Raw genomic sequence first — 71,624 nt, forward strand, 5'->3', positions numbered from 1 at the left:
GGGAGACAAGAGGTGAGAGGAGACAGAGGCTGAGGCTTTCATTCTTGTGGTTTCCTTCCTGCTGGGCTGCAGGCTGGCAGGATCTGCATTCCTCTGCCCAAGGCCACAGCTCCCACTTCTCCTAAGGATAAGCACATCTCTCCAGATTCTAGCAACTGCTTTCTCCTCTTGCTTCTTCAAGCCTAGGAGAGGTCCCCAAATCACTCTCAGGTTTGATGATTTCCTGGATAAACTCAGAGAATGCACTGAAAGTGTTGATGCTTAAGGTTATAGCTTATTAAAGGAAAGGATACAGATTTAAATCAGCCATGAGAGAAAGTACAGAGTCCAGGAAAGTTACCACATTTGGACCTTCCAATGTGCTCTCCCTACAATGCACTACTTTTTTGCCATAGACGTGATGATACACTTGGAATAATGCCAACCAGGGAAGTTCACCTGAGACCATGGGGTCCAGAATTCTAATGGGGTTCCATTACACACTGCCTGTGAGGCACACCTTTAGTATTCAGACTTTTCTGTAGATAGATCTGATACTATATGGCCCAGGGCCCCCATCATAAATCTGTCCAGTGGCCAAGAGCTGCCCAGTGGGCAAAACCCCAACAAAGAAGAATTGAATTATCAAACCTGAATCTTTTGTTTTGTTTTCTGGCTGCACCTTGATGTGAACAAACGACTCATTGGAAAAGACCCTGATGCTGGGAAAGATTGAGGGCAGGAGGAGAAGGAGATGACAGAGGATGAGATGGTTGGATGGCATCACCGCCTAAATGGACATGAACTTTGGCAAATTCTGAGAGATGGTGAGGGACAGGGAAGCCTGGTGTGCTGCAGTCCATGAGGTTGCAAAGAGTTGGACACAACTTGGTGATTGAACAACAACAACCATGCGGAATAGGGAAATCTTATTTTTCCAACCAGGGATGGAATCTGAACCTCTTCCTTTGGAAGCGCAGTAACCACTGGACCACCAGGGAAGTCCCCTTGCCCCAGCAAAGAAAGGCACTGCTCTCACACATTCCATTCCAGGGGCCTAGAGATCCCCTTCTAGTAGCTGAGGGCAAAGGCCAGACCTCTCCTCGTGTGTGTGTGTGTGTGTGTGTATGCTAAGTTGCTTCTGTTGTGTCCAACTCTTTGCCACCCTATGGACTGTAGCCCGCCAGGCTCCACTGTCCATGAGATTCTCCAGGCAAGAATACTGGAGTGGGTTGCTATGCCCTCCTTCAGGGGATCTTCCTGACTGAGGGATCGAACCTGTGTCTCTTACATCTAACCAGAATTGGCAGGCAGGTTTTTTTTTTTTTTACCATTAGCGCCACCTGGGAAGCCCAGACATCTCCTTAGGTAAATTTAATTCTTCACTGCACATGAGTCCTTGTGCAGGACCCTGACTGCTCTCCAGGCCCATGGAAAGCCTTGTTCAGACTGTGAGCTTTATGGTCTAGCTGGCCTGCATCAGTTTCTCAGATGGTAGATAAAGGATCTAGAGGTATTTAATCCAATTTTTAAAAGCATATTTGTTGTCTTGCTTTATTATAAAATTAACAAATGCACATAATAAATTTTTCTAACAATACAGAAATGTATAATATAGAAAGTTCCCCATCATATAACATAATCCAGAAGTGTATATAAAACAGAAAGTTCCTCATAATTCAAGAAATAACTGTTCTTAAAAATTTGGTTTATATTTTCCATTTTTTCTATGCATATTTTAACATATAAATATGTAATTACTTTGAACCAAAATGATATACTATACCTAGCGTCTGTAACTTGCTTTTTCTTCTTAACAGTATATCATAGATACGACATGGAAATGTCACCACATATAAATGAACCTCGTTTTTTTTCAATGACTGAATAGTATTCCAGTGTGAATGTGTCACGATTTATTTAACCAATCGCTTATTGATAGGCATGTAGGTTATTACCAGTTTTTTCTAATGCAAACAATGCTGCAGCGAACATCCTTGTACATATATAATTGGGCTCTGTGCTAAAATTTCTGTAGGGCAAATTCTTAAAAGAGGAATTGCTGGATTAAAGGATAGGTACATTTTGCAATTTCATAGATTTTGCCAAATTGTAGTCTGAAAAGCTGATCCAATTTATACTTATATTAAGGATGCCTGGAAAATCCCATGGATGGAGGAGCCTGGTAGGCTGCAGTCCATGGGGTCGCTAGGAGTCGGACACGACTGAGCGACTTCACTTTCACTTTTCACTTTCATGCACTGGAGAAGGACATGGCAACCCACTCCAGTGTTCTTGCCTGGAGGATCCCAGGGACGGGGGAGCCTGGTGGGCTGCCTTCTGTGGGTCGCACAGAGTCGGACATGACTGAAGCGACTTAGCATAGCATAGCATAGCAAGGATGGATGGGAGTGCTGGATTCCTGTCCCCCTTGCCAACTGGTTGTTATTAATCCTTTACGTAAATCCAAATGTTTAATGTGAAGCCAGCATTATGCTCTGCTTTTCCTGAACTGGATGGCTGCCCATTTCCCTTCAATGTCCCCACGGGGTAGATGGCTCCCTTGGCCCCAGACCAGACCTGTGAAGACTGGGTGGTAGGGAATGTAGTGACCCTGGAAAGGTGAACTCTGGAGTAAAGCAGTTAAATGGGGCCTTTCTAAACATTTTGTTCATGTAGACACTTGATTTGAAATCAAACATTTGAAACGTATTCCCCTGGGTGTGCCTAGTGCCCCACTGGATAAAGTAACCTAATCACTCGAGTGACTATCTCATCCTATTTCCGAGTCTGACCCACCATCAAGCAGAGGGGGTTATTCAGGCACGAACAGCAGCGCATGGGGATCTTGGAGGGTGTTCTGGGTTTCTGCCTATCCCCTTTGCCAACTCAGGGATGGGTTCTGTGTGCACCAGCCTTCGGGGGAGGGGCCTGGGAGAGCTGCAATCCCGGGTGCGCTGTCCTTGGGCAGAGCAATTACAGTCCTCTTCTATTTTTGTCTTTTATATGGTTAAACAGTGGCAAGTTCCAGATGGGTCATACTTCCCCCTTTCTGCCTTGTCCCTTCACATAAAGGGATGGACCCAGGTGACCAGGATTATTCTACCCAACTGGGGTGAGTGTCACACCTAAGAAAGAGCAATCAATTTTTCCCTCCTGAAAATTGGGAACTAGGATATGCATTAGGTTAGTGGTCAGATCTAGAGGAATTCAATCAGAAGAGAAAAACTAAAAACTGGAGGTGACATGTGAAAATGTGGGCTGACCAGTGAGGTGTGGTTTGCTCAGGACCGAGGAGTCCTCTAGGACAACAGGGCTGTCAGTGCTAGAATCGGGTCTCAGGCAAGCCAGGATGAGCCGGTCATCCTAGAGAAAAGAGATCTATGGCCCCAGAGAGGGACAGAGGGTCACCCTGGACAGTGATGCACATCATTTGTTGTTCAGTTGCTAAGCTGTATCTGACTTTTTGCTACCCCATGGACTGCAGCACACCAGGCTCCTCTGTCCTTCACCATCTCCAGGAGTTTGCTCAAATTCATGTCCATTGAGTCAGTGATGCTATATAACCATCTTATCCTCTGTTGAGCCCTTCTCCTCCTGCCTTCAGTCTTTCCCAGCATCAGGGTCTTTTCCAATGAGTCAGCTCCTTGCATCAGGTAGTCAAAGTATTGGCACTTCAGCTTCAGCACCAGTCTTTCCAGTGAATATTCAGGGTTGATTTCCTTTAGGATTGACAGGTTTGATCTCCTTGCACTCCAAGGGACTCTCAAGAGTCTTCTCCAGCACCACAGTTCAAAAGCATTAGTTGACTGCTCCCAGTCCTGGGAGAAGCCTGGCTGGGTTTCTTGCCCTAAATCCCAGGGACCACCCCATAGTCTCCCAATCTCTCTCTGTTTAACTGGCCTGAAAGGTGAACTCCTGTTAAGGCCATGTTTTCCATCTTCCCTTGTCATTAGAGTGGGCCAAGTGACTGCATTCTTGCCGATGAGAAGGTGAGCAGATGGGATGTGTCATTTCCATTCTCGGGCAGCGAACAGTGTGTGTGTGTGAGCTCCATGCACTCTTTCCCACCCTGTGGCTACAAGTGGACAACACTGGGATCTTAGTGCTAGAGAGAGAACAGCCCAGTCCTGATTATGTTTGAGGCGAGTTGCCAAGGTGGGTTCCTGGACCTGCAGGGGACTTTGTGTGTGAGACAGAAATCAAGACTGTTGTGTTAAGTCACTGGGATTTTAGAGCTTATTTGTCTCTGCAGAAGAGTCTTCGAACACCATGGGTTTCTTTTATTCTTCAAAAAAGCTTTTACTAAGACAGCTCGGGTCACCGGGGTACTTACTGACAGTATGTTTAGTTACAGACTGCCTGGGAAGATTCTTAATTACTCACTTACAGAACAACAGGAGATGCTCAAGAGTTCATATCCAGGGGCAGGATTTGGGAGTCCAGGTGCAGGGAAAGAGCTGAGGGAATGCAGCTGATTTGGCCAAGGTTCCTACTTCCCGGTGAACTGGCTCTCCTCCATCAACAGATAATAGGCATGAGGACTCTGGCAGGAAACTCCTGTGTCCCAAACAAGGCAGTCAGCAAGGTTCCTGCATTGCTCTGGGGCCAAATGAAGGAACAAGGTTTCTGGATGTGAGGACAGGGCCAGGCTAAAGTGAACACCAGGCAACCAGCCCAGCTTGGCAGCAGGAATCCTAGGCCTGTTACCATCTGCTTAGGGAAGGTGGACTTTGGTTTCCAGGTCAAAACGCTCCCAGCAGACTAATTCCTAGAAACACACAAGTTGCTAAAACTGACTCAAAGAGAAATAGAAAATCTGAATAGACCTCTAACAAGGAAAGAGATGAAATCAATCATTTAAAAAAAACTTCTAATAGGGACATCCCTGGTGGTCCAGCGGTTAAGACTTCACCTTCCAATGCAGGAGGTTTGAGTTCAATCCCTGCTCAGAAAGCTAAGATCCTACAAGCCTTGAGGCCAAAAAGAAACAAAGAACATAAAGCAGAAGCAATACTGTAATGAATTCAATAAAGACCTTAAAAATAAATAAATAAAAACCCTTCCTGTAGAGAAAAGTCCAGAACTAGAGGCTTCACTGGTAAATTCTGTTGTTGTTCAGTCACTAAGTCATGTCCGACTCTTTGTGACCCCTCAGACTGCAGAACACCAGGCCTCCCTGTCCCTCACTATCTCCCAGAGTTTGCCCAAGTTCATGTCAATTGAGTCAGTGATGCTATTCAACCATCTCATCCTCTGGCCCCTTCTTCTCCTCTTGCCTTCAGTCTTTCCCAGCATCTTTGGTAAATACTACCAAACATTTAAAGAAGAATGAACACTGATCCTTCTCAAACTCTACCAAAAAATCAAAGAGGAAGAACCACTGAGGCCAGTGGTTCCCTGATACCAAGGCCCATAGCTACAGACTGTCGGGGCACCAGAGGACCAACATAGCTGACCTGTCCCACATGGAGACTCTGCGCTGAAGGCCCCTGGGACCATTACCTTCAGCTCCTCCTCAGTGCCCTGTCTTTACTGCAGAATGCCCCCTACGACTCTCTCCTGCCTCTCTTGGTCATTCAACCCACTCCTGCACCCTCTCAGCCGACAGGCATCCTTCCCAGGCTGGGCTAATGTTCCTTGTTGCTTTCATCATCTTCTCCCCACCTCCCCCTCCTGCTTCTCTCCTTCTCCCAGTCCAGCCCTTTCCATGCCGAGCGCACGAATCGCCTGGGGGTTTGTTCAAGTGCAGACTGACATAGTCACTCTGGAGCAGCCGCTAAGACCCTGCAATGCTAACAACCCCTGTGTGATGTGAAATCTCCCGGTCCCGGAGCAAGATTTTGAGTAGGGAGAGTCTAGAACACACATCCTGGCAACATCTCGTGAACTCAATTTACATGGCTGCCTCAAAGGGAATTCTGAAAAGTCACCCCTCTCCAGGGAACCTGGAAATCAGGACTGTTCCACCTGTGCCAGGTGGAATCGGGAGCCCCTGTTTTACCTTGTCTTCTGCCTCACTGACAGGTGGATGGGGGCAGAAGGAAGGAGACCCTGCTGGGCCTGAGGGGAGTCAGAGCCGGAAGAAGGCAGGCTAGAGGCAGAGGCGCTGCAATGGGGTCTCTGGCCTCTGGGAGGCGCTAGCAACCGCTAAGGGCTGCCCGGTTAACACTGATGCCCAGGGCCTTCTCCAGTCTGGGAATCATCTCCATGTTTCATCCTCTCATGACACATTATGACTCTGATTTTTACAGACGAAAGCGTAGCAACTGACTTGTTCCAGGTGGCGGGAGTCACGGATCCAACACGGCCACCCAGAAATCACATTGTTGTCAGCCAGGTCAGCTTAGAAGCTGGATGGGGGCCCCTGAGGACTCCTGCATGTCAATGCCTCCCCTTGGAACAAGGGAAAGGACCGGAAGATAAAGGCGTTGTTGGGGGAGGGTCTGCTGATGATGTGGTCCCGGGGTGGTGAGAGCGGAAGCCCTCCACTCCTCCTGGAGAAGGTGATTTGAGTGACAACGTGATGAGAGGTTACAGCAGAGCTGCGGCTTCGGTTCCTCCTGCGCCCTTCTAGCATGAATTGACGTGTGAATGGGAGGGGCTGCAAAACGCCAAGGCCCCTGATCATGCCCTTGAAGCATGTACGACGCTAAAGGCAGTCAGAAGGGACCATCGTCCCCACTGAATGTGCCTAAGACACGAGGGATGCCGGAAGTTCACCTCTGAGCCCAGTAGGCACACGCACACATGTACAAATGCACACACATACACACACCACAGCCTCCCCCACAACATTCCTGTAATCCTACATCCCCATTCTTCCCCCTCACACTTCAACTAATGGACAAATGAATAGGGACCTGGTGGCCCCCGAGACCATGGGGGGTCCATGTAAGACAATGTCTTGCTCAAACACAAAGAAAACTTCAGTTGTCAAATCTCCTTCCAGCCAAAGGAGCTCATGCAAGCTCTAGGCTTGGATCCAAAGTCCCTGCGCTCACCAGCCGTGTGCCGTTGAACAAAGCTTTTTGACTGCCAACCGAGACTCAGTTTTCTCATCTGGAATATGGGCAACATAGTTGCTGCAGAGTTGCTATGAGTCTTGGCTGAGGTAAGAAATGAGAGGGGACTCAGGAAACTGTAAAGCAAGGCATTACCACGAAAGCCAACAGCAACAATTACAAGAAAGCAGACATTATTCTGGGCTTCTCAGGTGGTGCTAGTAGTTAAGAACCTGCCTGCCAATGCAGGAGATATAAGAGACGCAGGTTTGATTCTTGGGTTGGGAAGATCCCCTGGAAGAGAGCATGGCAAGCCACTCCAGTATTTTTGCAGGGAGAATCTCATGGACAGAGTCTGATGGGCTATAATATCCATAGGGTCGCAAAGAGTCAGACACAACTGAGGCGACTTAGCACACACACACACACACACACACACACACATTATTCATTGAAACAAACACCCAGAATCCAGAGGGAGGTGCAACGGATGCCTGGCTGCACCCAGTAGTGGCTGCCCCTTAAAAGAAGATCACTTCCTGTTATCCCAGCCCAGCCGCTTGATGCAGGGAAGCATGTAATCCCTGCTCCATGAAGCCCTCCACAGTGAAGCTTCTCTCCCTGAAGGCGAGCTCGGGCAGGTGTTGTCACACTGCTCTCAGGGACTGTGCTAATTGTATGTTATCTCCTTGGCCAGGATGCCGGCTTCTTCAGCTCAGCTTCCCAGACCGTCTGCCCCTCTTGAGAACCCAGCCTCTTGTTAAGTTGTTACCAAAGCCCCAGGGCTGCAGCTCTGAGACAGGGACAAAGACAGCTAATGTAAATCCCACTGTAGAGTCCATGGGCTGCCTGGGACCCACTAGGCAAAGATGCATTGAGCGTCTGCTACTCGTCAAGCCCTGTACTGGGCTCCGGATGCAGAGATGGGAAGGTACAGTCCTGGCTCTCCAGGAGCTCCCAGGCTGGAGAGGCAGGTAGGTGCGATGCACGTGCTGAGTGCTACAGTAGAGAAGTCTCAGAGCGGGCGGCACTTCACAGAGGAGGCGATGCGGGAGCACATAGACTTGAAGGGTGAAGAGGACTTTGTCAGATGCAAAAGGATTCTAGGTGCAAGGAAGGAACTTCCAGGCAGGGAAACAGTGTGTGCAAAGGCAAGGAGGTGTGAGGGAACCCAACTCCTTGAGAGAATGGCAGAGCTTGGTATGGTGGACCACCAGGTCCATGGGACGCCCTGATGTGCTAATGCTCATATGCTCAGCTGTACATGTGTCTGTCCTGTTCCCCAACCTGACCGGAAACTCCCTGAAGGCAGAGACTATATTTTGATTCGATTCTATATGACTCAATAAACATTTATTGAGAATACGTTATATGCAGAGCACTGAGTTGTTTTCTAAGGAGAGACCAAAGACTAGGTCAAGCGTAGGTTCCTGCCCTTAAAGGGGCCATGTCTAGGGGAGGGTGGAGACTGACACATCCATCTGGACCACAAAGCAAGGCAGATCTACAGGCGTCTGGGTGGAAGCACTGGAGTTTAGAGTCTGAAGGTGGGGCAGGGAAAGAGATGAATGCCAACCAGGAAAGGTTTATGGCGGAGGTGGTGTTGAGCTGGCTCCTAAATGTCAACAGGAAAGATGGTGGGAAGTTTATCTTTATAAGTGGAAGAGCTGGCATATGTGAAGCCCCAAATTTTGAAAAATGTAGGTCAGCTCTGGAATAATGATGAGACTCTCGTGACAGCAATGGTAGGCGTATGGGTTGTGAGCGTGGGGGAGAGATTTAGGAAGAAACTAACAACAGATACCTCTATATAACATTTGTGGTGGTCCAGTCTCTTGCGTATTACATATATTTGCCTATTTTACATGCATTTACTTACATAGACTTCATAGTAGCCCTGTGAAGTAGATGCTATCATATTCCCTAAGAAATTTGAGGCACAGAGAGGCAGATCAACTTGCCTGAGGTCACACAACTAGCAGGCAGCAGAGGTGGGGTTTGAATTCAGCCATTCTTGCTCCAGAGTCCATGCTGTGTACACTACACTGCTTAGGTGGTGATGAGAAAATGTGGCAGATATTTTAAATGCTTGCCCACTGCTATTCTTTTTTTTTCTTTGCTGGCAGAGTTCTGAGTTAGTTTGGGTGTCTACCCCTCCCTACAAGGACTGTAGGGTAAATTTCAACTATTGTAAATCAGTGATGGTAATCCCATTGCCCTGGCCAGTCATTGGTTCAGAAAGGGGATATGCGACCTAACCCTGACCAATGAGAGAAGAGAGTTTTGCCATACGCAGAACAAAAAACACATCCAAGAGGAAATGACTTATCTTCTAGGATGCGATGTTAACCTATCTAGAAATGACCCCTTGAACTGTGGCAGTCATTTTACAACCAGGAGGGGGAGCTATTCCGACATGCTGAAGAGGGTGGGTTGGAAAGAGGCAGAGAATCTCGAAGAAGCACAGTCGAACCACAGGACGTATCAGCTTTGGCAGTCGCTCTACTCCGGAGCATCTGGTGGAATGATATCATTAATCTTCCTGGCTGAGGGTACTTGAGGTGAGGGTTTCTGTTACTTTCAACCCAAAGCATCCCGTGATACTCTTGGAACTAGGCTATGAAGGGGTTTCTTCTTCTTCTTCTTTTTTTTTTTTTAACTTTACAATATTGTATTGGTTTTGCCATATATCAACATGAATCTGCCACAGGTATACACGTGTTCCCCATCCTGAACCCTCCTCCTTCTTCCCTCCCCGTACCATCCCTCTGGGTCCTCCCAGTGCACCAGCCCCAAGCATCCAGTATCATGCATCAAACCTGGACTGACAACTCGTTTCATATATGATATTATACATGTTTCAATGCCATTCTCCCAAATCATCCCAACCTCTCCCTCTCCCACAGAGTCCAAAAGAAGGGGTTTCTAATACAGCATCTTATACCCAGCATCTTGTACCAGGCAGTGGTAACTGGAGAGAGAAACTTTTGGTATCCTTACAAGACACAGCTCATAGGAAGACACTCCAGTCCAGCCCTAGTTAGGGCTCTCCACCCTACGACAAGCGCAGACTGAAAGGGTGGCAGAGGGGAGCCTGGAGCCAGCAGTTCTGGGTTCTCTGTGTGGCTCCACACTCAGCTTGCTGTGTGACGGTGGGGAAGCGATCTCCCTCTCTGAGTCTTAGCTTCATTATCTGTGAAATGAAAGGATTGGACTAGATGTTCTTTTAGGGTCCTTTCAGCTCTCTGATTCTCTGATGAGTTGTCATCTGTCTAAACCCAATAAGCTGCTTTACTAAAAAAAAAAATTAAAACGGGGGACGGTGAGAGCTAAAGTTGGGGGTGGCGGATGGGCAATTTATTCCAGTGACTGCCTTTGAGTCACCAAGACTGGCTGAGAAAAATTTTTTCTCTATAGAAATGGAGCAGGAGGATTTGGAATTGTCCATTCTCCCAGAGATCAGGAGAGGATGAAGTTTGGGGGAACTGCTTGCTGTGTTTGTGCAGTGACTCGGCTCTGCACACCAGAGAGAACACTGTTACCCTCATTTCAGGGCAGGGGTAGGGGTGGGGAGGGCAGACGCTCAAGAGTCAGCTGCTGTGGCTCTTTGAACCCTCTGGCTTTGGAGATAGAACAGCAGCACCCACTCTGTGCAGCTAGAAATAATGGATCGCTTTAGGCTATAACATCTGCCTTACATTCAAATCCAAAGCAGCCACTAGACTAAACTTTCAGTTGTAAAATATTTATTCAGTTCCTTCTTATCTTTCTTTTGTTCCCCTGCCCTTATCTAGCTCTTGGACTCAAGTTTCCTGGTTTAATGACGCTTGGACCACCCCTTACCCATTCCCACCTCTACTACTCTACTCTGGATATTCCCCCCAGCCTATCCTTTCTGAATATGCTCTGAAATTGCCTTTTCCTGCTTTAAATCGCAATCCACCCATACTTCTGTTTTCCAAGTGGATTGGTCTCAGTGTTACAAAGGCAATCTGATTGAACAAATTTATGCTAAATTGTGAACAACTGCTGACTTTCCACACACAAAAAATATTTTTCTCCCCCCTCCCCCCCTTTTTTTTTCATGAAAGTAAGTCTATTACATTGAATTAATTTCTTATGTTTTGGTCACACCCTGAGGCTTATAAGATCTTAGTTCCCTAAATAAGTGTTGAACTCAGGCCTTGTGCCAAGTTCTAACCACTGAACCACCAGGAATTCCCTGAATTAATTTCTAAGTGTAAAAGTTTGAGTACCATAACAAAAGTGAAGGGATTATTTTCTGGAAGGAAAAAGAAATTTTGCAGAAGGTGGGCACAGGAACATATAGCTAATTTTTAGTTTTATGTGCCTTTTTTTTTGTTGTTGTTAACTTCAAAAACATCCTACACAGTCAGCAGAGAAATTTGGCTTCTAAAAGCTGTTAGTCCAGTGCACTTAACCTGAGAATGTTAAAAATATCTTCAAGTTGATGTATATATGGGTCTGGAGATGAAGGAAAATGGGATTGGGTGACTGTGTTGTATATCACAAAGGAAAAGGGGATCAAAACATGGGAGACCCAGCTTGTCGAGGCTCTACTGAGATTTGGACAGATCCAGAGAATATGATAATAGTAGATATATATTAAGTGAGCATGATTGCTAGTCATTGTTGAAATTAAGTGCATTAACTCAGTAATCCTTTCAAACAAGTGAATAAGAGTAGGAACTAGCATCCGTTTTACAGATGAGAAAACTGAACCACAGAGAGTTAAGAGTTCTCTTAAGTTCTCAAGGTCACACCGTATGAGAGCCAGGCTTTGAATCCAAGCCTTGCAGCCCCAGAGCCACACTCAGGACTGAGCTGTCTCTTCAGACCTGTGATATGGATGGAAAGTGCCCCTCACATCTTTACCCTCCTGCTGGCTCAGGGTGGTCTCGGGGCCCACTTTCACCTAAACCTTTTCTTGCCTTCCCATCAGAATGGCCTGCCCCCTTAGGGCTTCCCTGGTAGCTCAGCTGGTAAAGAATCTGCCTGCGATGCAGGAGACCCTGATTCGATTCCTGGGTCGGGAAGATCCACTGGAGAAGGGACAGGCTGCCCACTGTAGTATTCTTGGGCTTCGCTGGTGGCTCAGCTAGTAAAATATCCACCTGCAATGTGGGAGACCTGGGTTTGATCCCTGGGTTGGGAAGATCCCCGGGAGAAGGGAACAGCTGGCTATCCACTCCAGTATTCTGGAGTGTTCCTGGAGATCCCATGGATGGGATCGCAGAAGAGTCGACACGGCTGAGTGACTTTCACTTTTCCTTTTCATGCTCTCTCCATCTTCTCAGGAATGAAAATGTAATTAACCAATGTCGATATGTAAAAGGTGAATGTTGTCCTTTAGTTACTGAACAAACATTTTCTGCATGCTCACACCACGTCTAGTACAGCACTAAATACTGTGCAGAATAAAAAGTTCAACTCTGTATGGTCCCTCCCTCAAGGAGCTCACAGTCAAGTTCAAAAGATCAATATAAATAACTCTAATGCTGAATAGAAAGGATTGTGAGCCACAGTATAGGTTTAAAAGAAAAGAAAACAAGGAAGGAGAAGAGATGATAGCCTGGGGGTCTGCTCTGGAGGGGGATGATGTAGCTTTGAGCTTGACTTTGAAGCCTGCACTGAAGGAAAGAGCAGCCCCGCTGGCAGAAACAGCAAGAGACAGAAAGGCGTGAGCAGATTGGAGGAGCGCGAAATGACCCTGTTAGGCTGGTGACCTGGCACCGACTGGCTGGGAGTACCCGTGGAGTTTTGTCTTAAACAAAGTTTGGGTATGGACTGGCGACTGAGGGAGTTGGTTTTCACCTCCTAGGAGCCGTTATGTGCAATTGTGCAGTGATGTTCTGGCTACAACACTTTAACCCCCTGATTCTCCAGCTGGGTTCCCCGACTACCCAGGGACACCCAGCAATTGTGCTGGAAGGACCAAAGCCACAGGGGGACCATTGTGCATCTTCTTGGACCAACATTTTCATTTGGTGGATAGTATTTCGAAACGTTGCTTTCGCATGAAAATAATTACTGGTAAAAATTATGGCATAGAATGCAATATTTGCTATCTTTTTTTTTCAGCTAAAAAGGAGCTTTCAGATAGACCACTTGGGAGTGTGTTTAGAAGTGACAGTCAAACTGACCCAGAGGGATGGGATGGAGAGGGAGGTGGGAGGGGTGTTCAGGATGGGGAACACATGTACACCCGAGGCGGATTCATGTCAATGTATGGCAAAACCAGTACAATATTGTAAAGTAAAAAAAAAAAAAAAAAAAAATTCAGTAACCAGTAAGAACGGTGACCAATCAGAACTAAAGGATCTTGAAGGACCCCAGTAACATCAGAAGGGAACCCTCTAATTGCTGGGTTACGGGGAGGATGGGAGTCCTAAGGGGAGAGGCTGGGGCGGCAGTGCGGAAAGGGCACTCAGGGCAGCCGCTCCCTGCCTGGTAGGGGAGTGCGTCAGTATTTCAACAACTGGCTGAACATCTGTCCTGGCTCTCCTCCTAGCAGCCGCAGGGAGCGCAGTGGCTTTCATCTTCCATTAAGTAAACATTGCAGGAAACTCAGGGGGAGTAATGGTTTGACCTAAGGGGTGATTCCATGCTGGATGTAAGGATCTGGAAGAGGGGTTTCCTGGGTGCAGCGTGGCCCTGGGGGCCCCCTAAATCACAGTGTCTGTGTGGCCATGTCCTTAGCCACGTGCCGGTGGCCTGGCCCACATGGTTTATCCGCGCTACTATAGTCAGAGGAGTTCCCCCAACCCAGACTTCCGCGAGAGAGCAAAGCCCACTCTTCCATGAGCTTGCCCACTTTTACCTACAAGTATACAAGTGCTTTGGAGGGAGAAAAAAAATTCATCCAGACTCTTAGCAATACATCAAGGATACTTGAATATATTTGAAATATAATGAGTATGTAGCCATAAAAGACATGCCTCATAAGAATCTTTTGAAGGAAGAAATAAAACAAATGATCCTGCCTTTGTATCTTGCCTCTCAGAGGCAGCAATGAGTCCCCTGGTGCTCTCCCCAAATCACAAGCTCAGGTATAAATTACAATTACTAATTAGGTTCTTGCACGGGATGTGCCATAGTTAATGTTAAGCAGGCAAACCTCCCACCTTTGGCTTGGCTCCTTCAGGCAGTTTCTGTGCCCCCAGGCTTGGTGTGGAGGCAGAGACACCCAGCCGTTCCCGCCTGGCACAGCCCACTTCCTGAGAGAAAATAGGGAAATACTTCATTTTTTCCTCTCAGTTCTTCTTGCAGCCAGAGTTGGTCAGGTGACCTAGTTCTGGCCAATGAGGTATCAAGAAGGGTCTGCTGGGGCTTCTGGGAAAATCCTTGCTCTCTCCTAAAAAGGGAAAGATGAGGAGAGAGTGCTTTTGCCTCTTCCTTGTTTACCGCTTAGGACACTGTGCTGTGATGTAAGGATGTGATAATAGGAACCGTGGACGCCACCTCGCCAGTGTGAGTAGAGGGGTGGTGGACGCACTGAAGGTGGCAGGATTGATGGGTGGGAATGGTCTGAGTCCCTCTTAATGTGGACATGCTCCCACTCAACCCCAGGAACCACGTACCTCTGAAAGTTTTATTACAAAAGGCGTAAACTCCTATTTTTATCCAGCTTTTAGTCATGAACTGTTACTGGTAGCCAAAATCATCCTACATCAGTCAAGATAAACTAGACTTTGTTCCTGTAACACACTGACTCACAAATCTTGAAGGTTAAGCACAAAAGGTTTATTTCTCCTTCTCTTTTAAGACCACTGAGAGTTGGAACAGCCCTTCTGTGTCCCATGGCTATGTCGGGGCAGCCCCCAGGGTCACTGAGCAGAGGCAGAGAGAAGTGTAGAATCACACGGGCTGTGTTACAGGCCAGGGCTGGAAGTGGCTTCCATCATTTCTGCCACATCCCATGGACCCACCCAATCTAACTACATGGGGCCGCTGAGAAATGGGCACACACGGTGTTGTCTGCACCACACTTCCCAAGTCACACGCTATCTTGTCTGTTTTTCTCTAGTCAGAAAGTCATTCACTCTTTCGACAGAAATTTATTGAACTTCCTTGTGGCAGATGCGCTATACGGAATATAAAAGAAAGACAGTAGCCTTATATAACATCACATTCCTGGGCTTCAGATCATCCATCATGGAGGAGACACGAAATAAAGCAGTAAGTAAATAGAATATATTAAAATATACACACATTTTAATATTAAATTATATAAATTACATTAGAACATCAACTTAGTTGGCTTAAACAGTCAAAAAACTAGGATCATGGCATCTGGTCCCATCACTTCATGGCAAATAGATGGGAAAACAATAGAAACAGTGAGAGATTTTATTTTCCTGGGCTTCAAAATCACTGCAGATGGTGACTGCAGTCATGAAATCAAAAGATGCTTGCTCCTTTGAAGATAACCTACAACAAACTTAGACAGCATATTGAAATGCAGAGACATTAGTTTGCCAACAAAGGTCCGAATAGTTAAAGTTATGGTTTTTCCAGTAGTCATGTATGGATGTGAGAGTTGGACCATAAAGAAATCTGAGCAGCAAAGAACTGATGCTTTCAAATGATGATGTAGGAGAAGACTCTTGAGAGTCCCTTGGACTGCAAGGAGATCAAGCTAGTCAATCCTAAAGGAAATCAGCCCTAAATATTCATTGGAAGGACTAATGCTGAAGCTTGAAGCTCCAATACTTGGACCACCTGATGCAAAGATCTGACTCACTGGAATAGACCCTGATGCTGGGAAAGATTAAGGGCAAGAAGAGAAGGGGGTGACAGAGGATGAGATGGCTAGATGGCACCACTGACTCAGTGACATGAATTTGAGCAATCTCCCGGGAAGCCTGGTGTGCTGTAGTCCATGGGGTCGACTGAATGACTGAATAGCAACAATCTACATATGTTAATGTATGCTAATTCATGATCATTCCTGTCCTCAAAAAGCTTAGTGTTTAACTGAGAGTCAGATGAATAGAGATGACGCAGTACCAGGTGGCAGACACACTCAGAGAGGCAGCAGCACAGAGGTGGGAGTGGGGTTCAGAGGCATACCAGTTAGTTTAGCCTGCAGAAATCAGGGAAGGCTTTAGAGAGGAGATGGCATGAGGCGAGGGTCTGAAGGATGGAGAAAAATTTGCAAAACAAAGATGGGGAAGTGGGAGGTCTGGAACTCCGAAGAAGCATGAATAAATGCAGGTCATCGTAAAAAGTCCTGGCTGGTAGGGATGTGGCCAAGGGTGCCTTTGTGCATCTGGAGGTCAGGGAGAGGGTATGGAGGGGCAGGTTTTAGTGGTGGGGGCCTAGAGCTCTAAATCAGAGGCTCTCTAACCTGGCTGCACATTAAAATTGTATGGCTGACTTTAAAAAATGCCAATGCTTGGGCTCCTCTCCCAATCAACTGAGTAAGACGGTACCCGGGTCAGGGCCCAGGCATCAGGGCTTTTTAAAGGGCCCCAGGTGATTGTAACGGGCCACCAGGACTGAGCGTCACTGTCCAGAGGTAGGACGGGGGTAGGTTTGCTTGTCTTGCTCAGAAATAGAACCGCAACCCTGTAGGAAGGTGCCCCTCCCTCACTGATCTTAGACTCCTTAAAAGAAAGTCTCCTAACATCAGGCAGAGAGAGAAGAGAGTTGCCAAAATGTTCCTTTGTCATTATTTTTTCCTTTGCTCATTGTTCCTTCTCTGCCCTGGCAGTCGCCCTTCTCCCTTTACCTGCGGCACCCTGGGGCCCCGGAGCAGCTGTGCTGACAGCTGGCAGGAAATTTCTCAGCCTCCGGAGACTACAGAGGAGACAAGGCTGATGGAACCTCTGTCCCTGATTAATTACCAGGTATCAGGAGGCCCCTCTCCACCCAGAGGTGGCTCCTAGGCCTCACTCAGTGTACAAACAACTTTTTCCTTCAGGCCGCATGTCCTGCCTTGTGCCCAAGACCCTCAGACCAGTGGCTGGCAGAGAGCATGCCTGTAAGACTGACCAATATCCTGCATTTGGTTTTTATTCAACAGATAAGTCCTGGTTCTCCCACTTGTTAGACTCTGCCACCCTGGGGTAATGTCTCTTTTCTCCTTCTGCAGTAGCTTCTCTGGGCGATTTGCCTTCTCTCATCACTCTGAACGTGTTCCCAGGATGCAGACTCATTTTACTAGCAGCCTACAGTGAATGTGCTGCAGGAACCATTGTGGAGTGAATTTGAAAGCCAAGGAGGAGTTTTGTCTGCATTTGTTGTCGGGGTGCAAATGGTAGCACCTGGGGCCTCCTCTAGAGTTCAGTCACTGGTCCCGCCTGTGGCAGGGAGGAGGGAGGCTTTAGTTCCAAGGCACTGCCACTGATTCTGCTCTCTTGGGGCAGAATCCAAGAAATCCGAGAAACTTCTTTCTCGGTTTGGATTTCCAGGTTCTGAATGGTCTTTGTCTCTGCAATCATCCATTCACTCATTCATTCAGCATATACACGGAATGTCTACCTCCTGTGTACCTGCCCAGTGCTATGAGGTGGGCCTGCAGAGGCGAGTGGGTTGAATACTCAAGGAGTTGGCAGTTGAGTGGGTTGGATACTCAAGGAGTTTGCAGTTGAGCCAGAGCTATGACAGGGGGAAACTAGCACAAACGTTAACTGTGTGCAGTTTGGTTACCTTACGTCTTGAGTGGAAGCCACCCCTAATGGAAACTAGACGAGTGGTTTTTCAAACTGCGTTCTTTGGAGTCTCTGTAGTCATTGCAGAAGACAAGGGGCTACAGAGTTAGTGGGCTGTGGTCCTCCTCTCCCTCTTCACCTCTGATGGGTTCTCTTTTTCTACTTTATATACTAGAGTTTTATGTAAGGTCTATGATGGTTAAGATTATGTGTTAGCTTGGCTGGACCATTATGTGTTAGCTTGGCTGGACCAAACACCTGATACTTAGTCAGATGTTCTGCCTGTTTCTGTGAGAGTATTTTTTTGGATGAGATTAACAAGTAAATTAGTAGACTTTGAGTAAGGCAAATTGTCCTCTGCAGTGTGGGTGAGCCTCATCCAGTCAGTTGAAGGCAAAGACTGCTCTTCCCTGAACACCAGAGCAGGAAGGAATTCAGCCAGTGGAAGGCCTTCAGACTGAAACTTGATCTCCATCCTGAGGGCCTACCCTGCAAATGTTGAAAATGCCAACCTCCATAATCATGTGAGCCAATTCCTTAAAACAAATCTCTCTTTCTCTCTCTTTCTTCCTCTACTTGGTGATGCCAGCTGTCCTTGCCTGGCTGTAACCCACTGCCCTGCCTCAGTTCTGGCCTTCTCCCTGGTTCCAGGTGTCTGCCTGGTTTGGGGCTTGGTAGTCTGGATTGTGACCTAATAGCTACTGCAATTTAAATGTCCAGCGATTTACTGTTTTCAAAGTGTGATGCAGACATTATCTCATTTAAGCTTCACAATACCTTTTTACAGATGACAATGCTGAGGTTAGGATGACTTCAATGGCTTGCCCAAGGTCATACAATGAGTAAAGAGCAGACACAGGAGTTAAAAGTCTTTGCACTCAAAACCCCAGGTACTTCCCTCTATACCATGCTGCCAGCCATTTAGTCTGTTACACCAGAGAACACTAGGCATTTAATATTTTTCCAGCAGAAGGGAACTGGAGACTCCACCCCTGGGAGTGGAGTCATTCGGACTCGTTCCCTGATTTCCAGAGCGAGCAGGTGGAAGACCCTTGTGGTGGTGAAAGGTGACCTCAGGCGAACTGCAGCAGCTGCTTGTCAAGCCGGCACTCTCTGGAGTTGGCCGCATTTTCTGGCTCTCGCTGGCAGAGTGTCCGTGATTCATGGCAATGTGGGGACTTTACGAGCCTGTGATAAAACAGTAATCATCAGCTGTGAGGTTGACATGAGATTATGGAGTGGTGCAGTTGAATTGAGTTACTGCGCTTTCCCGGGGGCTGTTCATGCGACGGTGGTGTTGATCTAAGAGGTGTGTCTGTGGCTGTAGGGCTCGGGGTGGACTCTCGCCAAGACGCCTTTCCCAGGTTGGGGTGCGGGTGGGCCAGGGCTGACCGGCTCCTCCCTCTGACCCTCTGGCTCTGCGCTCGTGGCTTCAGGAGCCCTGTGTGTGGTTGTTGTGTGTGATTGTGCAGAGAGGGGGCCTCGGGGGCAGAGGGTTGAGTAGCCGTACTCCTCAATTCGCAGAGATGCTGCCTTCCTCTCCCAGGCCACATCCAACCTGTTGGCAAATCCTTCAAGCTGCTCCCATACTCAGTGGGTCCCTTCTTACCAGCCACTCTGCCATCGCTGGTCAGGGGCGCTTCATCGCTCTTTGCTTTATCACCTCTCAGGCCTTTCCACTTACTCCTCACCCCCACAGTCTATTCAGACACAATAGGGGGAGGGATCCTATTAAAATTTAAATCTCTTTTCTGCTCAAAATCCTGCCATGGCCCCCCATTTCCCTCAGTGGGAAAGCCAGAGTCATCACAGTGGCCTTTGGGGACCTGCGTGAGAAGGTGCCCATCACCTCCTAGCCCTCCCCTCCCAGCGCCCGTCCCTTCCACTTGCTCTGCCCTGAAATCAGCAGTCTCCTTGCCATCCTCAAACATATCAAGCCCACTCCCATCCCCAGGGCTTTGCACAGTCTGTTCCCCTTGCTTGAGAGCTCTTTCCCCAGGTTTCCACATGGCTTGTCCCACACCACTGTACTCCATGGGGCTGACCCTATCTACTTCATTTAAAATTGAGGTCCCCTATCTGTTCCACCCCATTTCCCTTAGACTGTTGAATTTTACTCTTTTTCCATGGTAGTTTTCAGCCTCTAACCCACTAGAAAATGTATTTAATATAATGTATTAATTATTGTCTATCTCCCTCCAAGAAAGCAGGGATCATTCTTGCTTGACCACTGATATATATCAAGTATACAGTAGGTGCTCGATTAATGTTTGTGGAGTGAATAAACAGGGGCTGCATTTTCCTGTCAGATCAGGGACTCTTCAAGGGCTGGAATTATATTTTCTCCTTTAGGCTGGAGACCCCCCTAAGGCAGAGACAGAAGCTTCCTTCACCACGAAGGAGCCTCTCGCTCCATTATACTTACTTTCCTTGACTCTGCCCTGGATCTAAGACTTTGTAAACCACAGCCAGAGACTGGGGTGAAGGGAGGCAAGATTCCCTGCAGGCCTGGGGTGTGGAGGTCCAGCCATGAACACTGGGTCCCCGAGCCCTTCTCCTGTTGAGACAATGCTCCCCACCAGCCTGTGAGCCTAATGTGCTAGGGGTGTGGTTCCTGAGTCCCTCACCTCTTGAGGGACCTCTCTTAACCTCAAGGTGGGCCAGTTCCAAAGCCTGGAGCCTGCTTAGTTTCTTTCCCCTGGTTTTATGTAGTCCTATGGAGCATCCAGCATGTTCTCAGGGAAGTCTTCCACCCCAGCCAGTGACTGGGGATTCCAGTTCCTGTCTACACTGTCCACCCTGCCCTACTTCCTCCCCAGCCCTGCCTGGGTCCTTTCTTCCCCTCTGTTCACCAAAAGGTCATTGGATCCCGGAGCCAACTCCCAAATATTGCCTGAAAATTACTTGATTTGGGAATTGATATTCCTCAGCTGCCTTGTCCTTGCCAGTCCCTGGTGTCAAACCCATCGGAACCCAGGAGGCCACGTGGCATGGTGGAAGAAGAACACTGAAGGGGTGACTGTGGAAATGCACCTTCCAGATCTCAGGCTATGATACTCATACTTGACCCACAGCTCCTGCCTGAAACCACTGGTTCCCAGTCAGTGTCTGAGCATGGAAGACCCACTCCAGAGAGGGGGGACCCCTCTGATGGGCCACTTTGGCTCAAGGACTCTGGCAGCTTCGCTGGATCCTTTCCTAGCCTGAGATACTCCCACACAACCTTCTTTCCTGGCCACTCTGTTTCCCTCCCAGATCAGACCTGCACCTGGGTTGGGTCTGGCAGCTCTCCCAGCCTTCCCCAGAACCCTCTGCATGCTTCCCCTCCCAGGTGTTGCCCTTTATTAATCATGTGCACATCTAGTCCCATCTTGGAGTCTGCTTCTTGGGGGACCCAGTCTAATACCCCTGCCTTGGAGCCTGGCAGAAAGAAAGTAAAAGTGAAGTCGCTCAGTCGTGTCGGACTCTTTGCGACCCCGTGGACTGTAGCCTATGTCCATTAGGCTTCTCCATCCATGGGATTCTCCAGGCAAGAATACTGGAGTGGGTTACTATTTCCTTCCCCAGGGGATCTTCCCGACCCAGGGATCGAACCTGGGTCTCCCGCATTGGAGGCAGACGCTTTAACCTCTGAGTCACCAGGGAAGCCTGGAGCCGGGCAGACCTGGCCTCAAATAGTGACTGCTCAGGGGTGGAGCTTCTGCACTGATAAATTGAAGCAATGATCCCATCCCACAGCGTGTGCCCATACTATTGCCCCGGCGCCTCCCACTAATGAGTATTTTAGAGGAGCTTTTCCACTCAATGGCTTCTTCTTTTTTTAATCCTAAAAAGGGAAATTGCTTGCTTAATTTAATTTGTTTAATATTCCTGTTAAAAAATGAGGTTCAATTAAGATACCCAGGAAAACCATAATGTTCATTTAACAGAAGAATGGAATTTGACTTCCACGACTGCATTTTTTTTTCTTTTTTCTGTTTTTCTTTTAAACACAAATCCAGCTAAATGAATTACTGATCTTTATTAGATGCTTTAATTATAGGTTGTTCATGAAAATATTACTGAGATTAAACTCAAGTGTGTTCACCTAGGAAAAAGCTTTATATGTTGCTATAAAATAACCAGATTTCCAGACTTAATCGATAATGGTCAGTTGAAAAACAGCTGAGAAATTAGCTCCTTAGTTGTGATAGAGAAACAGGCTCTCTATATAAAGCTGGTCTCTCTGAGGCTTGTGGGGAGTAGATGCCAAACTTGTAAGACAGAGGCTTCACATATGTGGACCAAATCACATGCATACATGGGCAGGCCCTGCCCAGAGGCCCAAACCTCCAGGGTGAATGAACCCTGCCAACATCTCCAAAAACCCTCCATGCATAAGGGCACAAATGCAACCCCAACACCTTTGCTCTGTAAACTGTCCCGACTTCTAGATTCTCTAAGTGAAAATTCAGAATCTCTCTATGCACTTATGCATCCTAACCTTCCTGCCTTTCATCTCCTTGAACACACGTTGACATGCCACATATGCAAGAGCTGGCTTGGATGAGGCCATCCAGGCCTTACAGGAGTTTCCTCCGTGTTCAGGAATGCTCACTTCCCAAGGGATTGGTGAGAGTTTGCTCCAGAACCTTTTCCTTCCTGCTTCTCTCTGGGAGCCCCTTTCAAAGTGGCAACTCATACAGCCCAACAGCTATTTAGAAACAAAGATTTGACTCCAAGATGAGGCATCTTGGGGGATGAATTAGGCACCATACTCAACAGGGTCTCCTCTCTGAAGCCAGCTTGACTCACTTACTATGAACTGGTGTCTCTTCCAGTCTGACTAGCCAACCAGCTCACTCTGCACTCTGTCCCTAGGGGCCTTTCTGCCCTTTCAAATTGGGCTTCAAATATGACTTGTAAACTTCTAAGCAAATCTACCTTGGGAGGGGTTGCCTGGGTGGCTGTTACAGAAGATGCTTATAGTAGGAAGTTTTCAAGCCAGCAGGTCTGGAATTCCTGTGCCCCTACTTACTGCCTGTGACCTTGAGAAGGTAGTTAACCTCCCTGGACCCCAGTTTCCTTAGCTCTAAAGTAGGGATGATAATAACTCTCCATTTCTCTGAGTCTCTCAGCTCACAAATCTGCCCCGCACTCTCCTTTCCTAAAACTATTCTTCCTTGACCCAACACTCTATCCTCTTTCTTTCCTTTCCCTCTTTTCCCTAAAAGCTTAATCTGCCTTCCTGTGCCCCATGTCCTCACTTCCCACTCCCTCCTCATCAGCCAGTGTTCTAGTAACAGGCAACAAAACACACTCTAGTTTAAGCTGAAAAGAAATAAATGAAGGAGTCCTGTGGATCTTCCAGAAGCTTGAGGAAGGTCAGAGAAGACCTGGATCCTGAACATGGGGAGCAGTGCCCACAGCCCAGCATTGTCTATGCTGGAGGCTCTGCTAGCCCCAGGTGCTATACCCCGAAGATTGACCCCCAAAGACATCCTCAGCTGAAAATGGATTCCACGTGGCCTTCATTTCCACCCCTCATTCCCTCCTCCATCCAGTGGCTCTCTGTTCTGGCTGAGAGCTAGAGCCTGCATCACAGGACGGTACCCCAGCTGCAAGGGAGGCTGGGAAAGAGAGGCTTCTGACTTGCAGCTGAGAAATTGACCATGCATAGGAAGAGCGCTCAGAGGATGCTGCCCATCAAGACAAGCATTCTGCACATGTTCCCCCCGGAAGCCCTCAGGTCTCTTCCATTGCTCCACTGAAGAGCTCTGGGGAGGCTCCAAGCTGGGCATCTCCTCTCTGTCCATCCATGTCCACTGTCCACCCTCCTCCAGAGGTGGACCTGGAGGACCTCCATCAAACTGCTGCCTCACTCGCCTACAGTTGGGTTCTCCCAATAGGGAGCCTCGGTTGGAGATGAGAAGGGGAAGTGAGGTCAGGGATTATCTCCCCCGCTCCCTACCTGTGGGGTCTCAGCAGGTTTGCTTTGTCCTTCTGCCCACTTTACAAGCCTGTCAGACAGCTCTTTCCACTCACTTCTCCCTGTCTCCAGGCTTGTTAACCTCTCCCTCTTCTTGGTTCCTCTGCTCAGGGCGGTGACCACTCATGCTATTTGCTGTTATCCCTCCCAGGGCACTACATCCTCCTTGAGGCTCTCCCTACATCATGGCCACTGTCCTAAAAACCCTTTATTAAATCCTCCTGAAGTTTCCAAACTTAAGAGTGCCATCTTGCTCCTGCCAAGACCCTGAAAGGGTGCCACAGTAACCTCCATTTGGCCAGGGCCAGTGGACCCCTTTCTCTCTTGATCTTCTTTGACCTCTTGGCTGCCTTTGACATTGGGGCAACATCTTCCTCGATAGCCTCTGACCCCTTGGATTCCAACTTTCTGGCTGTGTCTGTTTAGTTTCCCTCTGGGTGTCTCCTCTTCCGTCTACCTCCTGAGCATGGCTGTTCCCCAGGGATTGTGTTTATGGATTTTCCCTCTTTTCTCTTGACTTGATCTCCATGGCTGAGATCATCCACCCCGCCCCCCCCCCCGCCCCTTTTTTTTAACCTCATCTCTTTACATCTCCCGATGTCATACCTCCAGTCTTTTGCCTGAGTTTGATTCCAGGTACCTACTGGAAGCACCCATCTGGATGTCACTTTAAGTAACATCAACTCAACTAAATCAGAAGTGATTCATCGCCCCCTCTCACTAGTATCCACTTTTCTCCCTGTGTTCCAAGTCTTAGTTGAAGGCAACACCACCTGTTCAGTCACCCAAGTCAGCAGCCAGCAGGCTCTTCCTTCTCGCTCCCCGGGATTTTCCATCTCTTTCCCGTCTTAAGTGTTTCTTGAGCCAGTCCTCTCTTCCCCAACCCTACTATCTGTGCCATGATCTGAGACCTCATCATATCTCTGGTGATAGATAGTAGCTTTCTTTCCAGCCTCTTAGGTTTCAGTCTTGCCCAGTGAAAGCCACTGCCCCCCTTTTAGCCAAGGTTATGTTTTTAAAATGTGTACGAACTATGTTAGATTCTGCTGGAAGCCCTTCAGTCTTCTGTAGGATTGAACCCAAGCTCCTTTGCCAGGCCCACAAAACCTTTTATGGCTTCATCCCTGCCTACCTCTTCAACCTCAACTCATGCCTCCCTCCCTGTCTCCATGGCCATGTTCTTAATAAATTGATTGGCTTACACTTTCAAACACAAAATGTCCTGTTCCATGTGTCCATGACCTTGCTTATGTGATCGCCTCTAACCCAGAGTGCTGTTCCCCCTTTTAATCATTTCCTCAGCCTTCAAGCCTGTGTCCTTTCCTCCCGGGCTGACGTTTTAAGTGTGGGGACCATGCATTCCATCTTTGCATTTATCATTCATATTGATTTTTTTTCCTTTGTGTCTTATCACTCCCACTAGACTATAATCTTCCTAATGGCAAGGATTGTCCCTTAATCATTTCTAGCACTTTGTGTCTGGCACATAAATGTGTATTGATCTGAACTGAGTAGAAAGTATTGGATCAGCTGGGTGGCAGAGTCTCTGAAAGCCCTGATATCCTGAAGTTTGGGGGGATAGGATCTACAAGGAGACCTTTCTGTTTATACTTAAAGGTGGATTTCCTGGAGGACTTCCTGGGAAATATACAAGCCCAGAGCTCCTCCCTTCTGATGAAGAACTCTTAGGGCTGTGGACGGCAGCACACACCTCTTAAAAAAGAATCGAGTTCTTACCACTGGCCTGGAAATTCTCCCCACCCAGAGTTAGAACCACTGGTACTGCCCATCTTCTTGTACTCTGCCTTTCCAGGAATGCCCTGGATCTTAGTTATTCTCCTTTGAAATTTTACATGTTTTCCAGGTTGGAGGAGGCCATCAAGCATTGGGATCCAGAGGGTTTAGGAGTCAGACAGGCCCAGCTTGAAATCTCCTTACCAGCGTTGTGACCTTGGTGGTTCACTGAGTCCCTGGACTGTTTCCTCATCTCTCAGATGGGGGAGATAATTATAACACCCAGATCATGGGGTGGTTGTTAGGATTAAACGAGACCAAGTGAGAAGGACGTCATGCACTAGCTCATTGCCTGGCAGAGGCTCTCACGTAGGCTCCATCCAAATCTTGCCTCCTCTGAGAAACCGCTGGTGACTCAGAACCAGCCCACAATAGTTTTCCTCCTCTGAAGCGTGTGATGAGTCCCAAACACTCATCCTGGCATTTAACCATTCACCACTTCTGAGTATTCATCACCCTCCGACGTGCAAACCGTGTCTATCTATGTTGTCTGTCTTGTCTCCCCCACTAGGTTTTAAGCCACTGGAGGACAAGGATCATGAAGGAAATACAGACACCCCTAGAGAAACTTTGGGTTCAGTTCCCAACCACCACAATAAAGCGTATATTGCAATAAAACAAGTCACACCAATTTTTTGGTTTCCCAATGTATATCAAAGTTATGATTATACTATACTGTAGTCTATTGAGTGTACAATAACATCATGTCTAAAAAAACAATGTACAGACCTTAATTTAACAACACTTCATTGCTAAAAAATGTTAACCTTCATCTGACAATGCAGGGTTGCCACAGATATTCAATTTGTACAAAACAGAACATCCGCTAAAGCTTAATAAGTTGAAGCACAATAAAACAAGGTACTTTATTGAGACAGTGCGTGTACAAAGACATTGCATGTCCCTTTCTCGCCTTTAATCAAACATCTTTAAGCACCCACTCAAGGCTGCAGTGGGGAGGGCTGCTTATTGAGGAGATCTGAGTGTCTTGAACTGGGTGGGGGAGGAAAGTGTAGAGGGGAGGAGGAGGGACACCCTAGAGAGTCCATTTGTGGGAATGTTAATTCATCCTCTTTTGTTAACACTGGGTACACAGGGTGGCCTCCTACTCCTGGTATCTGAAAAGTAATGCCCTCAAAGAGCCCAGCTCCCAGAAAGGAGGCGCCAGCAGTTAACTGTTTATCCCAGAATGCTGCTGAGAGAACATTGGCGGTTTAATGAGTCAGGATCCAGGGAGCTAAAGAGAGCTAAGTCCCCATGGAGAAAAACAGGACCAGGGTGGCCTCCACCAACATCTGCCTGTGTGTGTTTCTGCTATACTAGGTCCCAACTTGAGCTAGATGGGGACACGGAATAAGCCTCCCTCATTGGAACAGGTGTTCTCCCGCCTCTGCCTGGGCTGGTAAAATCTGAGCACGAAGGAAGGCCCCTGTCTGTTCCAACAGGAGAGGTGGGAGGGGAGGTCAACACTTGCCCGTGTGGCCACGTGGACTTGTTCTCCCACTGTCCCTGGGCCAGAGACAGCGCCCTCCTGTTCTTCCAGAGGCCCCTTTCTGGTGTGGAGCCAGGGGGACAGGGCGGAGCTTGGAAACAGCCTCCCCCACACCCGCCCATAGCCTAGGATTCCTCCTGCTCTAGGTCAGCACAGCCCCCACTTTCCCTGATAGTCACCGCTGCGTTTGTCACGCCGGCGGCGGACAGAGCCTCCCACGCACCTTAACTGGATGTGAAAAGTTAATTCAGGTATAAACGTGAAGGCTTAATGAGAAGAGAGCTCTGCAGATTAATTATGCCTCTTTTTTTTTTTTTTTGCCAAGGCAACCGCACGCTCCCCTGCAGCCAGCCACCGTTGCCCCTTGGCCCTAGCTACTCTCCCGTGCCTTCCTTGGGAAAAGGCCAGCATGTGTCCTCCATGCTTAAGTGGTGACAATGACTGAGGACTGGGGCAGAATAAGTGGGTATTAATTATGGTGTTTGGGAGAAGGAACCTGCAGGGTAGGTGTACACGGAAGTGGGCATGCACTGTACTCTTGCAGTCAGATTATCAGGCCCCTCCCCCTAGCTCTGCAAACCTTCCAGTCTTCTTTGGCTTTCTTTGACCTCACCTGTGTGCTCAGGGGATTTAAAGAGCTCTAAAACATGCTCCTATCCTCAAGATGCTGAAGGACCTTTGGGACTTGTTAATATCACCATTGGCTTCTATGATGGCTCAGTGGTCAAGAATCCATCTGCCAATGCAGGAGATGTGGGTTGGATCCCTGGGTCAGGAAGATCCCCTGGAGAAGGAAATGGCCACCCACTCCAGTATTCTTGCCTGGGAAATCCCATGAACAGAGGAGCCGGGCAGGCTACAGTCCATGGGGTTGCTCAACAGTCAGACACGGATGAATGTAAACAAGAACACAATATCTTCATCATCATTACCATTCATTTACTGAGCATATCCTACGGCAAGGCACTGTACTAAGCACACGATGGATTCTTTAATTTCATCTTGTTAGTAATCCTAGGGAGGAGGTGCTCTTGTCCCCATCCCCATTTTACAGATGGGGAATTAGAGGCCTAAAGAACTAAAAGTAAATTGTCCATGGCTGTACAGCTAGATATCAGCAAAATGGGCTTTGATTGTCTTCCTTCTGATTCTGAGCTGTTATGCTGCCCAGTCTATTAGCTGCCTTTAGAAAGGCACCAACCTAGAGATGGAAATAGCCAGCCTCACATCTTAGGCAGGAGTGTGTCATTCTGCAGACGGCATGTGATGCTTGCAAGTTCTAAGCAGGAAGATTGCAGCAGGCTGGGGTGGGCAGCAAGCACGTCCTGCTTTGAGGTAGTTTATTAAAAATCTTGAAGCTGGCTTCCTTCTTTCCCCACCTCCAGGATGGGCAAGGTTTCCTTCTCACCTTCTCCACCATGAACCCATCCTAGGAATCCACATTTCTTCTGTGACAGAAGAAGGTGGCCCAGCCAGTTCCCAGGACCTGCAGAAGGAGTCTGCAACCAATAGGCTCTTCCCCATCCAGGTGGGGAGCCCCATCACAGGTGGCAAGCCTGTCATGCCATGATTGAGTAGAAATGAGCTCCATGCCCTCTGGCCCCCTCCCAGAGCAGATAGAACAGAGAGAAGGCCCACGAATCTGACTGGCTCTGCAGGTTGTGTCTGAGGTACCGAGCTTCTCTGTCTGTTACAACAGGAATTCTGCAGGAGCCATCAAATCAAGGGACTTTTCTCCCCGAAGCTGCAGTTGTGTGCTCCACTTTCATCCAAAGAGCATCCAGGGGTGGCGACTGCTGCTCAGACATTGCATGGAGGTTTTGAGGGCAGCTGCCCCCATCACCAAAGGGACCTTTCAAACTAGAGAGCCACAGACTGCACAGGGAGGTGTGTGAGGAGGGCAGCTGGTGGGGGTCAGGGGCCCAGAGATGTTCAGAGACAAACTCAAGGTCACAGAGTAAGTCAGCAGAAGCAAAGCCCCAAATCTGCATTTCTGGGCTCCCAGGGCAGGCCTTGCTCCACAGAATTCCTGCTCACCTCCACCTCGGCCTCCCTGGGTGTGACTGCAGCCCAAAGAGCCCTGAGCAGGATGGGGGAGCAGAGGGACTACTCTGAGGTGGTGAATGTGTCCCATACTGGCCACTGAGGTTTGCCACCCGCTTGTTAGGTGCCGGGTGCTAGGGGAAGTGAATGCTCTCTTTTAATCCACAGGACCGTTTCATGGGTAGATGACTGACATCATCTCCATTTTAAAGATGTGGAAAGTGAGGCTTCAAAGGATGGGTTGACTTGCTTAAAAGCACCCAGCGTAAGTGGCAGGACCTACAACTGGGAGTGTGAAGAGTAGAGGGCACCTGTGGGAAGGGGTGGCTCCAGCTTCATCAGAAAATATTTCTGGAGCAGCTACAGTCTGCCAGGAGCTTCCCACATAGCTCAGTGGAAAAGAAGCTGCCTGCTAATGCAGGAGACGTGGGTTCGATCCCTGGGTTGGGAAGATCCCCTGGAGTAGGAAATGGCAACCCACTCCAGTATTCTTGCCTGGAAAATTCCACAGACAGAGGAGCCTGGCGGGCTATAGTCCTAGGTGTCATGAACAGCTGGACATGACTGAGCACACACACCACCACCGTGTGCTGGGCAGCCCACTGATGCACCAGGGACACAGCGGTGAGCAAGACAGACGGGATCGCAGCCTCACGGAGCCCACAGTTAATGAGGCGGGTGAGTGTGCCACATGTGTTTTGTCTAGCTCCAGCTTCCCACAGCGCTGTCTGGTTCTGCACTCGGCTGCAAGACAGCCCGGCCTGAGGCATTACTAGAATCAGCAACGCTAAGACCTCACTCCAGACCAATGGAACCTGGCCTCTGGGGAGAAGTCTGGGCGTCTTTGTGTTCCACAAACTCTCCGCGTGATCATCTCTGACCGCAGGTTGAGGACCTCTACTGGAGAGCAACCATGACGGCACTTGAACAAAGCCAGTTGTGTCTTAAAGGAAAGAATTCGGGGGTGGGGTGTGGTGGCCATCAAGAGTCCACCTTTGGAGGAGCAGTGCCCCTTGGGGAGGAGGAGTATAGGGCAGAAAGGACTGGCAGGGAGACCCCAGACACAAGTCCTGAAGGCTGACTCAGATGACAGAATGGCAGTGGCGGAACAATAGATTAATATGAATGATGTCAAGGTTCCCAGCTGTCATCTGCCTGGGAAGATTTTATTTATTTATTCCAGTTTCTAAAGAGGGGCCTTTTGCTAGCGTGCCTTGAGATTTAGGTGTAAAATTTAAAGCACTAATTAAAATACATAAAACATGGCATGGAGCAATTAGAGTGGCAGGAAGAGGCATAGAGAAGCCTCATCAGTCCTGAGTGTTTGCGAGTGGGAAGAGCCCAGTGTCCTAGGAAGTCAGTGCCTTGCCCCAGACATTGAAGGTCAGGAGTGAAGGGGTTGTGGCTGAAGAGAGATCAAGAGATGAGAAAGATTTCTGGTTGCCTTTCCAGGCCCCTGAGACCAGCTGGTGCTACCTGAAGAGAGGTTCCAAGCTCTTCACCTGTGTCTTTGTGATAAAAGCCCTCTACTTAAGCTAACTCGGTGGGTTTCTGATCCTTACAGTGAGTTTTTCTTTAAAATACTTGCCCCTACTTCCCTGTCAAGTTTTTAGGATCAAATCAGATCATGTATTTGAAAGTGCTCAGTGACCTGGAAGGAACTGTAGCAATTAGGAAATATCTGGAAAACAGTTCTAAGCTTAAATGTAATCAATGGATTGCTGCAAGGAGAACTCAGAGGCAGGAGGACTTACTGTGGGGAGAGTTTAATTAAGGGAGCTCTACAGAGGCAGTGGTTGTGCACAGAGATCTGTGGAAGGTGTGTGATACAGATGGCAAGAGAGAGAAGGAAAACCTGCAGGCAGGGGAAACAGCATAAGCAACCGTGTGAAGAACTGTAGGGTCAGAGGATGGCAAGCGGGCTGCTGGGGCTGCCTGCTAGCAGGGGTAGATTGGGGAATTCCAGTGAGTGGCTGCTTTCTGTATATACTGGGCACTAGGAAGCGGGAGACCTGGGTTCGATCCCTGGGTTGGGAAGATCCCCTGGAGGAGGGCATGGCAACCTACTCCAGTGTTCTTGCCTGGAGAATCCCCATGGACAGAGGAACCGGGCAGCCTGCAGTCTATGGGGTTACAAAGGGCTGGACACAACTGAGCAACTAAGCGCAGCACACAGGAAGCCTTTGGAGGTTAAAGCAAAAGGAATCTGATGGATTGGTTGGAGGCAGGATGGGAAATATTAATTAAGAAGTCAGTGTCGTTTCAGGGAGGGCTTCCCAGGTGGCTTCCTGGGTTGGGAAGATCCCCTGGAGAAGGAAATGGCAGCCCACTCCATTATTCTTGCCTGGAAAATTCCAGGGACAGAGGAGCCTGGAGGGCTACAGTCCATGGGGTCGCACGAGAGTCGAACATGACTTAGCACACATGCACTGTCATTCCAGGGAGTCTGGAAAAGCATTCCGAAAGAGAGATTTCATGAATGGAGAGAACCAAAATTAGGCCACAGGCTGGACACAGGGCACTCATTCATTCGTTCAACAAGGTCTGATGAGCACCTACTATGCCGAACATGTTCCAAGCAGACATGATTCAGAGGAAGTGAAACAGGTGTGGTTCCTGCCCTCCTGCAGCCTGGTTAGGCAGATGGACATTAATGCAGCAATGATACTAATCATTAAGTGATTACAAATGGTGAGAAGAACCTGCTGCAGGGCTTGACCAAATCGGGGAAAGGATGGAGGTGCATTAGGCAAGGCGTCCCAGAGGAAGTGAGTCTTTCCCTAAGAGGCAGTTTGAGTAGTTTTCTAAGTGAAGAGTAAGTTGAGACACTCTCCAAGTTGTGAGAACAGAGGCCTGGAAGTGGTTGGAACACAGAGAGAGCTAGGACTGGGGGCTGCCTTCGTGAGGGAAGGGTCTGGGAAGGCGGTGGCGCCTTCAGGCTTGTATGAAAGAAAGATTTTGGTCTTGATCCTAAAACAGTAGGAAGCCACAGGAGCACGGGAGTAGGGAGGAATGTGATTGGATTTGTGATTTTTGAAGTTTTCTCTCCATGAAATGTGGGAAACAGCTAGGAGTGGGTCAGAAGAGAACTCTAGGAAGCCAGTTAAGAGGCTTTGGCTGCAAGCACTGGAAACCAACCCTGATTATCTCAGGCACAAACAGGCTGATTGGAACTAACTAGGGGGCTCATGGGCTTCCCTGGTAAAGAACCCACCTGCCAATGAAGGAGGCTCAAGAGACTTGGGTTTGATCTCTGGGTCAGGAAGATCCCCTGGAGAAGGAAATGGCAACCGACTCCAGTATTCTTGCCTGGAGAAGCCCATGGACAGAAGATCCTGGAGGGCTACAGTCCGTGGGGTTGCAAAGAGTTGGACACGACTGAGTGCACATGTGCATGCACGTGTAATCAGATGATAAAGGGACTCAGAACTGAGAAGGCTCTGGGAACCTTGGTGACTAGTTTGGTCTTAAGCCCCCAAGACTCTTTCCCCTTCTCATTCTGTCCTCAGGGCTCTCACCCACAGGGGACATGATTGACAGCTGCTTTGGTCTTATCTTTACATTTACTACCAGGAAAAAGAGAAAATTCAAGGAAGGTTCTGATTGGGTGACTTGTATGCATGGGGGGGGGGTCTAATTTTTGTGACTTGGAGACACACTGGAGGGACTCCTGGGGTTAACAACCCCACAAAAAGCAGATGGAGTCTGGAAAGAGCAAATCTCTAAAGGCAGTGTTGAAGGACAGAGGGATTTGCTGCCAGAAAATGGCAGAAGGGAGGCGGTAGGGCTCAAGGGAAATGGATGCTTAATGCAGACACTGTTGCAATAATCTAAATGGTGAAAAGCCCCAAGAATGGTTTTATCTTTGAAGGAGGATGGGAAGTAAAGAAAGGGGACTTAGAATTTTTAAGCTACCACATGCCAGATAGTTAGGTCATTTTCCTTATCTTCACAAGAGCCCCATGATCTAAGACTCATTTCACAGATGAGAAAGCTGAGGTTTGGGACAGGTAGGGCAGCTTACCTGAGATCACACAGGCATCGGGTGGCAGAGCCAAATTGATCCCAGGGCTTTAGGGTAGATCCTCCCATGCTATCTTGTATCTCATGTGTAGTCTTCCTGGGAAGTGAATTTGGGAGAAGAAAATAAAATTGGGCGTTGACTCTGAATTTCTCATCATGAAATGTGCAAAGCATTAGTCATTCAGTTGTGTCTGACTCTTTGTGACCCCATGGACTAGCCTGCCAGCTCCTCTGTCCATGGAATTCTCCAGGCAAGCATACTGGAGTGGGTAGCCATTCCTTTCTCCAGGGGATCTTCCCAACCCAGGGATCAAACCCGCGTCCCCTGCATTGCACGCAGATTCTTTACCATCTGAGCCACTAGGGAAGCCCCTCTAATCATGGGGACACCAACTAAAGAGATCAGCTTTGGAGACAGGTTGAAATCCAGACTGCTAGAGAGGATGAGGGGTCCAGGGCAGATATGAAGGTGAGAAGGCACTCTTGCAGACCCCCAGGCGCATGGGTCTCCCATTAACATGGATCTCTGGGGGCCTTTTCCTTCACTTCTCTTTCCTTCCCCTGGACATGCTTACCTGACTGGTCCACCTTTTGCTGGTCTTCTAATTAACAGAAGAGCCAATTGTTTGATTTTTTTTTCCAAATTCATATTTTAGCAAAGGAAGCAAGATGATTTTGCATAGGTTTGTCTGATTGCTGGATTAGCAGGCACCTTCCAACTTCTTAATCCTTATTTAATTTCTAGATCAACCTGGTTCAGCTCAACAAAGCCTACACCCAGGAAATTCAGGAGAAAAGCTGCATTTTCAGGAGTTAAGCGCTGGCATTGTACTCATTCTTCAATGTGACCAGATTGTGCCTGAGTCTGTAATGAGAAGGACAGGCTGACAAAGAAGTGAGCTACCAGGTACAAACCCAAAGAGCAGAGTCTGAATGTTGGAAATAATGCCTCGAAGAGACGGAGCGGGGCTGGGGCTTGGGAATGGAGCCAGGATGAGAGTGAGTGGATTAAGCGCCCCGAGACCGGGGAGCCTCGGGTTGAAGCAGAGACTCACATCATATCCAGGGTCCAGGCAGGAAAAAGAGGTCACATTCAAATTGGGTACTTTCAAGAGAGTTTAACAAAGGGTCCATTTAGAGGTAAGGACAGGATGCAGAGACACCAGAGCGGGCTAGTATCCGGGGTTATCCCCACTCCTAGATCTGAAGGGGCAGCAAGAGGTCAGAATCACCAGGACCCAGAGGCAGAGTGAGTTGTGTGGAGGACCACTGCCTGACAGGTGCTGTGACCCCATCTGGTGGGCCCTGAGAGATGAGCACCCCAGTCTCCCAACCCTGAACTCTCGCTGGTGTTATTCATTGACCAAAGCCCACTGGACGCCCGGAAGCAGGGGGCCCCTTGAGGAGTTCCCTGTAGAGCAGTCTCTTGGGGTGCAGACAGGGGAGGCAGGGGTGAGACAGAAAGGGGCAACAGGAGATGCCCAGCATGGCTCTCTGCGGTCACGTTCTTGTCCTCTCTTGCTGAACACTTGGCTGTGGGCAGCGGAGAATGAGCGATGGGTGGGAGGGGTGGGGGCCAAGCTTTAGCCTCAGCCTTCGCTGTCTGAGCCTGGCCTCTCTCTTTCTTGACCTTTCCTGGCCGTGTCTCCATGCCCTTTCCTTCTCTCCTTACCTTCATCAAAGCTTGCTTGTCTCTAGGGGCTCATTAAGTAAGGGAAACTAGTCTGACAGACTGAACCTCGTTTGAACATGTTTTCCCTTCATGTTCATACAGAGAAGAAGCAACACACAGATTGGGACCTGCCTCAGACCTCAGAGGAGTTTGGATGCATCTCCTCTGAGGATGGGAAAAATCAACCTATTTCAGGTATATCAGGCCTGCCTTGCCTTGGCTCTCATCTTGTCCAGGCTCTGAGGAGCTGATGGAGCAGGGCGGCCTTTGCACATGCTCCTGTCACACTCTTAACTCATTCAGTTTGGTGGATTCTGGTCCTTCCCTGCCCCTTTCTTCCAGGAAGCCTTCCTTGATTACCACCTGCATCGTTTGCCTCTGCTCTGCAAGCCCTCATCATTCACCGGTTCAGGTTATTCCTGGATGTGGCTCTGGCAGCATGTGTTACAGATTTCCCAGACTGTGATCATTCCCAAGGAGAGGCTCTTTGGAATCTCCCCTAGTTCTCCCTCCAGTATCTGTACCACCTCAGCCAATGTCTCCGGGACACGTGTGTGGTGAAGGGGAAGGCAGGATGCTCTTAGAATCATCTACACAGACTTCAGAGAAATGTTGCTGAGAAGTAGCTTGTAATATGGGCTCTCCACGTGGCTCAGTGGTAAAGAATCCACCTGCACTGCAAGAGATGTGAGTTCGATCCCTGGGTTGGGAAGATCCCCTGGAGAAGGAAATGGCAACCCACTCCAGTGTTCTTGCCTGGGAAACTCCGTGGACAGAGGAGCCTGGTGGGCTATAGTCCATAGTGTCTCAAAAGAGTAGGACACGACTTAGCAACTAAACAACAACGACATGTAGTATATTCAGGGTCCCATGGTTCTGGGAACAGAAAGAGACCACTGAACCAGGGTCCCGTTCAGATTTTAGAAGCTGAGACTGTTAGACTTGGAAAGAAGCAAAGAAATCACCTAGCCCCATGAGTTGCATTAATTTTTAGCTGCTGCTGCTGCTGCTGCTAAGTCGCTTCAATCGTGTCCGACTCTGTGCGACCCCATAGACGGCAGCCCACCAGGCTCCTCCTTTATTTTGCACAAGCATAATCTTTTATTTCCTACAAACATTCAAATAGATCACAGATAAAGAGCAGCTGCTTTCATTGAAGAGATGTAGCAGTTGGAGCTCCAATCACACAGCCTCGGATGGTCCCGAGGCCCTGGAGAACCAAGAGCTCCATGTGACACAGGCCAAAGCCCCCAGATTGTCCAACCCTGGTGTGAACACAGAGGCAACAGAGGGGGTGCCTCACCTGAGCAGGTTACTGGCAAAGGAGTGACGGGCGTTCCCAGGCTGGCAACATTCCTCCCCCAACCCTTGCTTCCTCTGAATGTCCCCACAAGGCACCACCCCGGGGTCAAGATCGTCTCCCTTGGTCATCTTTGGCTGGTCCTCTCCCTTGCCCATTAGATGTGCTCCAGGAAGCCAGGTGTGGGGGTGCAGAACACAGCCTGTGAAGCTGGGCCAGGCCAGTGGGCAGTGCTGGACACCCAGCATCTCTTCACTTACCCCAGCCCACTAAACGCCAATTGCCGAGCCATCCAGTTGCCAGCTGGCCCGGGGCTTTGAGGGTCACAGAGGGCCCAGGCCAGTTCCTCTCCTGTCCTCTGATGGGCCCTTTCCTCGCTCCCTCCTCCCGGGAGCTTCGTGGTGGCCTCTCTGCTCGGGTCCCTCTGCCCTCCCACCGCTCCTGTGTGCAGTCCCATTAGCATGCGGGGCCCGTGCTGGCTGGCTCCTCATATTATTTGCGCAGGTTAAGTATTCCTGATAAGGCTTCTCAAATCAGAGGGCTGAAATGAACTTAATTAGAACTCGGAATACTCCAGGTAGAGATAAAAGGCAGGGCATCCAGGTCTCTGAAGCAACAAACTGGGGGTGGGGAGAGGAGCATGGAGGAGCAGGTGAGGGAACCTGGTCCCACGCCAGGATGAACCACTTTCCTGTGCAGAAATGGGGGAGATGGGGCCACCTGCGCTCTTCACCCCACAACCGTCCTCTCTCACTGCGCTCGAACTCTGACCCTCTCCCCACAACGTGGATGTAGAGTCCACCCTTGGGACACAAGCAGCCCAGCTGTGAGGGGAGGGCCTGGGCTGCAGGGCACGAGGGGGAAAGAGAATTCCATCTGTAAAATGAGGGTAGATATCAAAACCCATCTCAAAGAATGGGCTGGGGTTTATATGAGTCATATGTGTGAAGAGCAGAGAACCACTGGTACATGATAGGCGTTCAATAATAAATGCACAGGTATTATTATTGTTAGTGAACTGTGCCTTGTCCTGTTTAATCTGTGTGTGTGTGTGTGTGTGTGTGTGTGTGTAGTGGGGAGAGGATGTTCATTCCACGTGTGCCCCTGCACGAAATGATGCATCTGCAGGTGACCATACCAGACCTCAGAACCCATGTGGAGGGCTCTCATTGAAAATGCCTCTTGTCACCTCACCATCCGCCTGGACGACCACCTTGACCTTTGCAATCTTGTCAAATCAGAGGACAAGAAGGGCTTTGTGGGCAGATGGCAGATGCCAGCCTCAGCTCACTGGAGTTGGCACGTCAGGGATGCAGCTTGTGGAGCCGGAAGGATGAGGCCCTCTGCTGCCTGAAGGGATGGGGAGAGGATTGTGGGCCCAGCGGTACCCTGTGCCAGGCTCAGCATAAGTGACCCTGAGGGACCAAACCTCCTGGCCTCTTGGCATCAGCATCCCTGGGCCAGGCCTACTATGAACCACTAGGGGGACTGAGTCTGGAGATGTTGGCAAGGGGGCCTCCAGCTGCTCAGAGACCTGCAGAAGCATGTAGAATATAGAACTCATAGGCATTAGAGAGCCATTTCCATCGTAGGAGAAAACTGAGGCTCAGAGAGGGGGAGTTATTTCCCCAAAATCTCAGAGCTCGAGTTCAACACAGATCTCCCAATTCCATTTGGGCAAGAACAACCTCTTCTAACTTTCCAATAAAAAATGGATGCCTCGGTAAGGACAATGACCCTAACCTTTGTTTAGGGCTTTACAGTTTATAACACCTACCTAATCTGTAATGGGGATGTTCTTTCACAGATATGAAATCAATGCATTTTAATTTCCTCACTAAATTGCATTCTCACACAGCCTTCCTCCGTCAAGGCTGAGCCGTGAGTCTGTCAGCCCCATGAAGGAGAGGGTGAGTTTACTCTGAACAAAGACTCCATGGTCTCCAGACTCTGGAGAACCCAGCGGGATTTGTGGTTCATGCACTGTGACCCTGGCAGGGAACTTCTCTATGCTGGGCCCTTTTCATCTGCACCAGGGGCTGGTCCAAGGCCTCCTTCTTAGGGCAGCTGTGAGGTCAACAGTGTCTGGTGCTGAGTACATGCCTCACACCTGTTGGCAAGCCTGGAGGACACAGTCACAGAGCTTCACCCAAGGGATATCCATCAGACAGCATGGGGATCCCGTTCATTCCTGTCCTGGGGGTCTTAAGGGGGCAAAGGAGCTGAAGATAAGTGGGTGGGCAATGAGACTCTCAGCTGATCTTTCTCCAGGCTGAGCTCCCCAAGGAGAATGGCATGCTGGGTGAGGGAAGGAGACACTGAGAATAGAGGGGAGGCTGATCCTCTTCTCCTCTGGGGCTTGAGAAGGTCATCACCTCCCAGGCTGCTCCTGCCCTGATGGCCAGTGGCTGTACTGAGGTCAGCCAGGTGACAGAGGGCAGGAGTTTATGTCTCTGAGCACCCCTGAGCTCCTGGGTGCCGGAAAGGGAGCCCAGATGCTTCTGCTTATCCTGAAGTTATGTGAGGCTGATGGAGGAGTTTCTTAGAAGGTTCAGGGAAGACTGCAGGGTGGGACCTCGGAAGATCCTCAGCACCAACAAGAGACAAGATAGGACCAGTTCTATATGGAGTTCTAGGATGGCCCAGCCCTGCTGGAGGGGAGAAAAAGTGGGAAATTTAGCAGCCTCGAACATCGGCAGAGCAATCCTGCTGAACTCTTAAGGTAGACCGCACCACCCCATCTTGCTGGGTACCAAACAGCGCATGCACAGACTGGCTTGAGGCCAAAGGTGCCCTTTTCTCCCAGCGTCATGCAGGCCACTGCCCATCTACATAGTTGCCATCCTGGAGGGCACATAGAAAACAGAGAGGTCAGCACTTTGTCCACCAGAAACTGTGTGGTTCCTTTAAAAGGCTGTTGAAATTACTGAGTCAGGGGACTTCCCTGGTGGTGTCATAGCTAAGACTCTGCGCTCCCAATGCAGAGGGCGTGGATTCAATCCCTGGTCAGGGAACTAGATCCCACATGCTGCAGCTAAGAGTTTGCATGTTGCAACGAAGACCCGGCACAGCCAAATAAATGAATTAAATTGGATTAATAAATATTTAAAATAAATAAATTACTGACTCAAACCTAGATTGCTGTATTGGGCTAAACTTAGTTTCTCCCTTTTCCATGACCCACAGGATAGGAGCTCGCTCTCCAATCGGCTGATAGGAAATAAAGAAAAGGGCTTTCTTACACATCTGAGCACACGGTGAGTACATCTGTGACCTTGCCACACTCATACTTTCTTGTCTGATTTCTCCTAATTGCTGGAGAATGGCCACCAGCAGGGGTCAGTTTAGCAAGGCCATATGGTCTGGAATGGCAGAGGCCATTGTAGCGTGCCCAGAATCATCTTTATTACCACCATTTCCACTGCCAGAGGCTCCTCCTGCTAGCAGGTCCCTCAGTGCTGTGTTCTTAGCTGGGCTGAGTGTGGAGAATAACTGAAGGTAGACACAGCACAACTGGGAGAAACAGCTCAGGCTTTGGAACCACTCAGTCCAGACCTGGGCTGAAATCCCAGCCCCACTGTTTACCAGCTGTTGCAACCCTGGGGAAGCAACTTGGCCCCTCTCAACTCTAAAGTGGAGATAATAATAGCACTGAGTTTGCAGTCTGGATGTGAGAATTAGAGGTGTAGGTAGAGCACTAACTGTGCCCTGGACATAATAGGTGCTCAATAAATTGTAGCAAATTTGTGGGTGAACGAATGGGCTAACTTGATGGTTTTGAATTGTGCTGGATAAGACTCTTGAGAGTCCCTTGGACTGCAAAGAGATCAAACCAGACACTCGTAAAGGAAATCAACACTCAAAAGGACTGATGCTGAAGCTGAAGCTTCGATACTTCACCTGATGCAAAGAGCCATTTCATTGGTTAAGACCCTGATGCTGGGAAAGATTGAAAGCAGAAGGAGAAGAGGGAGGCAGAGGATGAGATTGTTAGATAGCATCACTGACTCAATGAACATGAATTTGAGCAAACTGCTGGAGATGGTGAAGGGCAGGGAAGTCTGGTGTGCTGCAGTCTATCAGGTCGCAAAGAGTCAGACACGACTTAGTGACTGAACAGCAACAGCAAACTTGCTGAGACAAGCACACACGCGTGGACTCCACACTGAAAGGCAGCGTGTGTGTTTGTGTGCTCATTCGCCCTGCCATGTCCGACTCTTTGCAACTCCCACCAGGCTCCTTTGTCCATCGGAGTTTTCAGGCAAGAATAATGGAGCAGGTTGCCATTTCCTCCTCCAGGGGGTCTTTCTGACCCAGAGATTGAACCCGCATCTCTTGTGTCTCCTGCACTGGCTCATTCATTACCACTCCACCGCATGGCATTTAAGACTTAAGGCTGAAGCCAAATGGCCTTGCGTTCCTGACTTGGTCACTCCCTTGCTATATAACAATGGAAATTTTATTTAACCTCCCTAGATCTCGGATCTTTCATGGGTACAGTGAGAAGGAGGAGAAGGATATCCGTTAAATGGCTCTACTGTGGATGAAATGAGTTCATGTAAACAAGCTTCGGACAGCAGCAGTACATGGCATGAGTTAAGTGCTGCATACAAGCTTGCCATTATGATAATGACAATGTGCTAAGGGATGCCATTCCACCCCATCTCTGTGCCCAGCACTGCCGCGGGCCTTGGGGAGGATATATGAGAAGCATAAGACATGACAGCTGGCCTCAAGGAGCTTGTTGAGGAGGCTGGATGATGCGAAGATGATGGGCAAGAGTGATGGGAATGCAAACAAGGGCCCAGGGGAATCAGACAGCGGATGCCATAGGGAGCAGAGGAGCCAGTGGAGGGAGGCTTCAGGGGAAAGGACGCCTACTTGGAGGATGCACAGGGCGTGTTAGTCAGTCTGAGCAGGCCTGGTGTCTCATCACTACTACCATGAGGGCAACTGTTAAGACAGTGACCGTGTAACAGGCAAGGGCTGCCTGGGAGTCCAGACACTGGGGGCCTTTTCCTTGGCTTCATCGTTTGAAGAACAGAAGACTTGGGGCAATCACTTGCCTCTCTGAGGCTCAGTTTCCTTAAACATAAAACAGTAATAAGGCTTTCCCTGGAGGACCATGGAGAAGGAAATGGCAACCCACTCCAGTATTCTTGCCTCGAGAATCCCATGCACAGATGGGTTATAGTCCATGGGATTGCAAAAGTCAGACATAACTCAGCAAACAACAACTGGAGGAGCAACCTAGACAGCATATTAAAAAGCAGAGACATCACTTTGTCAACAAAGGTCCATGTAGTCAAGGCTATGGTTTTTCCAGTAGTCATGTATGGATATCAGAGTGGGACAATAAAGAAAGTTGAGCACCGAAGAATTGATGCTTTTGAACTGTGGTGTTGGAGAAGACTCTTGAGAGTCCCTTGGACTGCAAGGAGATCCAACAAGTCCATCCTAAAGGAAATCAGTCCTGAATATTCATTGGAAGGATTGATGCTGAAGCTGAAATTCCAATACTTTGGCCACCTGATGGGAAGAACTGACTCATTGAAAAAGACCCTGATGCTGGGAAAGATTGAGGGCAGGAGGAGAAGGGGACAACAGAGGGTGAGATGGTTGGATGGCATCATCGACTCTATGAATATGAGTTTGAGCAAGCTCTGGGAGTTGGTGATGGACAGGGAAGCCTGGCGTACTGCAGTCCATGGGGTCACAAAGAGTCGAACACGACTGAGCAACTGAACTGAACCGGAGGTCCAGTGGCTAAGACTCTGTGTTTCAACGGCAGTGGGCATGGGTTCAGTCCCTGGTAGGGAAAATAAAATCCTGCATGCCACTCAGCAAGGTCAAAAAAAGAGAGAGAATAATGGTACCTATCCTTTCAACTTCACAGGATTGGAGCCAAGCTAAAATAAACCAATAAGGATGAACTCAAGGGGTTGCTATACTCGGTATGGTTTAGCCAATGTACTGTATTAAGAGCCAATCCTGAGAACTATTGGGAGAACTCAGTGTAGACACTCTAAAGGAGAAACTGGGGAGGGGACAGTCATATTATCACACAGGCTGAGAGGTCTCCTATGCATTTGAGTTTTAATTTTTCCATACCCTTGACATTAACCATGAGTCAAATAGCTGGCATTTGTATTTTTTCTCTACCTCAGCCGCCTGCTCCCCACCCCCACCCCATCTGCCCAGTGTCAGGGTGGGTGACAACAGGAACACCAAGCTCCAAGCTTCTTAGGGGAAAAAGATTCTAGAATCCAACCAAGCTTGTTTGTTGGATGGTGACCTTTCCCTGGCCCATGAGATGCTGGCCAGGGGGTCCCATCTGCTATCCACCCCTCCCCCCACATGCCCATCCACCTCTGCTCACCAGCTCCACCCCAGTTTCTACTCTGCTCATCCCTCAACCCAGAAATCAAACTTTATCACCTTCTATCCAGCGTCTGCACTGTGATAAATAGTTGTGGAATGCTCCTGAGGAGGGGGAAGAAAAATTTCCAGCATTTAAAATATTGAGCTGCTCAGAAATAATTATTCATGAGGCTTTTGTGCATGCATTAGAGTTTCCCCTCGAGGCTGAGGGCCGCCTGCTGGAACGAACTTAGCCACTACTTGGCCTTTCTTTCCCCATTTTCATTTTGCTCTCTCTTTTTTCCTCCCTGCGTTTGCAGTTCCTTAAAATATTCAGATTGAAACATTAAAAATGCTCATCAACAGGACATGGACAGGGTTATGCTGAGCTCATCAACAGAAGGAGCCTACTGGTGGGAGGAAGGACTTGAGATGGACCGTAGTGAAGAATGCACACAGGAGTGGTGGTGGGTGTGGGTTTGAGGTGACGGAGCTCTTAGGGGGCCCCAGTCTGAGGGGAGACACAGCCCAACCAAGCCCTGATAAACACTGGGGAATTCACCTAAAGAAAAGGACATGGTCCTTGTCCTTGAAGAACACCTATCTTATTTAGGAGACAGATACATGAAAGTTTTTCGATTCGCTATGATAAATGCTGGAGCGAAGATGAATCCACAGTTCTGGGGAGAGCGCTGGAACATTCTCTGCAGGAGCTGGCCTGCCTCTCCTTTTGGCTCATGCACCCCGCATCTCCATTTTGCTGTGGGGTCTTGAAAAAAGATAGGAATAGAAAGAACCCTGGTGTTGAGTGTAGAATATGTTAACCTCTGTAATGACGTTTTTTACACGTTTGTGGCTTGTTCAGTAACAACCCTGAGACGTGTCCTGTACAGTCTCCCAAAGCTCCCCAGTGGGATCAGCCCCCCACAGTACTTGCCCACAGTAATAACTCACTCCCTATATGAGCTTTCTTCACTTTTTTATTTCCTCTTTTCTTTGTGGGTACTTTCTGAGGTTATTTCCCCAATGGACTACTTGTCCCAACATCATTGTCTCACAGTCTGTTTCTGGAGAGCTCCGTCCAAGACCCTTGAAGTGAATGTCTCTCCTCCTCTGATCAGCTAGAGAAAAGATCATACAACCAAGAGATGAGGGTACTGACCTGGGAAAGACAAGAAGATGCATCTTATTGTCACCATTTTTTCAGCACCTGACATGGTACCACACACAGGAGGGGTGGGCAGATGCTCAGAAAGTATTCTATTGATTGAACTAACTCAAGTGCATTCTGTCATCAACTTGGTGTGTGACCTTGGGCAAGTCACTTTACCCCTCTGAGTCACTGTCATGGTCTTCAATGAATGGATGATAACATTGCCTGTTTTAGAAGAAGGAATGAGACAATAGCTGTGAGTAAGCCTTGTGATTCTAACGCCCTCTAAATTGTAAGAGGTGGGAGATTAGAGAGCTGCCTCTTAGCCTTGGGGCTCTTTTTCAAAGCACCCAACTAGGAATATTTTAGTGGCTAAAAAACAGCATCAATTTTCTCATTGAAATTCTTTTATTCCACAAAGTGAATAATCTTAGTGAAAGGAATATGCATTATGTTTTCTGTAGGATTCATTAAAGTTGTTTTCATTTTGACTTAAAAACATGCAGTGTCTGAATATTTAGTCTGAAATGGCTCTGTGCAAAAAGAAAGGCTGTTCTTCACCAATCTTCATTCAATAGCTGAGAAAATGGGCGAAGAAAGGCTATATCTTTCGCAGGGCCACAGGCTGCTTAGACAAATTCATGAATTCCGCAGAGCCTTCGTGGGCATGGGCTCCAGCCACGCCCTGTGCTGGGTGTGGGTGTGCCGTGGCCCAGTTGTCATGGAACTGTCAGTCTCATGGGGCATGGGATGAAAGGAATAGTCACACTAAGGTTTAACAATAAGTCCTATGATAGCAAAAGTGTGTTTCTCTAAGAATTAAAGCAGTGGAGCTGGTGCAAGTGGATGATGGAGAAAGTACCCAGAAGAAAGTGCTACCTTAGCTGAAGTCTGAGACATTATTTGAGAAAAAAAATCAAGGAGAGTTTCCTAGAGGAGAGAGCATATGCAAAGGTCCTGTGGCCCGAGGTGGTAATAGTGGGTTTGATGAAGTGAAAGGAGCTCCTTGAGGCCACAGTGTGGAGAGTGAGAGGTGGAGTGAAGAGAAATGGGGCTGCAAAGGTGGGCAGGGAGAGGCCACTGGGTCCTTAAAGGCTATAGGCATTACAATCGAGAGGGGAATCCAAGTTTTACTCATTTTTGCTTCATAATACCCCACATTGTATTATGAAAAAACTTAAACATGCAGATAAGATGCATAGTGGACACCATATAACCACCACCTTGATTCTACACTCGCATTTTGCTCTATTTATATTTTTCATATATCTGTTCATCTCATCCATTTTTTGGATAACTGTTAATATTTTATTATATATACCTTTGTTTTTTCTAACTGAAAAAATAAAACCTCTCAGATAAAATTCTATCTGAGCCCTAACCCAGGTCACAGTCTCCTTCTAGTTTAGCCAGTGGGGAACCCCAGTATGATATTAGAGAGTGGGAGGAGAGAAAGGATGGTATTGCCTTATTCGTCTCTTGATCCATCTTATATTTTCTGCCCTTCAAAGTGGCAGACACCAGCCCTAAACACTTCAGCCTGCATATCATAAACAGCTGAATAACCCAAATTCTTACCAAGATACAAAACATTCCATCACTCCAGAAAGTTCCTTTGTTCTCCTTCAGTCGATCCCTGCCTCAAACTCCCAGGCAACCACTGTTCTGATATTTTACACCATACATTAATTTTGCCTGTTCTAGAACTTCACATAAATGGAGTCATTCAATATATCCCCTTTTCAGCAGTGCTTCTTTCACTACACATGTTTTTGAGATTCATCCATATTGTTGCATGAATCAATAGTTAATTCCTTTTTGTTGAATACCATCCAGAGGATGTAAACCTCACAATTTGGTTATCTACTCTGTTGTTAATAAAATGTGGGTTGTTTTCAGTTTTGAGTGATTATGAATGGTGGTGCTATGAATGTTTTTGTACAAGTCTTTTTCATTTCATTTCAATGTGTTTTCATTTCTCTTGGGTAAATTCTCAAGAGGGGAATTGTTGGGTCATAGGGTTTGATGTAAGTTTCATTTTACAAGAAACTTGTGGACCTTTCCCAAAGTAGCTGTACTATTGCGCATTCCCACCATGAGCGCCAGTGAGTTCCAGTTGCTCCACATGCTCATCAGCACTTCATGTTGTTAGCCTCTTTCATGTTTTAATTGGTGGGTGCATAATGATGGTTCATTATGGCTTTAATTCATACTTCTCTCATGGTTAATGATGCTGAGTACTTTTTCCTTGTGACTTTTGGTGAACTATTAAACTCCTTTGCCTTTTTTTTCTTAAAGTAGATTGCTTATCTCTTAATTATTGAGTCTTAGGAGTTCTTTATATACATCCTGCATCTACATCCTTTGTCAGATCTAACGATAATTATTTATTCAAGAAATATACCTCTGCATTTCCTTCTGAGTTTCTCTTGTTAAAATGCAGCTTAGTTTTATAACAAAAGAACATTTTGTGATTCTAAATGACCCTCAGTAAATACAAGCAGTCTAGTATGGGTGAATGTCTCAGCATAAGATCCACATACTGAGAAAAATTTATAAAAAATGGCTTTCTTCAATTTTACTGGTAATTATACCTATTTAAGCATTAGTTGGAGGTTTTGATTTTTACTGAAACTTGCTTGCTTTGAGCAGACCAGGTCAAGGGGAGAAGAGAAAAAAGTTCCTTTAAATAAAAGAATATCACTTTTAACTTACACCAGTTTCAGGGCACACATCCAGAAGAGCTTCTGGATATTTGTAAGATGTCTGAAAATTTTTGAGTAAAGTATTAAACTTTTCAACGTCTGTATTAAAAAAAAAAAAAAAAATATTTCAGTGCTACCAGTACATGCCGGGCAACGTGCTCAGCTAGACAGCATGGGATCTGCCTCGTGGAAAGCCACCGTCTGGGTCTCCTGACCACTAAGCCCAGTGCTCTTCCTACTAAGCTCAGCTTATCCTTCAGGCGACAACTCTGAATTCCATATGTCCCCAGGGTCTTGAGCTAAGCAGGATGACCTGGTTTTGAAACCCAGCTTGGCCATTTACTTGTTGTATGACTGGGGGCAAGTCACCTAATTTCTCTTAGTCTCAGTTTATACTCATCTATAAAAACGGAATTTCAGAAAACCCTACCCCTTGGATTTACTGTGAAGTTTAAGGAGGCGAAAATACCAGGTATTAAGTAAGCCTGCAGCCATCTTGGCCTCCTTTCTCTCCTTTCCTTGGTGACAAGACACTGTCCTAGCTCTACGTGACAGCAAGGTGTGTTCTGTCCTTGCAGGACTCTAATGGAGATGCTATGGGGACTTCCCTGGGGGCATAGTGGTTAGGATTCCGGGCTCTCACTGCCATGGCCCAGGTTCAATCCCTGGTTGGAGAACTGAGGTCCTGCAAGCTGTGGGGGCACAACCAAGAGGAGAGAGAAAGAGAAAGAGAGATGTTATGACGGTGCAAACAAAGTGATGGGTACTTACTCTCTCCCAGCTGCATGCATAGGCCCCTGCTTTTCAGAATTGATGAGGTTTTCTGAGTTTGCTAATGGAGTGTGTTTTTAATGAGCTTCCTGATTTCCCTCCATCACCAAACAGCTGGAGGAGAAGCGCACTGGCATGAGAGTGAGGGACACTGGCCTGGCTGGGTCTCTAACCAGGCGTGTGGCCCCCCCCCCCAACCCCCGCCAACCCCGGCAAGTTCTCTCACCCACCTCCTGCACGTCCTTCCTTGTAACATGAGAAGGTGGGACAAAGGGATTTCTAAGGTCTCTTCCAGCCCCAATAATTCTGTGCTTGTGAACTTCTTTTGCCCCTGGCAGAGGCTGTACCACAGCCGGAAGACATTTAAAAACAGAATCAGCCATCCGGTCAGCAAGCATGAGCTAAGCATTTTTGTGTGTTCTTATATTTGGGGGGAGGCACAAGGGAGCTCTGAGATATGACATCACCACGCAGAGCCTCAATCACACCTAGATTAAATAAAAGAAAAGTGTCAAAAGGAAAGATATTAGTCCTTAGAAAAACGAAAGCAAAAACAGCCGTGCATCCAGTTACTTGGATGTCTCTCTGTTCCTTCTCCTTCAACCAACTTCTTAACCACGAGAAACTGATGATTCTTTTGATTCATCCAATTGATTAGAAGGTTGGGGCTGGTTCACCTTCCCCTTTCATTTCTGCCTAATTAGAAGACATCCCTCTGTTGACGGACACCCCTTCCCCGTTGAGGGTTTCTGAAAGATTTTTTTTTTTCTTTCTTCCTGAGAGTTCTATATGGGCGAGATGAAAGCCACATTTCTTCTCTAATTTACTAATTTGGTAAATCCAAAGCTTCATGGGAAGGCTTTGTGCCCGCTGTGGTGGAGCTGGATGCAGACTCATGGGAGCAACAGGAAATGGGCCGGCAGGGCTGGGAGGGGCTGGGCTGGGAGCCGCTTCAGTCACCAGCCACTTAGGAGGCCGCATTCCTCGTGCTTCAGGGCTGCCAGAGCTGCCTGGGGCACATTGCTTCACCTCTCTGAGCCTCAGTTTCCTCATCTGTAAATGGTGGCGGTGTCAGTTCGAGAGCGAAGCAGTTGGTGAGTATGAAGCAGTCAGTGTTGGGCGCTGCATGTCGCAGATTCTGCGTTCCGGTTAACTTTAGGACTATCGTTCACCACAGGGCAGGGAACTGTCTGGGAAGCCACAGACACAAGAAGGTCCCAGATTCCAGCCATTTGGACCTTGGCAAGGGGCCCCCTGCCTAGACATACAATGCAGCCTCAGGAGCCTCCTCTACCCTTTTCTCTTGGGATGCTCTTCTTCTGGATTTTCCCAGAGGCTCTATCCTCCAGGGGACAATGTCCCCAACATCCTCTTCCCTCTGAAGCTCCTGGTCTCCATTTATATGTAAATTGGATGTCTGAGTTCAGAGGCCACAGAGTTTGTTGGATCTGGCTTTAACATTTCAAGGGAGGCAAAAGAAATACCACCATGGAGAGGGATGCAATTTTCTACCCAGAGTAAATTTTCCCCTTCCCAGCCCCCGACAACCTCCCATTAGAAGGTGCTTGGACCAGGGGTAGTGAATTTTCTGTTCCAAAGTGTCTCTCCAAGACTGTTCCCCAGGGGGCTCCTGTCACAGGGGCCCTTGTCATCTTTCATCAAGTCCTTTCAAGGGCCAGCACTTTCCACCTCTTTAAGCTGTTTTACACCTGCAGCCAATGCTTCCAAATAAGAGAGGCAGGCAGGGTACAGGCTTGCCTGGGTGCTCATTCCAGCCCATAACACGGTGCCTCTCTTCCTCCTGCAGGTTCTGCAGGCTCCAAGACCAGCTGGAAGGGTGGGTGGAAGAGGAAAGCCTGCTAATAATACGGTCTAACTTCAGGTTGGATGTCTGGCCACTGACTATCTCACTTAATTCTCAAGAACCTTTAGAGAAGGTGTCATTATTAGTCCAACTCCCCAGATCAGGGAGCTAAAGCTCAGAAAAGAAAACTGATTTGCCTGAGGCATGCCCTTTGTTAGCAGGGAGCTGGAGCGGAAGCCAGGCATTCTGACTCCTCAGGGCAGCCTGCCACCCTCTGCTGTGGGGATGACCCTCACGGGAGTGACCAAACTGGGATTTGACTTTCAACCTGTGCGACTTCTAAACCCTGCTTCTTCTGAGGACAGATTCACCCTTAGTATCACACTCTTTGAGTTTTCAAACATAAATAACATGCAGCAAAACCTAGAGAACATCATCATTCTTCTGGATGCAATTTAATGTACCTTAGAGATTCAAGGAAGCATGTTGGGTTCATTCAGGAAGGCAGGAGCATCGCTGATGTGTTGATTGCTCAGATAACACGCAGGACTAGTGATCAGTTGAGACTTCTGGGAAGGAGAACTGGGTAAGGGAAAGGTTCCCAGCACTGCCCCAGGTTAACTGCTTATGAAAATGGTAGTGGATTTCAGAATCAGAGCTCAGCAAAACTTGTAGAAGACTTTTTTTTTCTTTCTTACACTGTTGGCCATGCCACGTGGCAAGTGGGATCCCACCAGTGACTCAACCCACGACCTCTGCATTGGAAACTTGGAGTCTTAACCATTGAACCACAAAGGAAGTCAATTGTAGAGGACTTTTGGGATGTGAAGACAGTTTGATCCCAGCTGCCAGAAAGGCACATAATGGCAAGTAACAACAGCTACCACTGGATTTATGTTTTAGGAAGTTTTTAGATACACATGTACCGTTCATATAGTATCTTTTTTAAAGCTTATAAGCCTACGAGCTGGGTATTTTCCTAGTTTTATGGACGAGGAGATGGCCAACCAAATAATTTAAGTAGCCCAAGGTCACACAAACAGAAATTGCAGGACTTGAGCCCAGGCAGCCTAGCTCCAGAATATGCATTTTAGTCATGCTCTGTGTTATGTAGCTGTTTCCTGAGCCCCTGATGGGTGCCTGGCATGGTCCAAGGTGCCCTGCAAGCGGGGACTCAGCTGATGCTCACACCCCTTTGACGTGGGACTTGCCTGCACTTGCAGAAAGTCACACCGCCAGTCAGCTCTTACTCCTGCCTTCAGGAACGTTGGCCAACAGTGATAATTAAACAAGTTCACTCATAGATATCACATCAGAGGGGAGAAAGCTGCGTGACATGGGAAAGGAAGAAGCAAAGCACTAGGGGTTCAAAGGATTGGAGGTGGGGATGCTTCGCAGAGCAGGGCTTGGGAGCAGGAGAAACTGGAAAGAAAATGGACTTTTACTCACTCCAGGCCTTTGAACATGTTCTTGCCATTAAAACTCTCTCCCCCTCCATTCCCACTCCACTCCCCCTGGCCAACACCAACTCATCTCCTCCTGTCTCCTCTTAAGGGTTTCTTCCTTGGGTCCTTGATTGAAGCCCTGGGTCATGATAACTACTCTTTCCATAAGACCCTGGGCCCTGAAGATCTCCTCCACACCAGACACCACATGGGGATTGTCCTGGCTTCTTCAGTTCAGTTCAGTCACTCCGTCATGTCTGACTCTTTGCAACCCCATGGACTGCAGCACACCAGGCTTCCCTGTACATCTCCAACCCCTGGAGCTTGCTCAAACTCATGTCCTTCGAGTCGGTGATGCCATCCAACCATCCCACCGTCTGTTATCTTCTTTTCCTCTTGACTTCAATCTTTCCCAGCATCAGGGTCTTTTCCAATGAGTCAGTTCTTCCCATCAGGTGGCCAAAGTATTGGAGCTTCAGCACCAGTCCTTCCAACGAATATTCAGGACTGATTTCCTTTAGGATGGACTGGTTTGATCTCCTTGCAGTCCTGGCTTCTTACCTAAGGGTTTATGAACTACCTGGGGCAGGGGGATTGCCCTGCTCCATATCCAGCTCCCAGTAGAGGGTTGGTCACTCAGCACTAATTAAGAGATTGCCATGCTCCAACCTATCCCACCCTCAGCCAGCAGAATGAGCTCTGAGCCTAAAGGCCAGGGTTGTAAGAAGACTTGGGGTTGACCATGTGCGGCTGAGAGAGTGGAGCCTCCAGGGAAAATAAATGAGTCCCTGGAGCATGTGTAATAGCTGTGACTTGTCAGAAATGAAGACCCCCACGCTCACCTCAGCCTTGCTAATTCAAATCTGAGTTTTTAACAACATCTCCAATTAATTATTTGTGTAAACATGAAAGTGTGAGCAGCACTGATATCAGAGTTTCTGATAAACAAGATGATTGAGGCTGCTCTGAAACTTCATGGAGTTGGCTAGCTCCACAGGTGTGGTATGCAAGAGTCAAGTTCAGGAAGGTCCTCTCTGAGAATTTTATATGCTAAAGCCCAGGGATTAGTATGGCAACCCACTCCAGTATTCTTTCCTGGGAAATCCCATGGACAGAGAAGCCTGGCAGGCTGTAGTCCATGGGATTGCAAGAGTTGGACATGACTTAGTGATTAAACCACCAAATCAAGTGTCCAGGGGTGGGAAAGTTGGAACCCACACAAATAATTGAATGTGGTCCAATGACAAAGATTGTTTGCCTCATTCTCCTCCTGTTCTTACCTGGGTCTGGTTAACTCTGGCCTCCCTGGGTAACCAGTCATGCCAGCGGTAATCCATAGAGTCTGAAGTCACTTTCCCAGGAGAGTTGGGCTCAGTACACACAACTTCATCATGTGTAACCTTAGATCTGACCATGCAGAGTATTCTTTCTTTCACACACACAAAACACTCGGCAAGACACAGTTCTCAACTATAGGCCCTCTCCGCTTATAGTAGACTTAATTACTTAAATTGAGTTCATTAGTGGTACTATATTTAATTTTTTAAATCAAATGATTATTAGTCTATTAATAAAAGATAAAGCTTAACAGCTCTTAATGAGCATTCAAAATAGGCAAATTATTTTATTCTGTAACACAATACCAATATTTATCCATGAAATGGAAAGATTGTCCCAATGAGAAGCTCTATTCTTTTGACCTGGTTCCCTTTACTGCTAGCAAATATGAACTAATTAATTATGTGGCATAAATAAGAAAAGGGAGGAGGAAATGGAGTTACTTAAGTCCTGCAAACATATTTTGTCTCCTCTGGGCTCCCTTCTGTTCCCCACAACCAGGGGAGATGAGAATAGTCCAAGAAAGTTGCCATCATCTCCATGGCTCCATGAACTGATCAAAGAAGGTGTCCATCCCTCTTTTTCCAGATGTTTCTTCACAGGTATTGCTAGTGGAGCCTCTTGCAGAACCAGAAGAAGTGTGGGGTGAGGGGTGGGGTGAGCAGCTACAAGCTGAATAAAAAAAGCATCCTTGAAAATGCTGTGACTTTTATTACACAGAGAATATAAAAGGCATGTAAATACAAATATTTTATTCTGCAATTTGAACATTAAATTTCATTGCCACACTCCGTGTGTTTTGTTATGCAGGCTGGCATCTGCTAGGAATAAGATTCTGGAATTGCCTTTCCAGCTGGTGTAATTCTGAGAGGTTCTGGAATAGCATTTTGGAGTATCTCCTCACACCAAAAGGCTAATAGATGTGTGTCCGTACAATGTGTGTGACGTGTGTGTGTGTGAAGTGTGTGTTATATATACACATGTAGTACATACAGATATCTGTGCATGTGTATGCACTCACTCTGTCTTTTAACTACTTGTTAAAATGCCTTCTAAGAGCTGCTGAAGGTGCTGAGTATTCGACAATGCACCAGAACAGACAAAGTCTCTGTCTTGGTGAAGCTTAGCTTCCCGTGGGAGAGAAAGATCACATGCGAACAAAGAAATGTTCACCAGTAAAGAAATCCAAAGCAAGGTGAGAGATGAGAGTGGTCAGGGTGCTCCCTGGGATACGGGTGGCCAGGAAGGGCCTCTCTGAGGGAGTAATATCTAAGCAGAGACCAGAGTGAGGGGAAGCGCCGAGATGTGTGGGGTTCCGGAGGGCTAGTGGTCCAGGGGGAGGGCCTGGCCCAGGCAAAGGTGAGGACATACCTGGACTGTGTGCGGGACACCAAAGAGGCCGGTGTGGAGAAAGTGAGGGAGAGGAAATCCTGAGTACTGGATAATAAGCTCCTTAAAGCAGGGGGCGTGGAACCACTGTCCATAGAGGAGGACTCCATAGCTTACCTGGCCCAGGCCCCCATTTTCTGGTCAAGTTAAGAAGAACTAGGATTTTTCACTTAGGTACCCAACCACCAATCTTCCGCTCCTAGCCCCCAACCCCTGTTCTTCTGGTTCACTCGATTTTCCCAGTAGAGGCCTGAGTGGAAAACAAAACAGGGCTACTCCCTGTTTAAGTGTCGACTGATTGAGCTCTCACTCCCTGACTCAGCCCAACTCAGGTCAGGGGTCCCTCTGGTATTTCCCAAACCTTCTCTCTCCATCTCTGACCTTCCAGAAAATGGCTGACCAATCCCTGTGTCCCACAGACTGAGGATGGAGCTGTGGTACGGTTCAGCATCTATACCTCACACTTGTTATATCTATAACTGCTTCAGGAGATTTCATGAAGGTCTTACCAGGGAGGGAGCTGGAGAGGCCACCGGACCAGCCTCAGGGAGGACAGGATTTATAGCGGGAAAGTCTGGGGCTCAGGAGCAACTGGGCGTTTTCCTAAAAGGCAGTGATGGGCAGACTCTGACTTGTGATAAAGGATCTCACATGCCAAGGTGGGGGTCCCAGCTCACCTCAACTCAGCCCTGCTCCCAGGGGGTCAAGGAAGCTTGACACCTTCTGTTTTTGGAGACCTGATGTATCTGTTAGTATGAGGTTTAGTTGCACAACAGAAAACCCAAATGCTGGTCTAAATAAATTAGGGCTTGCTTTTCTCTCATGTGAAAGAAACCGTGGTGCTTTTGTGATGCTCATTTGCTCAGTTGTGTCTGACTATTTGCGACCCCATGGATTGTAGCTCCTCTGTCCGTGGAATGTTCCAGGCAAGAATAATGGAGTGGGGTGCCAATTCCTACTCCAGGGGATCTTCCCAACCCAGGGACTGAACCCTCATCTCTTGCATCTCCTGCATTGGCAGGCTGATTCTTTACCACTAGCACCACCTAAAAGAAGCCATGGGGGTCAGCAATCCAGACCAGTCAAGAGGGCTCCTTGATTGAGGGCACCACTCAAAGGTGCCATCAATGTCCCGGTTTCCATTCATCTTTCTGTTCCTCGAGGTCACCTCATAACTTAAGGGGGCTGCTAGAATTCCAGCCATCATGTAGGAGTTCCGGGCAGGAAGCGGGAGGATTTGGGGAAGGCAAAGGAGCATCTATCAGCTGAGGAATCCCCCTTTTAAAATTTATTCTATTTCATTTTTTCTAGCTTTATTGAGGTATAATTGACAAAATGGTAATATATTATTTAAAGTGTACAATGTGATGATTTGACATACGTACATATATGAAATGATTCCCGCAATCAAGTTAATTGGCATATCCATCACCTTTCATAATCACTTGTTTTGTTTTGGTGTTTTTCTTTTGTTTTTGTGAGAATGCTAATGATCTACTCTCCTAGCAAATTTTAAGTGTGGGATACATTGTTACTAACTATAATTACCATGCTGTCTACTAGATCCTCAGAACTTATTCATCATCTTATAACTGGAAGTTTGTACCCTTTTACCAACCTCTCTCCATTTCCCTACTGGCCTCCCCCGCCCCACAACCCCAGCTCCTAGCAACACCAGTCTACTCCCTGTATCTGTGAGTTAGACTTTTTCTTTTTTGAGATTCTACATGTAAGTGATACCATGCAGTACTGGTCTTTCACTGTTTGGCTTATTTCACTTAACCTAATGTCCTTTGGTTTCATCCATGTTGTTGCAAATGGCAAAATTTCCTTCTTTTTATGGCTGAATAATATTCCATTGTATACATACACTACATTTTCTTTATCCATTCATCTGTTAACAGACGCTTAGTTTGATTCCATAGCTCGGCTGTTGTGAATAAGGCTGCAAGAAACATAGGGATGCAGATATCTCCTTACATAGTGATTTCGTTTCCCTTGGATATACACCCAGAAGTGGGACTGATGGATCAATCACATGTTCTATTTGTAATTTTGGGGGAGCCTCCCACTATTTTCCATAAAGGCTGTGCCAGTGTACCTTCCCACCAAGAGTGCACAGGGCTCCCTTTCTCTACACATAGAATCTCCTTTAAAAACCCTTTCCAAAAACCCCAACCAATGACTTCCCCTTCTGTTTTATTAGCCATCTCCATCTGTAAGGAAGTCTGAGAACTGTAAGTTTGTTTGTTTCTTTGCTTAAGTGGCATATTTCCATTCTAAATAAATTATGATTCTGATAGAGGGGGCACAGAATATTTGGTATAAACCGCTGTCCCTTATGCAAAGGCACAAACCAGCCTGAGCTTCAGTCGTAGGTCCAGTGACTCAGGTGGAGGATGGCAGAGAACAGGGGGTCTCTTGAGGTCTGGGCTATTTGGATAGAAGAAAGGAACACCTGCTCTTAGGTCTCTTACTTTCCAGATAGAACTAGCATCAGAAAGACCTACAGAGGGTAGATGTAGATGGGAGTTCTTCTTGGAGTCATTTCAGGGTGGCCTTCCCTCAGTCTCAGATTTCCGTAACATCTCCAAATTAGTGCTCTGATCCCTAAAGTTTTCCTGCTTCCTTCTTTTATGAAGTTTTGAGGATAACATGGTTCATAAGGCCACAGAGAAAAATAACAAAGGAAATTAATACAAAGCTCCTAACAAAATACTCAGCACATGGTAAGTACCTTAATACAGTAGCAGCTTATTATTATTGCTATTGTTATTATTTTGGGTGAGCCAGGGTCTAGTTCAGGCTTCCCTGGTGGCTCAGACAGTAAAGAATCTGCCTGCAACGTGGGAGGTACGGATTCTATCCCTGAGTCGGTAAGATCCCCTGGAGAAGGACGTGGCAACCCACTCCAGTATTGTTGCCTGGGAAGTCCCGTGGATAGAGGAGCCTGGTGGGCTACAGTTCATAGGGTCGCAAAGAGTCAGACACGACTGAGCGACTTAGCACGCACACAGGGTCTAGTCCATGTCTATGCATGTTCTCCAGTGCTCCATAAACATGAGAGTGTGCGTGTGCGTGTGCACACAGCTGCCTGTGGAGGAGATGGCAGGAAGGCCAGAATGAGAGACCCTGGTGGGCTGTGGGGCTGACTGTGTCTGTGACTTTGATTCCTGGCATACATGCCCTGCTCTGTCACTCTGCAGGGTGGAGCAGGGCATGGCTGGGTAGGGACTGGTTGGCCTCTCACAGCATTGAGTTTCAGTGGGAGGTGCTTTAACACTAAAAATTCTGCAGTCCAATTTTGAGGGCAGCAGGCAGAAAGAAGCTGGTTGCCTAGCAACCAGCCATTAACAGGAAATTAGTCTTTCATCTCTGAACGTCCTGTCCCATTTCCATCCCATCTCTCCCTGTTCTGCCAGACAGAAACACACACACACATAGGCACATATACAGATATATGGACACACACACACAGAGCGATATCACTGAGTGCCACCAGGAACTTCTAGAGAGAGGACTCACATTGCTGGGCTCACCACCAGCTTAAGCAGAAAGGTCAGAGAACCCTCAGCCACTCCTGTTCACTACCCTCTTCCAGAGGCTTCCTCCCTCTGCCCATCCTCTGCATTCATAGATTAGTCCTGTTTATCTGCTAGTGGTAAAGAACCCACTTGCCAGTGCAGGAGATGCAAGAGACACGGGTTCAATCCCTGGTTTGGGAAGATCCCCTGGAGAAGGAAATGGCAACCCATTCCAGTATTCTTGCCTGGAGAATCCCATGGACGGAGGAGCCTGGCAGGCTACAGTCCATAGGGTTGCAAAGAGTTGGACATGACTGAAATGACTGAGCATGCATGCGTGTTTATTTGCTGGGCCCTGATGTCTGTTTTTGTATATGTGCCTTCTGTCTCCTGGTCAGACTGAGTTTCACGAGTCTGGAAACTTCCTTTGAGTGGTGCTAGCCAGCCTCTCAAATCCAAGCCTAACCTGATCTCTCTAACCTTCCTCAAACTCTGTCCTGAACCCCAACCTCAAGCTTGATTTTTAGTCCAGTTTTCTGGCTGCAGTACTGAGTTGGGGTGCATCTGTTGTCAGAGGAGAGGGATCATCTCAACACCTCTCTGGGTGTGTGAGGCTTCAATGACCAGCCTGGGGAAGGAGAGGAGGCAAGAACAGGCCTGCTCATCACAGGCCCAGGTGACAGCAAGTGCAGACCAGTGTGGGGCCTCAGGCCAAGGACTGCTTCTGTCTCAACCCTATCCCAGTAGAAAAGGGTGAAGCTATCCTCTTAGGTCACCTAGTAGCTCTCTCCTCTGAAAGCTGCCTTTCCATGGATCCATCCTTCCCTGGTTGAATTTACTGGGTGATGCTTGGAGTCCTCACAGATGTAAAGATACATAGAGGGAAAGCCCTATATACAAGGTCATCATCCCCAGTCTGAGTGATATTTCGAGAAAGCTGGCCTTGAATCCTGAGGATGGTTCTCAAACTGTCCCTCCCCTCTACAGTCCAGTGACACAGACAACTGATATTCAATTAGTAATGGCAGTTGAACCAAACACTCTGATAGACTCTACTGTGATTCCCCAACTCCCAATGCCAGAAGGAGTTCATGGCTCTGGGAAAGCAGTGGGCATGTAACTAGTCGACCCCAGTTATGTGCCCAGTAGAGTCGTATGAAGTGCTACTGAGACCCAAGAAAGGAGTGGTTCCATCTGTAGTTGTTGGGTGGGTGTAAAGAAGAATGGAGCAGGTGAGTGAATGGACATCACCAGATGGTCAACACCGAAATTAGATTGATTATATTTTTTGCAGCCAAAGATGGAGATGCTCTATACAGTCAGCAAAAACAAGACCAGGAGCTGACTGTGGCTCAGATCATGAACTCCTTATTGCCAAATTCAGACTTAAATTGAAGAAAGTGGGGAAAACCACTAGACCATTCAGGTATGACCTAAATCAAATCCCTTGTGATTATACAGTGAAAGTGAGAAAGAGATTTAAGGGCCTAGAACTGATAGACAGAGTACCTGATGAACTATGGACGGAGGTTCATGACATTGTACAGGAGACAGGGATCAAGACCATCCTCATGGAGAAGAAATGCAAACAAGCAAAATGGCTGTCTGGGGAGGCCTTACAAATAGCTGTGAAAAGAAGAGAAGTGAAAAGCAAAGGAGAAAAGGAAAGATATAAGCATCTGAATGCAGAGTTCCAAAGAATAGCAAGAAGAGATAGGAAAGCCTTCCTCAGCGATCAATGCAAAGAAATAGAGGGAAACAACAGAATGGGAAAGACTAGAGATCTCTTCAAGAAAATTAGAGATACCAAGGGAACATTTCATGCAAAGATGGGCTCGACAAAGGACAGAAATGGTATGGACTTAACAGAAGCAGAAGATATTAAAGAGGTGGCAAGAATACACAGAAGAATGTACAAAAAGATCTTCACGATCCAGATAATTACAATGGTGTGATCACTCACCTAGAGCCAGACATCCTGGAATGTGAAGTCAAGTAGGCCTTAGAAAGCATCACTACGAACAAAGCTAGTGGAGGTGATGGAATTCCAGTTGAGCTATTTCAAATCCTGGAAGATGATGCTGTGAAAGTGCTGCCCTCAATATGCCAGCAAATTTGGAAAACTCAGCAGTGGCCACAGGACTGGAAAAGGTCAGTTTTCATTCCAATCACAAAGAAAGGCAATGCCAAAGAGTGCTCAAACTACGACACAATTGCACTCATCTCACACGCTAGTAAAGTAATGCTCAAAATTCTCCAAGCCAGGCTTCAGCAATATGTGAACCGTGAACTTCCAGATGTTCAAGCTGATTTTAAGAAAGGCAGAGGAACCAGAGATCAAATTGCCAACATCTGCTGGATCATCGAAAAAGCAAGAGAGTTCCAGAAAAACATCTATTTCTGCTTTATTGATTTTGCCAAAGCCTTTGACTGTGTGGATCACAATAAACTGTGGAAAATTCTGAAAGAGATGGGAATACCAGACCACCTGACCTGCCTCTTGAGAAACCTATATGCAGGTCAGGAAGCAACAGTTAGAACTGGACATGAAACAACAGACTGGTTCCAAATAGGAAAAGGAGTACATCAAGGCTGTATATTGTTACCCTGCTTATTTAACGTATATGCAGAGTACATCATGAGAAACGCTGGGCTGGAAGAAGCACAAGCTGGAATCAAGATTGCCGGGAGAAATATCAATAACAACAAAGATCATGGCATCTGGTCCCATCACTTCATGGGAAATAGATGGTAAACAGTGGAAACAGTGTCAGACTTTATTTTTGGGGTCTCCAAAATCACTGCAGATGGTGATTGCAGCCATGAAATTAAAAGACGCTTACTCCTTGGAAGGAGAGTTATGATCAACCTAGATAGCATATTGAAAAGCAGAAACATTACTTTGCCAACAAAGGTCTGTCTAGTCAAAGCTATGGTTTTTCCAGTGGTCATGTATGGATGTAACAGTTGGACTGTGAAGAAAGCTGAGCACCGAAGAATTGATGCTTTTGAACTGTGGTGTTGGAGAAGACTCTTGAGAGCCCCTTGGACTGCAAGGAGATCCAATCAGTCCATCCTAAAGGAGATCAGTCCTGGGTGTTCTTTGGAAGGACTGATGCTGAAGCTGAAACTCCAATACATTGGCCACCTCATGCGAAGAGTTGACTCATTGGAAAAGACCCTGATGCTGGAAGGGATTGGGGGCAGGAGGAGAAGGGGACGACAGAGGATGAGATGGCTGGATGGCATCACTGACTCGATGGACATGAGTTTGAGTGAACTTCGGGAGTTGGTGATGGACAGGGAGGCCTGGCGAGCTGTGATTCATGGGGTCGCAAAGAGTCGGACGTGACTGAGCAACTGAACTGAACTGAGTGAATGGAGGAGCAGCTGACATTTCAACTGGGCTTTGAAATACGATCAGAAGCTTGCCAGAGAGAAATGTTTGGGAGAGTATGAGCGAGAGGGCACTCCAAGCAGAGGTAACAGCCTGGACAAAGGGGCTGAGTATTTGTAAATAGTAATTTTTTAGAGTCAAAGGAAGAGCCTTGCTATGTCTTAGAAATTAACATTTAAAGAAAAAACACTGATGACAAGGAGGAGGGCCGGGCCTCAGCTCTGCTTCCTGATTGGCTGTGCACCCTTAGACCAGTTACGTCACAAGTTGTATCACTTCGGTTTTCTTTTTCTAAGTGTATTTACTTATTTGCCCACACCAGGTCTTAGTTGAGGCATGTAGGATCTAGTTCCCTGACCAGAGATTGAACTTGGACCCCTTGTATTGGGGGCGTGGAGTCTTAGCCACTGGCCACCAGGAAAGATCTGGGACTTTGGTTTTCTCATCTGTAAAGGAAGGGGTTTGAGTGACCTCTGAGGTTCTTTCTAACTCTGATGACCTATGGTTTAGTGTGTGTGTAGTATTCCTCTGATCAGAGGGAGAGAAGGAGGCTCAGGTGGGTGTGTGCCGGGGCTGGCAGAGAGCTGGACATGCAGGCTAGGAGGCCTTCCTCCTCATGTCTTCCTTCTTCCCTCTCCACCCCTCTGGGACTGACTACACTACTTCCCTGGGTCACCAGGCAGTGCAGACACTCTGAGAGTTGCAATGAGCTTTGCAGAAAATTTCTCATTTCAGAAGATTTAATTGTATTTAAAATCAACGTGGGAGGCTTTTGAGAGGGGACTGGCAGGTGTCCTGGAGTAGAAAGACTGGCTGAGAAGTGTCTTGGAGACCCCCTCTGCCTGAGGACCATGCTGAGCTGAGAGAGCAGACGTAAGACAGGGCAGTTACGCTTTCTTTCTCTCAAGAACTGGCTGTAAGAAGCATTATTAACACTCAGGAGAGGAAGGCGATGAGCTGGGTGGAGGAAGGGCTTGTCCTGAATCTCCACGGCCTGGGCGCATGTGTACTAAGTCTCTTTGGTCGTGTCCGACTCTTTGTGACTCTATGAGCCATAGCCCCCGAGACTCTTCTGTCATGGGATTCTCCAGGCAGGAACACTGGAGTGGGTTGCCATGCCCTCCTCCAGGGGGATCTTCCCGACTAGTGATTGAACATGCATCTCTTATGTCTCCTGCATTGGCAGGTGGGTTCTTTACCTCTAGGGCCACCTGGGAAGCCCAGTCTTTCCTAAATCAGCCCAGCTTATGTATCAACAGAGCAGGGTCCTGCCTGGATGCCTCTTCTGCCCAACAATGAGTTCCTTCTCTTGACTACAGGAGTGTCCCAGAAAGATGAGAAATGTCATATCATTAACACTCGAGGGGGTTAGCCTGATAGACTCTTGGGAGGCTACTATAAAGGAATGACAGTGAGGGACCTTAAAGAGAGATGAGAGACCCCCAAGATGGACCGATGCTGTGTTCAGACCACTTGCCCTGAGACCTCTGGGCAGCCCTCTCACCACCAGGCAGCTGGCCTCATGGAACCCACTGACCCTGCCTCAGCTTCCCACGACTATGACTTTCCATGCCCTTCAAGGCCTCAGGGACAGGGACATTCCTGCTCTGACAGGAGCAGGGAGAGGAGCACTTGACCTGTGGCCCCGTCCCCTAGGGTGGTCACTGCTTCTGGGTCCAAGGCTTTAACTCTTCAAAGCCTTTCCTTTAAAGGGAAAGAAGTGTAATTTATTTGTCAAATCAAAGGCTCCTTAGCTGTGCAGAGGCTGCTAAGCCCAGCACCCTTGCCTTGGGCAGAGCAGGGGCTTGATGACTTGCCATGAGTGTGCTTGTGCATATTTAATTTAATTTGTATTTATGGAGCCCTGGGTGGGCTGCCTATGCAGGCCTGTGTGCTTGACTGCTTTCTTTTCGGACATTTCTGTCTGCAGGCAGGCAGGCGTGTGTGTGTGTGTGTGTGTGTGTCTGGCATATATCCACATACTGATGGACTCCAGCCTGTGTTCACCCGCCTTGTATGCACACCTGGCTGGCTGGTTCTGGGCAGTGTGCACCTGTGTCAGGATGCAAAGGGGATGCAAGGGTGGGATGAGAGCCATTGCAAACCTGTGTGTGGGAGGGTGTCCTGCAGAGCGCCCAAACCACACCAGGATCTCAGAGAAGCTGCTGAAGCCTGGGGCCTCAGGGCACAGAGGGCAGGAAAGGCCCAGGTCTGTTGCAATCCAGCTTCCCCAGTCTTGGGAAACTTCAGGAGACCAGGGTGTCTCTCTGCCCTCCATCCGCCAAAGGATTTCCCATTGCAGTCCCTCATGCCCCGGCCATAAACTACGCCAGTACTTCCAGCCTCCTTTCCCCATTTGAGCAGTGACTTGTAGCTGGTTGGGGAGGGCTAGGAGGGGGGTGGGTGTGGGGGCTTCCTGGGCACCTGGGCAGGGGAGAGGCTGAGGCAAATGGGGGCCATCCGCCAAGAGGGGGCAGACAGCAGCAGTTGGAGCCCCTGCAGTATCTCCCCACCTGATCTGGAGACCTGATCCAAAGATAGATCTTAACTGGAGGGTCTGGGGCTGTGGAGTGCAGAGAGGAGGTGGGCTGAAAGGCCAGGGGTAGAGGGATGAGTATCATCATCCAGAAGGGAGTTGCATTCTCACTTTCCATGGGGCCCTTGAAGAGAAGAGTCAGGTTTTTCTACTTGAACCTGGCTGGTGACCAGCACTGGTTTGAAGGAAGGTACTAATACATTTGAAAGAATGTACTGGGTGGAGTTGAGGGAGGGGCTACTTCACCTCAGGACAGCAGAGGCAGAAGGAGATTAATCCCTGTAAAGGGCCGGGGATGGGACGGGGAGGCGGGGCGGGGAGCGGGGCAGGGGGTAGAGCAGGGGGAACTCGAGGGTTCTCCCCTCTCTTCTGCCTCTCTCCTCCCTCCCTCCTGAGCATCCTCTTCCGTTTCTCCACCCAGGCTTCCTCTGCTCAGCTGGCCAGCCTCTCTTCTGTGGTCCCCAGGGATGCTAACCACCCTGAGGGACACTGTGTCTTGCTCCTCTCTCTCTGATCCACCAAAAGTTCCTCTGTTTCCCTTCCCTGGGAAGGGCAGGGAGGCTCTCCATGCACGTTCCCTCCCAGCTCCCCCTTTCAGGGAACCAGCCAGCGTTCAGCATTGTTGAGGAGCAGCTTGTAATTAACATTCCAGGCTGGTCTGTGTGCAGGTACCACAGGACTTGGAGAACTGGGGGTCACCCGGCTCACATTCCTTCCCTCTGTCCCCATTTTGCATGGGTTCATACGTGTGTATCTTTTCTGTCTCTGTCTGATCCCCTTGTTGTTTATCTCCCTCCTCTTCTCCCATCTCTTGGCCCCGGGCTCTGTGTCTCCTTCCTGCTCCTCTGGACCCCAGCTGCCTCTCAGGCTTTCACTGTTTAGTGTTTTTTTTTCTTTCCACTTCCTGTTTCTCCTCCTGTCATCTGCCTGCCTCTCTCTCTCTCTCTCTCTGAGAGCTCTGATCTTGCTTTCAGTTCTTCTCTCTTTAGGTCTCTCCCTCTGCAGGCCTGTCTCTATGGCTCTCCCTCTGCACACACCTCGCCCCCCTCTCTTTCTGACTGTAAATGTTCCAATAAATGAAAAAGGCCAAGCCCCATGTGCCTGGCAGTAGAAAGTAACTTTGCAACCCCAGGAGTGTGGCAGAGATTGTGTGCAACAAAAGATTCACAATTACTGCCTTTCAGAGCTGGGCTTACTGCTCTTAAAAAAAAAAAAAAAAGAGGAATTCCAGGCAGGGAGGAAGAGGGGCCTTCCTGAGGCGGTAGGGCCGAAGGACAGGCAGGCAGCCGTGACTATGAAAGGGCTCTGACTGTTTTCTCAGCCCCAAGACACTCCACAGGTTATTTCACCTCTTTGGTCGTCTAAATCCACATCCAAAAGCTTCTCTCCATCTAGGTCCCCTGTGCGTATTTTTTTAGACTTTTTTTAATGTGGATCATTTTTAAAGTCTTTATTGAATTTGTTACAATATTGTTTCTGTTTTTATATTTTGGTTTTTGGCCCAGAGGCATGCCGGATCTTAGCTCCCAGACCAGGGATCAAACCCTCACCCCTAGCACTGGAAGGCGAAGCCTTAACCACTGGACCATCAGGGAAGTCCATCCCCTCCCCACCCCTGCCATGCATGTTTATGCTTATGCCCAGTGGGCTCCCCCACCATACACACACACACACACACACACACACACACCCCTGGACCATCACAATTCCCACAGGTTCCATCAGGATTCTCACAGGACCATCACAATTCCCAATCCACCACATCTTTGTTGTGGATAGGTGTCAGAGAGACTATCTCACAGGTTTCAAATTCCCTTCTTTTTTATTTTATTTTTTTTAATATTATGGGCTACCCTGGTGGCCTAGCGATAGAGAACCCACTTACAATGCAAGAAACACACGAGACGTAGTTTTGATCCCTGGGTTGGGAAGATCCCCTGGAGGAGGGCATGGCAACCCACTCCAGCTCTTGCCTGGAGAATCCCATGGACAGAGGATCCTGGCGGGCTACAGTCCAGAGGGTTGAAAAGAGTCAGACATGACTGAAGCAACTGAGGACACATGCACACATAATTCATTAACAATGTGTTAATACCAGGTATACAGCAAAGTGATTCAATTATACATATACATGTAACTATTTTTTCAAGCTCTTTTCCCATTTAGGTTATTATGGAACACTAAGCAGAGTTCCCTGTGCTAAACAGTAAGTGCTTGTTGCATTTTAAATGCAACAATGTATACATGTCAATCCCAAACACCTGAAATATTCCTCCCCACTACCATCCCCTCCTAGTAGCCATAAGTTTCTTTTCTAAATCTGTGAGTCTATTTCTGTTTCCAATTTCCCTTCTCATCTCAGTGAAAACCTGGTGCCCTGAACTAGCCTAAACTGTACTCGACCCATTTCTATTCCTTCCTGCTTTTTCTTCTCCAGTGGGGAGAGGATGGGAAGAGTGTTTCTGAAAGTAAAATGTCACCTTTTGTGTTTACAGGGACCACCTCTGTGAGGTACTGGGAAAGCTGTATGGATTTTACAAGTCCGGGGTCCAAATCCAGTCCCCGCTCCCCCACCTTGTAATTCTGGGCAAATTATTTCATCTCTCAGATTTCATCTCTCAGTTTCTTCACCTGTGAGATGTGGGCTTAATCATATCTATCTTGCAGATAACAACAACATCAACAACAATATCTATCTTGCGGGTAACATGTATTTTGAGGACCCACTTATTAGGAACAAGGGCGGTTGGCGATCTGCCAGGACACAAGCTCAGCTGGTGGATGTTCAGAACAACAAGTAAAATAACTTGCATGCCAGTTTCACAGTATCACTCTTGAGTTCATCCAGGAGGACCAGGTGGATTTCAACCCATCCTAATGGCCTGCTGCTAAGTCACTTCAGTCGTGTCCGACTCTTTGTGACCCCATAGACAGCAGCCCACCAGGCTCTGCCATCCCTGGGATTCTCCAGGCAAGAACACTGGAGTGGGCTGCCATTTCCTTCTCCAATGCATGAAAAGTAAAAAGTGAAAGTGAAGTCGCTCAGTCATGTCGGACTCTTTGCGACCCCGTGGACTGCAGCCCACCAGGCTCCTCCGTCCATGGGACTTTCCAGGCAAGAGTACTGGAGTGGGGTGCCATTGCCTTCTCCGCCTGACGGCCTAGTTATATCCATTTCTGAATGAAAGGCAGAATTTGGGCAGCGTGCATAGCAGGTGTTGGCAGTGCCTCCAGGTTCCATCAGCCCTTACCACTATCCTGCCCAAATGCCAAGTGTCAGCACCGATCCCTGTGCCCGAGGGCCTGTCAGGAGTCTTCTGGGACAGGATAGAGGTGCTGGGAATTAAAGCCCTGGGAGCAGCCCTCCATGGCTGCGTGAAACTGGCAGATAAATCCCTCAGCTCCCTCACCCTCTGGGTGGAAACTCAGGCTCGGTGCTACCCTGTGACCCGAGGTCCCCATGCAACTGAGCTCCAACTTCCTTGGTGTTAACCAACTTGACAACACATCTCATGTTGATTCCTTGCCTTCTCTGCATTCCCTACCAGCACTTTCTTCATCTCCCAAGGAAGCTACACGTGCCCACATCCTTGCCTTGGGTGTCTACTTCTGCAGGAAACCAAACCAAACCAAGATGGCATGGTATCACGCTAAGCCTTTGGGTCTTAGGGTCAGAGCCTCTGGCTCTCAGTTCAATGTTGATTTAACTTAGCTGAGAATTCTTGCCTCTTTGCCAGTTTTTTGTTTTGTTTTTTTTTTAATTTGACTGGAGTATAGTTGCTTTACCACGTTGTGTTAATTTCTACCAGACAACAAAGTGAGTCAGCTAGATATTTACGTATGTCTCCTGTTTTTGGATTTCCTTCCCATCTAGGTCACCAGAGCACTGAGTAGAGTTCCCTGTGCTGTACAATACGTTCTCATTATCTTTGCCAATTTGATCTTAGTTTTCCCACCATGAAATGGGGCTACTGAAGATTTCTTTCCTACACATATGTCGATCAAATAAGAGGATGCAAAGTAAAAAAAAAGGAAAGGTAAGCTATACAATGATGTAAAGAGTTACCCTTGTTATTAAGATTTCTTCTTATCCATTTAATCTCAGCATCAAAGGCTGTTTGGGGGCGGGGTCTCTGAGCCATCCACAGAGTCAGGTCCAGCCCCTTTTCACCCCGGGGGTACCTCCTGCACTGTGAACCCTCATATCTTCCCCCTGCCTCCCTGACTTTGAAGTGTTTAAAGGCCTTCTTGCTACTGGCTCTGGAATTCCTCACGAGGGGCTTCTCACACTGTTTTCCTGGACATTTGACTTCCAGTTTATATCTGACCTTTTCCTGTGGCTAATTATTAATAATAAAATGTAAATATACGAATAGATTATATACACATCACTGGTGCCTTCCCCTTGGCATGCATGACCTCTTTTTCTTGCTAGTTAGCCATGCAGAGGGTATTTTTTTTCCTTCTTTCTAGAAACTAGTCTTTTTGATCCTCAGCACACATTTTTCCAGGCTTTCAGGGAGGCTTTTCTGTATTTTTTTCAATAGTGTACAGGTTTCTTAGGCTTAAAAAAATTTTTTTTAAACTTTCTTTCTAACCATTTCTTTCAATTTTCCCCCTTTAACACCTGGTCTCATTTCTTGTTGTTCTATGAGAAATGGTTGGTGGCATGATGGGTATTTCGGGCTTTCCCATAGGGGGCTGAACTTCAAAGTATTGAGGTCTGAAGGAGCCAGAGCTTCACCCACAAATGCTTTGTTCCCAGTCCCTACCTTCTCTCCAGAAGAACCCTGCCGGCTTCCCACCACTGAACAAGCTTCCCGCCACATGCAAGCCCGTGCACGCATGTGATAGGTGCGCCTAATGTCCACCACCGGTAGGGACTGGCTTTGATATGCCACTTTATCACTTGCTCTAGCTGCCTGCACTTTGTATACCTTGCCCTTAATTAATTATACCCTGTGTGCAAGGAGCCATCTCACTCCCAGTGACAGCCTTCAAGCCCCATCAGATGCGGAAGCAAAACCCTTTCATCTTTCCTGATGGCTCCTCTCTTTTTGCATCATTTTTTTTCCTTCCTGCCATCCTCAGCAGGTTGGCCTGTGCTCTTGGCCCAAAGCCATCCTATGGTGCCCGGACTCTGCAATGAAATCAAGCTCCAAGAAGCAGGTTGTAGGACCCCTCAGATGAGACAGGGAGCGGAGGCAGTGGTGGGGGGTTGGTCTTAGGAGGCCCCAGAGGCTGGTGCTCAAAAATGGTTGGAGGATATTTTGGGGGGAGGTGGGAGCAGGTGTCTGGGTTAGGGGGAGCGTGGTTGCCAGAGATCAGAGATGGGCTTTCGATAGGGTTCTGGTGATCTATGGGAAATTTGTGCTCATGGCATCAGGGTCTGCTATTGCGTCATAGACCGAGAGAGGCTCTACACACAGAGGCACAGAAATCAGTAGGCTCTGCACACCACTACAAAGACAGCAACACTGCCGTGATGAGGCTCAGTGGCAGTAGCACAGTGATTGGCTCCACACTATGGCAGCCACCGTGCAGACACCATAACTCCAGCTGTGACGGGCTCTGCAAACTGGGTGGGGGCGGGGCGCTGCGGACAATGCGTGCGACAGTGACCGACTCTGGACGTCCAGAGACAATGGCGTCAACACTGAGGGGCTCAGCAAACAGAAGAACCCCAGAGGAATGCCCTCGGTTGACACCACAAACAGCAACAGGACCTGCCTCTCCTGACGCCACCGAGCTCCGCAAATAAAACCAGACTTCCCAAATGACAAACAGTGCCACGCTCTCCAAACGGTGACACCCGGGGTGACAAGCTCTGCAAACAGCTCCGAGCTCTGCAAATAATGATGCATGGTGCATGGTGCCAAGCTCCACAAGCAGCCAGTGCAGCTTCACCCAGAGCGCGGCCAGCAGAGAGGAGGTCACGGCCGGTCGTGTCGGACCCAGGCCCTGGGCGCACCCTCCTCCTGCCCCCTTCCCTGGCATTCTGTGCCCCTGCTCTCGCGCTCTCCACTTTAATTTGAGCTCACTCCTTTAATCTGAACATCGTCCCTGTGGCTCTCACTCCCTCTTCTCTGTCCGTCCCTTTTCTTTCTGTGCTCACCCTCTTTTTTTTTTTTTTTTTTTTTTTTCAAAACAATTTTTTTATTTTCAGTCAGCTCAGAAGGCACACACTTGTCAAATTTTTTCACCTTTCCAATTTGCTTCAAATGCCAAATGACCACAGAACGGTCAATGTTGAGTTCTTCGGCAGCTTCTCATGTAGTCGTAAGAGGATCAACTTTGATGATGGCTCTTAATTGGTCATTGTCAACTTCTGATGGTCAGCCACCACGTTCTTCATCTTCAAGGCTCTCGTCTCCTTTGAAAAACTTTTTGAATTAGCAGTGCACGGTACAGTCGTTAGCATTACCTGGGCCAAATGTGTCATTGATGTTGCAAGTTGTCTCTGCTGCTTTACAACCCATTTTAAACTCAATTAAAAAATCTCTCAAATTTGCTTTTTGTCCAACATCATTTCTATAGTCTAAAATAAACAGCAAGTAATGTCATTAGCCAAAAAAACATAAAGTGAGAAATACACATTAACATGATGTATAACATAACCACATTTGTTTAAGAATGTATTCTAATATCAAATGTCAACAAAAAGTTCAACAATGCAAAGCTGCAATTACTTTTGCACCAACCTAATATGATTTATCTACTGTTTCCCCATCTATTTCCCTGATCACTTCATGGGAAAGAGATGGGGAAAGAGTGGAAACAGTGTTAGACTTTATTTTTTTGCTCACCCTCTTGAATGAAGAACCACAGCCCCATGCTTTCTAGAACCCATCCTCTCAGTGGTGACTTCTTCACAGAAAGTGGCTCCCCCGCTTTCTGATGCCCTCACCCTCCCCCCGGCCATGTTTCTATGACTGAGCTGCTCACTGCTCCTCATATTTCAGTCCCTACACCTGGCTTGTGGAACACATCTCCACCTGCCTGGAAGACGGTAAGGAGGAGACAATGACCCACAGAGCCTGCTAAGCCCCGCATGCACTTCTGCTTCACACTTTACCATAACCCTGTGAGGAGTGGGATACGAGGACATGGAAGCACACAGAGGGAATTCACTTGCCGGGGTCAGGCAGCTCCCATGTTGAAATTTAGCACTGGAATTTTAAAATTATTATTATTTATTTTGACTGCGCTGGGTCTTCATGGCAGTGTGCTGGCTTCTCTAGTTGTGGCCCACTGGCTTAATTGTGGCATGTGGGATCTTAGTTCCCCAACCAGGGATCAAACCTGGGCCCCCTGCACTGGGAGCCTGGAGTGTTATCCACTGGACCACTGGGAAGTCCCACAGCATTGGAATTTGCATCTGTCCGACTCTAAAGCTGATGAGTCACTCATACAGGCCACTTAGCAAAGTGGTCAGAAGTGCAGAATCCGGGTAAGATCTGTGGGAATCCTGGCTCTGTGCCCTGTGGGAAACGTATTTAACCTCCCTGTTCCTCGGTTTCCTCATCTGGAAAATGGGGATAATAATCGCCCTCACGTCTGAGTGTTTTGGTTCGAGAGGATTACATGAGGTAGTGTGCTAAAGTGCCTTGCAGAGTTTTTCTGGAAACCACACTTGGCCCCTCAGCCCTGCCCTGGTCCCATCTCCCCATCCTTCCCCTTGGCCCCTTGTGCCATCCACACCACCTCCTGGATCTTCCTCAAACATGCCAGCTCATCCCCCTCTCTTAGGGATCATGGTACATGCCTCGGGACTCCCTGGAGGGGAATGGATGTGAGCTGAAATATGCAGACATAAAGCCGCCCAGGAGAAAGCCATACCCCACCGGGAGCACCAGTGGACAGTGGTCACTCTCTCCCAGCCCAGCCGGTCCCCTTCCAGCTCGCCTGCCTGTGACACGGTTCTCCCTGCCTGTCGCTGCCAGAGAAGGCTTGGGCTAGAGGAGAAAAGAGGGCAGGCACAAGCAGAGGACAGATAAACCAGCATGCATGGCGCCTTCAGGGCAATGCTAAGCACGGACACCAGCTCTGAGACTGGAAACTCGCTGCTTCCCTTTCTGGAGGCCTCCTCCAGCACATGGGGCTGCAGGCTGGGTTGGCCAACAACCTCTGCGGCTGCTCTCCAAATCCCAACATGCCAGACATGAATGAACAAAGCCTCAAAGCCCTGGGTGCGATGTTCTGGGCAACAGAGAGAAAGGATGCGGCTGACCCTTCGGGATGTCGTGAGCAGGTAACCACTTTTGGACATTTACATCATTGAAAGACTGAGTTTTCCTCCTGGCCAGGAGTTGAGATCCTGGGTCTCTAAGGAGTAATCTGTTCATCGAGTCCTGGGCAGTCAGGAGAATTGCAGCACAGTCCCCAGCCTTTCTGCCTTCTACACTTCCTGACCCCTTGGTCAGGGTCGGTGGGGGCCTGCACCATCCCATCAGCAGACCCAGCCTCCTCCTGGCTTTGGTGGCTGCAGCCCAACCCATGCGCCCTGCCTGCCCCTTCCAGGCAGGGAGAGAAGGTCCTCCACTTGCTCAGGGTTTTCAGAGCTTGTTGGAGGGAATCAAAGCTTTCCTGTAGAAACTAACGGGGACAGATTTCAGACTCGGAAAGAATCTTTTAGGCAAATGAATAAGCAAAGACCAAGATGTGGGAACAAGCAAGGAGAAGCAAAGAGATGAACATCAAAGCTTCAGGAAGACCACGTGGGGATGAGGAGAAGGGACACACCAGCCTCAGGAGTAGCCCGCCTGGCCACTGAGCACTCTGGTTAAGGGCATTATGATGTCATCCACGAGGAAGCCGGTTCATTTGTTCTCTCACTCCCCACTCATACATTCATCCATTCATTCAACAAACAGGTCTTAGGTACATGCTCCTATGCCAAGTGTCAGCAGCACTGAGGTGTGAGAGCAAGGCATGAAGCTCTCCAGGGGAACTGATTTCACAAAATCCATGTTTCCTTCCGAGTCTGATTCTAAATATCCATCTCAGACTGCACGCGGTCAGAGCTGCTGTCTAGGGCATGGACATCAGTAAGCATACAGGGCGATGTGTAAGTGACCAGTGCCAGTAACAAAGCCTGCATGCAGCTCGCCTCACAGAGCCTTGGGTCAGCTTTGCAAAGTCATGAGGTGGAGGGTCCTGTAGCTATTGTTGCCTACACACCCCTGGAAAGACTAGACAGGGCCTGGCCATCATACAGTTACCATCAGGGCTCTGGAAGCCAAAGTGGACAA

The 71,624-nt window shown here is 48.1% G+C and overlaps 2 long non-coding RNA genes across 3 annotated transcripts; both read left to right on the plus strand.

Moving 5' to 3' along the window:
* The first annotated feature begins 15,047 nt into the window (after positions 1-15,047).
* On the plus strand, positions 15,048-26,032 carry LOC129647621 (uncharacterized). Its single transcript, XR_008712390.1, has 3 exons — positions 15,048-15,182; positions 16,720-16,855; positions 25,933-26,032. It is a non-coding gene; the product is annotated as an uncharacterized LOC129647621 (long non-coding RNA).
* A 4,490-nt stretch (positions 26,033-30,522) lies between these two features.
* LOC129647622 (uncharacterized) lies at positions 30,523-35,984 on the plus strand. Of its 2 annotated transcripts, none has more exons than XR_008712392.1 (4): positions 30,523-31,771; positions 33,725-33,886; positions 34,754-34,846; positions 34,994-35,984. It is a non-coding gene; the product is annotated as an uncharacterized LOC129647622 (long non-coding RNA). The 2 variants fall into 2 exon arrangements; XR_008712391.1 differs by having other exon boundaries at positions 30,523-31,724.
* The last annotated feature ends 35,640 nt before the right edge of the window (positions 35,985-71,624 follow it).

This window comes from Bubalus kerabau, chromosome 3, assembly GCF_029407905.1.
Source record: "Bubalus kerabau isolate K-KA32 ecotype Philippines breed swamp buffalo chromosome 3, PCC_UOA_SB_1v2, whole genome shotgun sequence".
Lineage (NCBI taxonomy): Eukaryota > Metazoa > Chordata > Mammalia > Artiodactyla > Bovidae > Bubalus > Bubalus kerabau.